Here is a 54,231-nt window from a genome sequence, read left to right as displayed (position 1 = left end):
ACCTAATTCAAGTGGCATAGCTGCAGCTGCCAAGCAGAGCACTATTTTGTATGTGCACACATACACACATCTGTGTGTGTGTTTATGTGTGTGTGTGTGTGTTTATGTGTTTATGTGTGTGTGTGCGTGTGTGTGCGTGTGTGTGCGTTTCTGTGTGTGTGTGTGTTTGTGTATGAAAAAAAGCTCTTTATGTAAACCAAAGACTAGAATTAAGACAGTGTGTGTGTGTGTGTGTGTGCCCGTGTCTGTGCCCGTGTGTGTGCCCGCCCGGGCAAATGCCCAGATACCAAATACCTAAGAAGCTTGTCACACAGGCAGCAGAGAAGCGCATACACACACTCTCTCTCTCTCTCTCTCTCTCTCTCTCTCTCTCTCTCTCTCTCCCACCTACATGCCAGACCCAACCCAACCCAACCAGGCCAGCGCTCTGGAGCAGCGGAGCTCCTCATGACGTGACTCAGCGGGTAATGACCCTGGGAATGGGCCCTGGCTGAGGCTCCGCACAACACACTACTGGCTCTCACTGACACCATTGTGCACGGGCCCGCTGCAGGCATGCTGCAGCAGGGATTTGTCTGCTGAGCTGGTGGTGGAGTCCAAAAGATCAGAACATAAGTTCAGTAAAGTTGGTTATGAGGACATGTACTGTTTGTGCTGTATGTGCAATTGAGTTGGCGAGACAGAGACGGATGTCAGCAGGGCTTCATTGTCCAGCGCAGGGGTCAGCGCGTTCCCCTTATTTGTGTTTATTCAGAGCTAAACTTGCTTTACATGGGAAAATGCCTTTTGTTGGGAGCATATAAAATGTGTTTCTTATATATCAAATATTGTTGTTTGACATTGAGGAGAATCAGGAGAGGCCTAAATTCCAAGCCACACTCCCCGCAGAATTTCTCCTGTCTTCCAAGGAATTTATCAAAGTGCTTTATCGCCTCACAACGGACAGATGACTTGTTAAAAAAAGCCCCCTTATGGACATACCAGCTGTGTTGATACCCAGATATCTCAGGACGTGGACCACTGGGAGAAATGCGAAGCACAGGGCATCTTCCCATAGTCCCCAAGCGACCCCCCCTCTAACCCCCCCCACCCCAACCCTCTAACCCCCCCCCCCCCCCCCCGGCCACTGCTCCTATCACCCGACCCCAGACGCCCTCGAGTTTGTGGTCCCAAAAAGGTAATAAGGCGGTTGACCAGCGCAAGCCACACAGTGAGAGCAGTGCTCCCCTGGCTCCACTACCCAGCGCCCCGCAGGGGTCCCCCAGACACCACCCTGCTCACCGCAGGAGCCCGGCCGCTCTCCACGGGGCCATGACGGGGCCCCCTGTCGCAGTGCCACTGATGGAGGCCACTCCATACATCACCCGCCGGCTGGGTATGGTGCTTCATTACACATGATTTAGAGTTCGCGGCTGAATCACAGTGGCATTTGTGGCACAGTGATTAGTGAGCTTTGGGACAGGCTGCAGAACGCTCCCCCTGTGATAAGAGCTGGTGTTCGTAATCTTCTGGCTATATTAAGATCTCCCTGAGCTGAGTCCACCGAGACCGCGGTCAGTCATTGCACTCAGTGCAGGGCTAACCTACGCCACCCACGGTGGAGTCTCATGACCTCTGACCTTCGTATCTCCGTCCCGTAATCTCGTTTGCCTCTCTCTCTCCCTGTCTATTTGTCCTGTCATCTCAGACACTTCTCCACTTCCTAATTGTCCTTCCTTGAGCCTCATGTTCTAGAAAAACCCATCGCAGGATTTTGAGGATTTGTTCCATTTGTTGACCCCCCCCCTCCCCCACTAATTACACTTGTTTATTTATTCCGCCGATATTGGACTCGTCCGCGTCCCCAGGCGCCTCTAGAGGATGCTTGTGCGGTTCATCTGCTACCGCGGCTATTGCTCCTCCTGGAGCGTCGATGTCTCCCCAGGGGGAAGGCTTTTCCACTCCACGACCTGACATAGAGGGGGCAAGGAGCCATATATCCTAGCCCTGTTTTACAGTGCGTTAGCGTGCCTGCGCTCCAAAAATAACTTTCTCCATGGCTTTTGCGGGAGAAGCTATAAACTGCCTCCTCGTACCAAAAAAAAATAATAAAAAAAGCAGGTTGTTTCTGTCTGTGGCCTCGCACCAGGCCCATCAAACAGAGCCGAGGAGGCCAAAGATGATCACTTAATGGACCATAGAGCTGCGCTCTAAAACCGCCCAGTTACTAACTAGTCTTTTGATGGTCTGTGAAAATATGATGTGGCGCTTTAGTGTACTGAGGAAGTGTTGGCCTCTGAGCAGCGTAAAGGGTGTGTGTGTGTGTGTGCGCTCCGCAGAGAGGTGAACTGGCCTGTTGAGCAGAGTCATGAGAACTGCGTGCTGTAGTGAGTGTCATAGCCACAAGTGGCTTTTTTGGGCTGTGGCCTAACAAGACTGCAGCACTGTATGTAGAGAGGCCAGGATACAAGGCGTCTCCCTTCGTGCAAACAAAAGAGCGTTTTACCTCGTGAACACCTACATCTGTCATCTCAGCATATTTATTACATATTTGGCTGACCTGTGAGAACCTCTCGCAAAGCACTTTGTGCTTTTTTCCCCTCCTCTCTACGGTCTTATTAAGTGTTGTGATTGAATCCTGAAATGTATACTCGCGTCTCTGCAGTACATCACTGCTACATACAGTAAGGTGCCTTCTAGGATTGGGTTTCCCCTCGAGGGTGCCAAGTTCAAACTGTTGGTCAAATTCCACGTCCTGCGATTCAAAAAAACCACTGTGCGAGGGAATGTGACCCCGCCGCAAGGTCAGCCAAATAAATCCACTTTAATTTGAGCTCTTGGCTTACACAAAAGCAAACCGCAGCAAATGCAACCCATCACCAGTCCTCTCTCCGTGTTTGTCCCAGAAAAAAGAGAAATCCAGATCGGAATTGGGAAAGACACATCACTAACCCACTCAGTTTGTTCTGGGGCAGACTGACTTCAGACACTTGTTCCAGCTCCTGTCACCCTAATGAGACTGATAGCAGCTTTTTAGCCCATGACCCAGGACCCAATCAGACTGCAGAACGGCAGTTCCATTAATGATTCATGAAAAATAAGGCTTTCAATAAATTTCGAGGGTTCAGCATCACTCACATTCAGCTTATTTCTTTACAAAAAAACACCATGTGCATTCCTCGTGTGCTGTGCATGTTGGGACATCCTGCGTTGTATCGTCTAATGCAAATTGTTGTGGCTCCTTCACACATGACCCTGTCATGAATGCACGTTGTCCAGGATTTGACAGCGTAACCGTGCTGATGGCTCACCTCCATGACCTTACTGCGAGGCCTGTGGTTCACACACGCTGCGCTAACACAATTAGCCTCTTGCAGAGCTCCTTTTCCACACTCTCCGCAGGGGACCCCATACGCACGGTGAATGATTGCGCCCCCATACTGCGGAGCTAGTGCAGGTACAGGTGTCATTTCGGCTCGACCTTTGCAAAGCACTTCACCTTCCAGTCTTTTAACGGCCGGCGGGGACCCTGGAGGTCACTCCGTGTGATTTAGGAAGCGGCAGGCGTGGGGGTGTGTGTTTGCTGCAAAGCCAAGGAGGAGCGTCCATGGTCACCTGGATGCAGTCCAGCGCTGTGAGGGGAATGTGGAGAGCATGACAGACTCAGAGAGATGTAAACAAGAGCCTCGCCGTTGAGAAAGCCCAGTGGGCGTCTGTCACGCATTCAACTCTCTCTCCCAGAAAGGGCATTTTGGGGCAGTTTAAGCGCCGGCGGAAGATTAGGGGCAATTAGAGTCTATAGCACAATGTATGCAGGATGTGGAAGATGTTGCCTGTCACTTATGAGAACGAATGGCGAACCGGGGAATAATAGCGCATGCTGTGAAAGGAGAAAGCCTGTTGTTAGAAGAAAGGGGCCGATTCCAAATGTTAACACGTTAGGAGAAAGAATCAGGCGCAGTATGTGAGAAAGTATTCGGCAAAACAATGAGGAAAGAATCTATTCCGGGGCTTTGATTCAATTTAGTTGATCGAAAGGCCTCATTTAAGTCCCATTAGCGGAGGATTATTTAGATTTCATGCCAGTGTGCGCTGTGCCTTCCACGTCCCCTCTGTTCTCTCCTCCACAGCTCCAGCTTTTTTCACGCCTAAATGGAAAAGTGCAGGAACACAGGCTCATTACTCTTAAATAGGGGATTTACTCAAGATGTTCCCCCGAGTTGCGAAAGATGCTAGTCCAAACAGCTAATCACAAAATGATTATGCATTGTGTCCTGGGCCAATAGAGGCTTGAAATTCAAGTGTCGCTGCCAGGCCGCAAATTTTTAGAAATACAACCATATATGTCGTGCTATTTTGTTTTAGACACTTAGTAGTGCTTTCCTTGTTCTGTGGGGACTCAATTCATGAGTTGTTGGTAAATCACAACTAATTGTCTATGAAGGACCTTTTGTATACAAACTGCCTATCAATGACATCATCAAAGCAATCTTTCCACTTCCTAACAAACTTAAGGGTCATCTGATAAAGGCCAAATCAACCCAGAGATCTAGATTACACAAACATGGCCTCTTGGTCTCGTCTCCTAGGCTACAGAATATCATTGATCAGTGTTCTCCTTTAAATCCCTTCTGACAATGTTCAAATATCCAAATATTTGTAAATATATCATGTGTGAACCTAAAGTACTCACTAAGTCAATTGTTTTGTTAATATTAATGATAATAATATTTCAAGAAACACCATGGAAAAGTTTATATCTATGCTTGGCGTCAATATTCAACGCCTCTTTATAAGACGGTATCCAATTAGTCAAAAACCGACTAAAAGGGTGGTGATCCTATCCGATCAACAACGTGCAATATCAAGTGTTCCAGGCGTGCATTGGCAATGTCAGACATTTCATTCTCTAAATTAGAAGTCTGTGGAACATTAGAATGAGTTTCAAGACATTACTGTATTTGAAGGTAAAATAACTTTATTGTGCTGCTGTAAGAGAGAGTGTTGATACTCATCACTTCCCATTTCAGCACTTATTTTTCTATCCATCGCTTCTTCAGCCATTGAAGGCTCCTAATGTCAGTCTTTGGCATTCAAGTTCTACTTGAGATGCATTTTAAAGCTATACATTGATACCATAGTTTTGTTTAATCCCTCTCTCTCTCTCTCTCTCTCTCTCTCTCCCCCTTTGAACGTGACCTCCAAAAACACAAACCTGTTTCCAATAGGCCTCCTGGGCTGTGCCTGGGCGATGGACCCCCCCCCCCCCCCCCCCACACACACACCCCCACCCCCACCCCCACCCCACCCCCAAGGTTAAGGCAACATTCAGGGCCGCCACACTTGATGGATCTCTTCATGATTTAGATGTGTTTACCCTGCAGGCCTGGGACCCAGCCGGATCCTAACAGCGCACATGAAGGACTTTTTCCAGAGATGGGGACTGGACAGACCCACACCCTGTCACCACCACCACCACCACCACCAGAACCAGACCCACACCCTGTCACCACCACCACCACCAGAACCACCAGAACCAGACCCACACCCTGTCACCACCACCACCACCACCAGAACCAGACCCACACCCTGTCACCACCACCACCACCAGAACCACCAGAACCAGACCCACACCCTGTCACCACCACCACCACCACCAGAACCAGACCCACACCCTGTCACCACCACCACCAGCACCAGAACCAGACCCAGACCCACACCCTGTCACCACCACCACCAGCACCAGAACCAGACCCACACCCTGTCACCACTACCACCACCACCAGAACCAGACCCACACCCTGTCACCACCACCACCACCACCAGAACCAGACCCACACCCTGTCACCACCACCACCACCACCAGAACCAGACCCACACCCTGTCACCACCACCACCAGCACCAGAACCAGACCCAGACCCACACCCTGTCACCACCACCACCAGCACCAGAACCAGACCCACACCCTGTCACCACTACCACCACCACCAGAACCAGACCCACACCCTGTCACCACCACCACCACCACCAGAACCAGACCCACACCCTGTCACCACTACCACCAGCACCAGAACCAGAACCAGACCCTGTCACCACCACCACCAGCACCACTGCCTCTCTGTGCTCTCACGTGTGAGTTCAGACTCTTCAATTGGAAACAGTTTGGACGAGTGTTTTTAAAACATAGCGATGGCATTTCACGTTTAAGTAGAAGTCCTCAAAAGTATCTCTAGATATGATCTGGATTCTTATCTAAATGTCCGCAGTGTATTTCTCGAACAAGGTAGTGGAATGTGAGATTAAGATACAATGGAACCTATGCAGCTGCTTGTTCTATTTGTATAGTCAGCGGAACCCTGTTCAGGTGAGGATGTGGTCCACATTCATTATGTATTAGAACTTTTCCATTTGTTAAATCTGAGCTTTGTATATGAACTCAAGTCATCTGCAACGGCCTTTTCTTGTGGTCTCGACTCTCGACTGACCAAGATAATGTTTTGTGGGTTGCGAATTGTCCATGGATCTATCTGGCTTAGCCCAGACTTGGCCCTTTAAAAGACTCAGACACCTGAGAGCGTTAAAGTTCAGAGACCTTGTGTTTGTAAAGCTGGGAGTAATACCCCAGGATATGAGAGTGCAGGGTGTACTGACTTTGGTGTTGGTGTTAGAGGGCCCTTGCGTAGCCACTGTTAGAGCTGAGTGGATATGATGAAAATGCTACTTTGAAGTAAACTTCGCACTGTGTAGCACCCAATATTTCACATGGTGAACTCCGTTTGCACGGCACTTTCTCTTCCTGTTGTCAGAGTAGAGAGAATAAATGATGAAATTCGCCGAGTTCATTCACACATGCTCGTACAAGCACTCATTTGTCCAGTGCTGTTTCGGAAATTCCGCACCTCTGCACCACACGGACACTTCGTACTTAATTTGATATCATTGTTCACTGGTATTTGTGTACAACTTTGAACTTTACTACAGGCATATTTGGTCCAACTAATCATCATCTATTGGCATCTTCTACTGCTCTCCTGAAAGCTAGCCTACTCAGCAACAGGTAGAGACACAGCTTGTGTTTGCACTCAGTCCTGTGTTATGTCATAGTCTTGCTCAATAAAAGTTCTCCTCCTGCACAGTCACCCATCTCAGCAGAGGACCGTGCCAAATATCTCCGCCCGCGCACCTTTCACCACCCTGCCGCATGGACATGCCTGTGTGCTGAGAAAAATATGAAATGATTCTTCATTATTAGGGCTTCTGGAACAAACTGGACAAGCCATGGCAAGAGCAGTGTCTGCGTTTATCATTTAGCACACAGCCTTGTCTTTTGGGAAGTGCCATTGTTGGGACGTTCACGTGTGCTTCTGCTCATCAGCATGACCCTGGATCTCTGTCAGAACTCGACTCCTCACAGAGGAAATGGAAGAATTCAGAGAGATGTGCTGTGTGTATTAGAGAGAGAGAGATATTAGAGAGATCGCCGCGCCACACTCCAGCGGAGAGGAAATGGTGAGGCTCTGAGAGGAAATGTTCCAGGCGGTGCTGGAGGTCCGGCGAGGAAAACAGACGCGTTGGCACCTTTCCGCTCGTGGGCCGCCGGGCTCTGCCGCGCCGCAGAGGATGGGTGGACCGGCGAGATCAGCCCTGTCTGAACCTGATGAGTTTGGTGTTTGTGCTGAAACAGAGAAGACAACCTAGAACCCCCCAACCCCCCCTCTCTCTCCCCATCACCCCTTCCTACCTCTCATTCCTCCTGCCTGATCTTCCACTAGTGTCCACATGTTTCCTATTAAACTCATATATGAATGGATCTCGCCGTCCAGTCATTCAGGATTGCAAGGACATGAGGGGGGTAGGGGTAGGGGGCGCAATCATGCTGGATTATCCCCCATTTCCACAGTTTAAATCACACAGGCAGGAGACTGTCTGGACTGATTAGATTTATTTTCCCCAGTGACAGCAGATGAGGTGCAACATCAGACAGTGAGGACGCCTCTGAGAGGACGGCTGCTTTCGCTCCCTGCTTTATTAAAGTCATGCAGGGCTGTGCTTAAGGGGCTGTGGAGCTGGACGCACTGATGAGGAGTGGTGGGACGAGTTGGCCAACCGTCAACTGTTACAGGGTTGGATTTCTGTGCGTCCTGTGCAGACGTGGAGGAGGGGGGATCATGGGATTAATCGTTATTCCTGATATTTTGCAGTTTGCACTATCGTTTATGAGCATAGGTCTGTGCTCTGAATGGATAATGCTGAGCGTTGGTGTTGAATGTGTTTTAGTGTGGCTGTGTGAACTTAAACTCTGAGTTCCCCCTGTAACATTGGAGCTGACACCCCAATGTGCTGGTTCTGGTCCCCCGGTGTTGTGGACTTACACTGACCCTGAACAAATTACTCTATAAAACCTCAGGTATTAAAAACCTGGATCTTGTTGGTGGCTTACAATTGATATTATTGTTTCTGTCTTAAGGTTAAAAGCTTTGGGCTGCCAATGGAGATTTTAAATGGATATGTCAGAATAAAAAACTGAGATTGAATTTAACGGATAACCTGGTGTTGTTAATTCAAAGGAAACCACAGTTGCACTTTATGTCAACATAGTCCATTTCAAGAAGCCCATGGCCATACATTTTACAATATGCGAGCCCTCCTCTAAAACTCTGAGGACCTGAAGACCACGATTACATAGAGCTCTAGTTACATACTGTACACTTACATTGTTTTGACTACTGACTAAACTACACCCAACTACTTACATTTTTGCCTGAGTTTTTGATAATACTACACATACAAATGCTATGGAGAGAAAGGAAATAAAGAAGCAAAATCATTTATATGTCAATTTATGAGTTTATTGAAAAAAGGGAGTGATTTCAAAACGTATGAAAATGCATTTCTGGTAACATGTAAAAGTACAGAGGCCGGAAACGATAAACAATAAAAAACACATGTACACAGTATACAGTAAGCTGCCTCACAGAGAAGAACAACATTCTTCACATTGTTTGGGGAGAATAGCACCCAAATGAATATAAAAGTCAACAAATACATGTTTAGTCCATGATGACATTCTGCTTTATTCAATTTTATACACAATTAGTGGAATGTACTGTGTGCTGGAACCTACTTGATGAACAATTCATACATTGTCAAAACCTATAGATCCTGCAAATTCTTCCATTAGTTACAAAAGCCAAATACTCTTTTCCATTATTTAATTTGCCAAAACTACCGTGGCACACAAGGAACAGGCAGAAAGGCACTTAAAATGGCATTTCCATTCTTTTGTCATTTTTAACTGCCAGCTCGATTGGTCAAACCACCTCAGAACGGACCTCAGATTTTCCTGGATACAACCGCGAATAGAAAATGGCAGCCAGGCTAATTGATGCCTCAGGTTGTGTCAATTATTTTCTTGTCTTAAAGTCTGCACTGAAAAAAATGTGAGTTCACATTACATGAACACAGCCTCCTCAACCCTCACCCAAATCCCCCTCTTTATAGGAGCATAAGGGGTGAGGGCTGCACCTTGGGTGCTCTGGCTCTGGCCTGGCCGTCTCCTGAACGCCGGCTCTTTTAATGGGACTTCAGTTTTTACAATGAAGAATAACACAAAAGCCAAAACACACACACACAGCAACTGAGAAGTACAATAGAAACACACATCAGTCAAGTGCTTATTGGAGTGGCTTGATTAGAAGCAGATGTTGAACGTATGTCTTAAACAATATTGTTCCCTGATTTTGCTCGGAGGTATTGTATCCACACATCATATTTTAACTCTGGAATCCAAAGGGAGTGGGAGGAAGGGGGAGGGGGTGGGGGAGCACTGTAGCTGTGCCTTGTGAAATGGCCAGGGCTTCAATGGAATTATCATCTAATTCAACCATAACTACTAGCATGGAACTGTTTGCCCAGAATTCATCCAGCATGTTGGGCCTGCTTTGAGTTTTCAGGTTTTCAGCCCCCTTCTACATATCCATAAAGGATCACTAGCTGAAGTGGATTTACCCCTTGCTAGAGAAATCAGTAAAGCCTGGCAACCGACTTTTGTGTGCCTACACAATTTCTACAGTTTCCATGTAGAAGTCTGGTTTTAAAAAAGAAGGTAGGCCTACAGAGAAAAGCCTGTTTTCCAATTCAGCTAACCTGAACCTTGATGGAAAATAGTATTTTCATACAATATAATATTTTGCCCAAAGTAACTGACAGAAATAGCTTGAAATGTAATAATACTGTGAAACGGAAATGTCTAAAATGCCTTCATAATGTGCTATAATTGTAAAAGTTCTTATTCAGATATAGGAAAAGTGAGTATTGACTGCTCAGGCACTTAAGCGACTCAAGATGAGGACAGGGCAACAAGAACATCAAGACCAGAACCCTACATGTTCTTCTCTGGCAGTGAGGATTGGAGCCTCGTCTTCCAGCTACTACAGCGCTGTAAGTGAACATTCATCTGACAATTTCATATCAACGTCCTATCCTCGCCTCATCACAATCATAGTTTGACAGTCGGTGGGTCTCTTTACATGCCTGTGTAACTTTGTCTTGTAGAAACACTGAAGCATGGGGCGAAAGTTAGGGAGAGGGAAGTCCATTTCATTCTGCACGTGCCTTAGGCCCAGCGCTTTTAGGACAAACCCTGCTAAACCTTAAATTGTTTATTAAGTAGCAAACAGAAGCCAGTTGGCTTGTAGGGATTTTGCTGAGGTCAGTTGACTAAATCTACACGATATCATAGGTTATTTTCTATTTTAACAGTAATCTAGCCCGCTTTAGGGGCCATAACACGTTCGGGGATACGACACGACGAAATCAGGGTTGTCCTCCCCTTTTCTGCGCACACACGCAGCGGAAACAACTGGTGCCGAAGTACAACTTCCTCGCCGCCAACTCCCTCTCACCATCAATCTTGAGCAGCTTAAGCCTATAGGTAATTTCACATCGCCCTCAATACTCGACATGAGTCAACATCGTCTTCTTAATTGTACTGCGATTTACATTATTTTTAATGCATTATATCTCTTTAGCACGCACGCATCAACTCATTCGCTCGCTGACTCACTCACTCACTCACATTCATACTTCTCTTAAAACATACAAAACGCCCACATTCACTCAGATTATTACATCAGTATTTAAACATGTGTGATTACTCTCCATTGCTAATATACACGAAGAGAGAGGTGACTTGCTTGCAGAGTGAATCTGGCGAGGGTGAAGTGCTGTTTGTGCAAGCGATCCAGAGAGAAGGAGAGGAGTGCGTGTATTCCATTTTCTTTAGTCCTGTGGCAGACGCTTTAATTTGAACGTTTCCTCGACTTCTTGATCCTAAAACAGAACAAATGGGGAGATATGAGTAGGTGAAACAATAAATGCAATATGGGCAATATAATGTTGAAGCAAATAGCCCTGTAAAACTGTTATACATCATTTTACTACCAGAAAGTCAACGAGAATAAAATAGATTCAATTTGCTCTTATGGAGCATTCGTTCTGGGCAATGCTCTCAAGCCAGAAAGCGTTGGAATTATGCTTAATAATTTTTATGTTAATATAATATGCTTTAAAAGCGCATGTTATTAACTTTCTATTGTGCACATATGCAAAATCCTATTGTTGCCTAATCACTCATCTTTGTGCAGTGCTAAAGTCTCCCGCGTGCTTACTGTGGACACGCAGCACCACATGGGTGGTGAAATGTCAGGGGAGCGCCTTGTTTATTTCCAGATAGTTTTAGTCTGGAGTGCCTGTTTTTCACCACATCATCGTGGCAGTAGACACATGGCTGACGTAAAGATAATGATGACCAGACGCAACATGAATTTTTACAAGCAGTGTTTACACTTTAACGGCCCCCACTTATTTAAGCTGCTTACCCAGGCACTCAAAACCGACGTGTTTATGACTTACAGTCTGCAGTCCAGTAAAGAAGCGCCCGGGATGCATGCTGTTTTACTACTACTTAAGACCAATCTAAATAATTTTATAAATCTAGGCTCTTAACAGTAACGAATTCCACAGAATCAAATTCCCCGAAATGACCTCGTTTCAACCCACGCTCACGTCGATTTTCTCCTGTTCTCTGCTTTCTGAAACAGTTGGAGAGCTTTGAACAATACATTCTAATCAATCCATACCACAAATGAAGTCATCTATTGAAAATCTAACTTCAGTCGCACTGTAGCAGTCAAAATCCCTGTCTGATCCATCACGCTGCGATTCAGACCAGGTGATTATCATGCTTAAGCTAAATTGTTCGCCTAAGTGCGAAACACGATTGGGAGCCGTATTTCTCTGTCACGGCAGCTTTATGGAATCCAGCGCGCGGTGTTTGCTGTAGTCCAACAGCTGTTTATATAAGCGAACACCGCTGCACCGTGTCCACTCCAGTCCCTACTGAATAAGCTAGGAATGAACTGTACTCCACGATGGAAAACAGAACGGCCGTTTTAATTAAAGAAAACAAACTGAATAATATAAACTATGGCATTCTCAGAGTTACAGTAGGCTATATGTTGCACATGTGATGGAAGAGATAAACGGATATTGATTTGACTCGGTTCCAGCGTGACTCAAATACTTTTTAGAAAAAAAAACATTTCTTTAAGGAGAAGGGCTTCTTTTTTTTGCTTTGTAAGTAGAGAAACAAGGAACTTGAAAATACCAAGGCACATTCTTAAAGCCTGTTTTAATGTGTCAAAGAGTAGCCAATGATCTGTCTTGTAAGTGATATTGTACTTCACTCCTGTCAGACCACAAACTTGAGATTTTTTTTTTTAATTATAAAAAAATCTCTGAATTATTCACATGAAAACAGGAGTGTATCTCATTCCTTGTTTCTCTGTTACCTTTGTCTTTTCTTACTTGTCCAAATGGGAAGGACTTTTCTCCTTACTTGTTAATGGCATTCCTCAGATACTGCTGGAGCCATTTGGTCTTGGGGTTTATGCAGACCTCCCGGTCGCTGTTCTTGAGCTTGGCACTGAGGAGGAAGAAGAGAAGTGAGTGATTGAGTAAATGAGTGAGTGAGTAAAAGACAGAAAGAGAGAGAGAGAACATTCATCTCATTCTTTGAAAAACGAGAGAGCATTTTTCCATATCACACGCCATCACTGCAACGTGATCTTATCAGATCATGTGCGTGGTTTCAGCATGGTGTTCATTTCATGTCGCGTTGCATTATGTCCACACTGTATCAAAAAGCTGGCATTTCCTAAGCTTTTTTAATTAGGTTATATTAAGAAAGCTCAGTTTCAGGGAAATCCATGTGAACTGTATCACATTCCCCTTACATACTTTCATAAATTCAATCATGTCTGTTACTGTAGAAAAACATTGATAAAGAAGTACATTCATAGCTCTGCATTTAAACTATATTGACTGCATTAAGACCTGTCGTGTGTAAGACAGGTCTTAATGCAGTCAGTATTGTACAGTATGACCTCTTTGGTCTGTGTTATATGTGTTTTGGGATGTTGGATTATTGTTTTTTCTGGTTGCCGTGTGCAAAGAAGGAATGTTTCTCTCTAAATTGACCGCACTGTTCTTGGAGCATAACCCCTCATCAGAGCTTGGCCTGAGGACCAGAATTGCCTGGCAGCCACCTCCCAACCTGCTAGTCATCAGTACCGGGCCAACCCACAGGCCTCCAGCGCTGCCCTGTGCTTCTTCTCCACAATTGGACACCGAGCGGGCGATACTCTGCGCACAAGGGAGTTGCAGGGGGCCTGGCGGCCACCCCAGGCGTGTAAAATGAAACACATCCATTTCTCTCCAGAGGCAAATGACAAGCTCCCCTCTCCTCCCTCTCTCGTTTGGACCGGAGCCTTCTGTCGACCAAATGGTCCTGAGATGAAAGGCACAGGCCAGGAGAGCAATCAGCTCCTTATCCAGCCAAATCAGCCCATAAAGCTCTAAGTCAAATAAAACGCGTAAGAGGATCTTTTGTTTGCGCGTGGGTTTTTTCTCTGCTTATTTTCTTTGTTGGGTAGCAGGGGATGCTCTTTATTTTTCCAGCTTATTTGGACTGCTAATCTGGTCAGGGATTTGGAGGGTTTTTTTCCCCTTCCCTGGCTAAGTTAATGTTTTGTTTTTGATGTGTTCACAAGTCGACCCATCCACCCCTCCACCCCTCCGTCCTCCCCTCCTCCATCTCCTGTTGTATCTGTCTCATCCAAACACCAGTCTAATTGACTTGGCTTGGACTGGTGCTGCTGGCCTGGGTGAGAGCCAGCAGGTAGTAATTACTTCACGGGTAAATGCCAACGGCAAACGGAGGGGAGCGAGCTCTCCACAGGAAAGGAGTCAGTTTGTTTGGGTGGCGGAGGTGACGGACTCAGGGGTGAGAATGGGGGGTGGGAGGGGTGAAGAGCCCTGGGCAGAGGTGGACGATGGTGGAGGGGTTGCATCATTGTCGGCTATGTTTAATCTGACCCGAGGAGAGGTATCACAGTCGGAGTGAGAGATGCGTGCCGGGGATTTAGGACTCCCACTGTTCCTGGAGGGCTTCTCTCTCTCTCGCCCTCTCTTTCAAAGGGCAGGCCGAATTTGGCCCCGTCTTGCCAACTTGGCTGCAAGCTGACCTTGTGTCTTGGCGTAACCTGCGGCGGCCTGGGTTTTTAATTGGCTTCTTGACCCCTCTGACCCCCTCTCTCTGACTTTCACAGCTCTGTTTGGGAACCCCACACAAATGGGCCATCTAATGCCTTCCAGACGGCCAGGGCCCGGCCAGATGGGCTCAGATAAGATGAAGGGAAGCAGAAGCGATGCCAGAAACACACAGGTAATCGCTCTGACCTCTGACCAATTAGAGTTTCCTCCAGAAAACAAAACCCCTCAAATTCTCTCTTTCTTGCTCTCCTTCTCTCTATTCTTGCCTTTTTTCCTTCTCTCTCTCTCTCCATCTCTCTCTCTCACACACACGCTCCCTCTCTCTCTCTCTCTCTCTCCATCTCTCTCTCACACACACACGCTCCCTCTCTCTCTCTCTCTCTCTCTCTCCATCTCTCTCTCACACACACACACACTCTCTCTCTCTCTCTCACACACACACACTCTCTCTCTCATTTCTTCCTCTCCCGATCAGCTCATGTTTGTTTTACATCAGTTTCCATTGTGCTTGTTTGCAGTCCATCACATCCATCTGCGCAGCCAAAAGCACCTCAGACCCACGTGATGGCTCTCCTCAGCCCTTATCTGACCAATCACCTCCCTCCAACCCAGCAAACAGGTACAATGCCTCCTGCACCACCGCCCTCCAGGCACATGCACAATCTCACCCAGTATCACATGCCCTCTGGGATGATTACACTGCCATCTCAACATCCATCCCCATTACGTAGAGATCTAATCCTAACTCAATGAGGTGTGACTGTGTATGTGTGTGTGTGTGTGTGTGTGTGTGTGTGTGTGTAAGGGGTGGGGTGTGTGAGTATGGATGTGGATATGGGTGTCAGCTCACTCACATGACTTGGAAGGGGCAGTTGGGCGTGTGGAGGAACTTGATCTCGCGGATGCTGCTCTTGGGCACGGTGTTGAGCGTGGAACGGCACCAACAGCGCTCCACCAGGCTGATGGGCTTGGCTGAGGGAGAGAATAGAGAGAGAGAGAGATGGAGAGATGAGAGATACAGAGAGATAGAGAGAGAGAAGAAATAAAGAGATGAGATAGAAGTATTGGAGGGAAGGGAGGGAAAAGAAAGAGTGAGAAAAAAGTGAGTTGGGGAAGAGGAGGGAAGAATAACATTAGATTTGAATCAACGGTTATCTGTCGCACTCTATACAGCACAATATGCATTATCAGCTCCATAATATATTTTATACATTATTTAGCAATAAAGAAAATATCACAACTGAAATATTTTGCTCAGTTCAGGAGATAGAGCTTGTCTGTGGTGAGAGAATTGACTGGGAATTAGTTAATTTAGTTGCGTTTCTCACTAAAAGCTGAGAGATAATTAAAAAGAGATTAGCTTGACACTTTGGTCAGTTTTCCCCCCTTGCGTGGTGCTTACACGGCCCTTTTCACCCTCGATGTGCTGAAAGCAACCTTTCTTTCCTGAAGGACACTCTAAAAGTAAGCCGCATCAGGCTTTTCCTATCTCTCTCCCTTCCTCCGTAAGAGTATCCTCCAGAGCGGTCAGCTCAGATGGACCGACGCTTGGCATGAAGCAGCTAAAGGACATTCTTTTGTTAGAAAGCCGACGTTGTCCCGGCACCACCGCTGACACCTTCATTTAACATAAAGCGCTCGGCGGTCAGTCAGTGATGAACCACATTCGCCCAATTTGTTTTCCATTTAACATTCGTCTTTTGTTTAACATGATACCTACACGCAAAAGATGGCCACAAATCCTGTGTGAATGGTCCAATTCAACAGTGTGGGTTTCAGCGGCACCAAAAAAAACACCTTTAATTGCCCTTCTAAATCCAAACCGTCTCCTGCCTCCAAATAGATAATCCCATCCACAGCCAGTTAGAGGACTGTTTCTAATTTTTTTTCCAAGTGCTTAAGGAAGTGCACGTCTTGGGGCACATCCAAACCAACTCTTCTATCACATAATCTGGCCCATTAACATGTAAAAGCCCAGATGATCGGAGGTCCAGCAGTGGAGGCTGCCAAAAGTGAGCATCGCGCCTTCCTTTGTTTATCCCCACCCAATTAGAAGCTAATTGAAAGAAAGTGAGCGCAGAGAGGTAAATGGCCACACATTAAAGGGACAATGGGGGCCACTTGGCGACTGAAACAACACAAGCTTTCGCATAACACAACAAACTCTTTTGGCTCCCTGCGACACCTCCCGTAGGCTCAGGGTTTAAGACTCAGGAGTTTTGTTTCACCAAATGTCAAACTGTGAAACATGTGGAGGCACGTCCAGTTAATTCTTAAAACAACAAAATTAAATTACACTTGTTTCAAGAAAGACAGAAGAAGATAACAAATTAATATAATAATAATTACATGAATACTTCAGATATAATGGGGAAAAAACCTACTCAAGTGATAAACTGAATTCAAATCTATCATCTGTAACTATGGACTGTCACTATCATCCAACTGCCTCTACAGAGACTACATGTGTGTATAGGAGGTACCATCACAGACCTGTAGATTAAAACCACAGCCATTTCAAAAGTCACATCAATCCCAAAATACCTAATTATATAAAATCTAAATTTCAAACAGAAATATGCCAAACGGCTTCACGAGTTGCCACTAACGCTCAGCATTGGCATTCTCATCTGCAGCTGCACTGGAGAACAGCCATAACCTTTTACAGTTGTGACTAAATTTACAAAGAGAGCATAACCTGTTACCTCATACTTCCCTCTGCTTTCAGAACGCACCGGAAAAAAACAGAGATTATTTCCTCTTAAATCCAATGTCACAGAGCAGAGAGAGAGAGAGAGATAGCAGCGACATCCGCGGGAATGCACCATCCCTGAGTCCCCAGCCACCCCACATCAAAAGGCTTTAAAACTCCCGGGAGAGGCAGACTTACCGGCAGAGCTGGGTAAGTGCAGAGCCACCGTCAGAAGCGCGAGCACTGCCAGAATTTTGACATCCATGATGAGTAAATCTGTCTGTGTGTGTGTGTGTGTCTGCGTAGGCTCCTGTGTTTGTGTAGCGGTGGTGTGTGTAGCGTGGGTAGATTCCAGGGCACACTGAGGCACGGTGGACCTCTGCAGAGTGTTAAATGCGAGGAGAGCTGGCGGGGAGCGACTCCCACTTTCTCAGGAAAGGAGGGGAGGAGGAACGGGGAGGAGGGGAGGGAGGGAGGGAGGGGAGGACCCAGCAACCAGAATGCAGCTTGTCTTTCTCACTTTCTCTCTCCCTCTCTATCTCTCTTGTCACTAACCAGTCTCCTTCTCTTTCTCTCTTTCTCTCTGTCTCTTTCTCTCCCTCTCTTGCTCTTTCAGTCTGTCTCTGTTGCACTCTATATTTCCCTCTCTGTCTCTGTCACTCTGTTTTTCTTCCTAAACTTCATCTCTCCTCTCCTGTTCTCAATGCAATGACTCCCTTCACTCCCTCTTGTTCATGCTCTCCTTTCTCGCTCTTTCTCTCTTTCTCTCTCTCTCTCTCTCTCTCTCACTCTTGTTTGACTTCACTCCATCCCTCAGCTGTGTCCCTCTCCCTCTCTGTGAAACTTCATCTGTTCTTCCTCGTCTGTTCTCCATCTCTCCTGCTCTCTGTCCCCCCTTCTCTTCTCCCCTCTCTTGTCTTGTTCTCCGCTGCCCCACCAGCACTCCCGCTGTTCAGCTCCATACTGTTGTGCTCCAGCCAAACGACTTGTTATTGTTTATCCGCTCTGTTGTGCTCTGTTGACTTTCAATTATCTGCCACTGCTTTCTATCTTCCTGTCCCCCCCGTCTCTTTTTTTCTCTTTCTCCCCCGAGTCTCCCTCTCTTTCTCCCCCTCTCGACGCGGAGCAGATGTACACGTCTTTTCTTTTCCACCGAGCCTTCTATTCCCTCCATCCCCCGTGGCCTTTTCCTCCATCTCTGCGTGTTCTGATCTAATTGCCCCTTCGCTGCACAAAAGCTTCAGATTCCTCCTGTCACGTATCTAATTCACAGACCACATTCCCTGCAGAGTTTGCTGGCAAGGAGGAAAACTTCAAAATTGTACGGCTGATAAACTCAAGACCAACGTCACCTCATCTCGTTCCTGTTAGCGATATGTGTCTATATGTCGCGGTAATGAAATAAGCAGCATATTAAACAGGTGAGGGAATTGGGCCAACCTACAGGGAGACGATCTTTGTTCTCTTCTATGCGTTTTCCCAAACAATTAGCAGTCCTCTTTGACACCAGAACTTTCCGTGAGCACGTCCAATTTAATTTGGCACCGCGATGGGACTGGTTAGGAGGAACCTTTCCGAGACATTTAACAGAACACAGATGTTTGATTTCGAGATTTATGTTTGTTTTTCTCTCTCCAAGAACCAAACAGAGAAATGAAATAGAGAGAGACGGGAACAGAGAACAGAGAACAGAGAGAGATAAAGGGGAACATACTCAGAAGTTAAAGAAACCGGCAGTCAGAAGAGAATAAGGAGGGAAGTCAAATGGAAAGATACTGGCAGGCAGACAGACAGAAGGAGAGTGGGAAAGGGAGATATTCTTACAAAGGCACAAGGAGAGAAAGAATGCAAAAACACATTTAGAAAGAGACCAACACAGTATGAGACGGACAGACAGACAGGCAGACAGACAGACAGACAGGCAGACAGACAGACAGGCAGACAGACAGACAGGCAGACAGGCAGACAGACAGAGGTGTCTATAAAGCAGCGGTGAGCTGCCCCACTGCTGGTGCATTCAGTCCTTTGGGGGGCCTGGGCGCTGTCTGTGTTTACCGAGCGCTGTGCTGTGCCGTGCCGCACCTCTGGCTGGGCGCGCTGGAGGAACACAGAACTCTTTAGCAGCCCATAAAGCTCCACGGGCCTGAGCACCAGCCAAATCACCACCAGCAGGCCAATTTAGCTTTAGAGGTGTTACAACTTACGAGAGCCGGGGATAAAAGTTACATCACTAGAGAAAAGGCTGTTGGGGATTTTACTGATGTTTTTTTTTTTATGTTGGGACCAACTGCTATTGCTGATCCAAAGGTGGAGAGAAAGTAAATGTCTTGTGTGTTTACTACTTTGCATGAGGATTTTACGTATTTGTTTTTTATTTTGGGTTTGTAGCTCACTAGGATACAGCATTACCCAAGCTCTCTGAATTTGATGAAACTTTTAGGAGGGACTGGATTCAATTTAAAAAGTATATTTCGTTCTCAAATTTTTTGCCCCCCTCCATGTTTTGGTCAACATGTTTGGTGTCATTCTGTGGTCTGGAAAAGGACTTAACATTGCCAGGTCAGACATGAGGGTCCGTGTAGTAAATCTGGCTGAGGTCCTCCTCCCCAGACCCCACTCCTCCAGGGCTAGTTAGGAGGAGGAGAGGTGAGGGGTGAGGGGCCAACGGCTGATGGAGTGGGCCTGCTGCTGAAAGTCCCTTTCTGCGGTACTCTTGACCTGGGTGACAACGCTGCCACTCGTATCCCCCTATATTGCTGCAGGGCAGCGTTTCATGTCACGGTATTAGGTTTCAGCCAGACCCCGCTGCACGTCTTTGTTCTCAAATGGACAAGTCGCTGAACTCAGCTATGTGGGTGAGCTTAATTGGCTCTTTTATCCTTTATGGTTTTCCGCAACCCACACAAAACACATTTCCTGACATTATGCAGGATTTTTGTCAAAATTGTAAAAGAAAATAAACAGAATAAAAACATAATGCCTTGGAACCACAGACAAGTGAAGACACTGGTGAACCACAGACAAGTGAAAACACTGAAACAATGTAACATTTGAAATGAGCTGTGCCACATCGAAATCATTGAATAATCAGCACCCATTATCACGTTCAGTTCAATAAAGATAAATTCAATACACTGAAAATCAACAGATCGAAACAAATCATTTTTTTCACCCACTTAAATCTATTATTTTATTAGTAGTACATATGATCAAATTTATAGCACATTTTTCTTGGTTTTATCCACCAGAATTGCAGCTGGATTTGATAGCATAACAGTTAGAATGTGATCATAAACAGACGAGGCAAAGAACAATCCCCTGGTACTAGACGTTGTTTTGGCTAAGTAAACAAAGCAAACAAAAATGAAAAGTGTGTTAAGCACCCCTCCTGTGAGGGTCAGACCAGAGGTTCTCGTCGTCGCCATCGCGCAGGCAACGATTTCTCCAGCCGGTCACTGGGGAAGGGACCCCTGCGTGGCCTTATCCACTGCTGTCCTATCCGTCAGCCCTGACCTCATCAGGTACCTTAGGACTGGTTTCCTACTTACTACACAACACTACAACACAGGAAACAACCAGACCTGCTAGTGTTAAGACTTTGAAGAATTTATGTCAGTACTGTTGATTTTATTTAAATAAACATATCATACTTGACCTTTTTAAATATATATATATTTATATATATATATATATATGTATATATGGAAAAATCTTCATCCACAATATACCCATCTATGGTCTGTGTGAACATCTTGTATTGCCTGAGCTTAGCAGGGAATGGTTATTTATCCTAATACGTTTTGCATTGGAGTTAATGTGAATAGCTCACTATTTGTTTAAACTGGAATTTTCTTAAATAGTCTGTTTCCGTGAGTAAAGTCTGCGGTCATTTCCATACATTTAAGTGGAAAATCATTGTGTACCTTTTCTTTCATCCTGTGGAAAATAATTCCTATTTCTCTTTTCCTCTTTTCCTGAGGTGATGACAGACTGGTTATTTTACCATGCCCACAACCAACCGACAGAAGCCAAGTTATTTATCCAGTGTCATAATTAACATTAAATACAAATACATCACATTGATTGGCCCACTCAGCGGCCAGCCATTAGCACGGCAATAAAATCACAAACGGACTTGGAACAATAAACATCTCCAAGTGGGCAGCAGTTTGAAGTGGAAATGGGCACCCATCACCATGGGCACCATAGTCCAATTACCGACCTCATCCATATGCATATCTAACAAGCAGGTGTGCCATAGCACTCTTACCTAGCCATACAAACTACTCCACAGCATGATCCCAAAGCCCCAATAGCTCCCAAGCATTTGTCTCTGCTTTTAAAGCACTCTTTTTTTACCGTAACCCAGGTCTCTGGTTGATTGTGTTAACTCTGTGCCTTTGTTTCTGTGGGACTGGGCCAGACAGTCGTATTGTGTGGCCGACGGCGAGGGCATTTCCAGAGATGAAAGGCCTCCCTCTGCTGGTCCCTGGTGCGTCTGAGCAAATAAAAGAGTACAATCGCTGGACAGGCCAGCGCTGTGTAATGCAGCAAAACAAACACGGAGCCCACTCCTGCTTTTAGGAGCAACCTGCCGAGAGATGTTGTGACTCGAGGCTGACACAGCTACTCGCGCCGAGCCCAGGAAATCAAATAAACACGCAACCACATGTCACTACTCCTTTTCCATGGGGAGAAGACTGAGGGAGGGGGAAAAATCAAGTTTTATTTGTTTATCTGCATTAAGTGCTCAGGAAGATATTAGTTTGTCTAAATATGGATATGGAAGGGAAGGTCCTGAGTTAAATCAACACCACAGCACAGGATGCAGGAGATGATGTCTTAGGAGAGTGTCTCAAACTCTCGGCCCTCTTCATCAAAGGAGCTCGGGCAGTTTGAGTCACCTCAGTGCCTTCAACTTATTTTTATTGGTGTGAAGGTTATCAGTTTAACACAAGGGCCCTCTCAGATCCTGAACGGGGGTAAAAGAGACCCCCTGTGGATTAATGCAAGCCCCACTGTTGATATGCCCCGCCTCATTGTAACCAGTGGAATTCAGGGACCCTGAAGTCTTAACTCTTTATTTTGCTCCTCATTCAAGCTCTCAGTCAAACACTGTGAAGCCCCATATGTCTGATTATCATGAAGCCGTCACCCATGTGGGTTTTAAGGTGGTCTTAAGGGTCAGATTTAGGTCCTAATAAACTCTCTGTTGACTCTCCTACACATACGTGCGGATCTAAATTCCTGGCTTTTCACACTAAGCCCATACTAAAGTGCATTATCTGGCAGTTTAGGCTGTAGATTTGCCATTCTCGGCCAGTCCTCAGCCTGTGTGAGTGAAAGGCGTCCTCAGCGCCGACCAAATCAAGTTTACTCTCCCGCATTGTGTCCGGCACCCTGGCAGATCCCCAAGAAACAGTCAATGGTCGCCTCGTCAAACAAAGGCCAATATAGGCACTGCCTTTTTCCCTGAGACGTGGCCAACAACTATATTCAGCCCTCCTCGAATGCAGCTGGCTGTTTGTGGAGAGCATAGTTTGTGTGGAGGGTTGTCACCATGGTCCCCCCTGGTCCTTGGTGGTTGTGTAGAGAGGTGGTCGGTGGGAGTTTGTGTATGGTTGAGGATGGGGGGGGGGGGCCCACTACGCGGGCCTCTTGGATGGGGGATATTCTCTCGCACGAGCCCCAGTGTACCAGGCCCAGGGTCAGGAGTGTATGGGTGTGGGAGGCTGTTTGGGTGAAATGGGGCGCACGGAGGGCACCTCTGATGGCATGCCAGGCGAAGGCCTCCTAGACCGGGCACGTTTGTCTTCCCCCCCGAGGGCAATCGCGAGGGTTTTACCCCCTCGGCGAGGGGAACCGGATGGGGCCTAGCGCAGTGGAGGAGGCCTGACCCCCATGTGTGGGAGGAGGAGGAGCACGCGGAGCAGAGCAGAGCAGGGTGGAGGAGGTGAGCGGAGGTCGAGATTCATCTGGGTGATTGACACAGAATAATGATGGTGTGGGGGGGGGGGGGGGGGGGGGCTGGCTGAGACGTCGTCCATGACATCACTGCTAGCCTCCTCTCTGGCGCCCAAAAACAACACATCCCAGAACTTGCTCTGCACTTTCTTACCCAGCCCCCTTGGTAAGGGGAGTTGAGATGTTTTTCATTTAAATTGACAGGTTTGATTATGCTGTAATGATTCTATCGGAGAGAGCTTTACGAGCCAAGAGTGTGACCTGGAAAATTCAATCTAAATAATTGAGGTTTCTCACTTTAGACGTCCTTGGTGACAGATTCATCCAAAACAAACATTAGGGACAGAGTTTATGATATGAGAGTTTATAACCATCAGGCAAACACCTGCAATCCCTCTAATATAAAGGAAATGTCCTTGTACAGCATGTGCCTGCGAGAGTTTTGGGGCCAAGCAAATGTTTGATATGCGAAAAAGTTTTGGGGGAAAGAGTAAGCTCGTGGGCTTTGCACTGGAATATCTGCATTGTGGTAATGAAGCTGAAATAGCCTCCCCTTTCATTTCTCGAGAAACAATCTATCCTTGCGGCTCCTGTCCCTTGGGTCTGTGGGACGAGGCGGTGCCGCTCTGTGTCAAAGATGAGAGGGGTACCATGTCCTGATTTCAGGGGGTCGCGACCTCTCCTGAGAGGACATACAAGCACCCCCTCCCCCCCTCACCTCCCCAGCTACTCACCAAAACCAGACTTCGCTGACCTCCGTCATTGATGACTTCCTCCCTCCCTCTTTCCATTTTTCCTTTTCTCTTTTCATCTATTTTTCTCTCTCCCTCCCTCCCTCTTTCCCCCCTTTCCATTCTCCTTCCATCCTTTTCCCCTCATAGTGAGGCAGTAAAGGCTTTTATCAAAGCTATGGTGGTCCTGCTCCCCCCCCCACACCCCTTGCCCTCCTTCACTAAAAGAATGAGGCATTGCACAAGAGGCAGCAGCACATTGAGCATTAAAAAGCACACTGAGGCGATATGATCTCAGGGAACCGTAGCCGCGTCTGTGTGCCAGCAGCCTCAAATTGGAAACAGACGACGGCAACTCATCAGCGAGCCGGACGACTAATGGCAGCGCTTTTGAGCCTCTCCACTCTCACCGTCCGCTCCGAGCTGATAAAACCCTCGTGGACGTGCTCTGGCTTTGGCCCCTTCACCTGCATGCAAACGTGATAAGTGTTATCTCCGACGTAATAACGTCTCGAGCTGTATTAAAGAGAGATGTAGGAGTGAGAGCAGATTTTCTTTTCTCATAAGTCTGTGTGCCATTCAGTGACCTAATCGTTTGCAGCTCTGAGAACATATGGTGGAAGCGTGCAATAGCCGTTGTTATTAGGAATAGGCTATAGCTGTTAAATATGGTTGTCATTAGGAATAGGCTAAACCTGTTAAATATGGTTGGTTGGGTGGGAGCTTGTCCGTGTTTGGATCCAACTTAGAAACACCTGACCAAGAAGGGGAAGGTGAAAAATAAAGCCTTTAACTGCAGCTTTCATGCGGCGTGGGGGTCACTGCCAAAGCGAGGCGCTATGAAACGGTTCCCGACAATTCTATTTGTATTGGGGTGTTGCTCAACAGGAGTATCGCTTTCTGCACAGCTTGACAACAGTTCTAAAAGCCAGAGCGACGGGTTCGGATATTCAGGGCGAGCTAAGGCTGATGGAAACTGACGTGTGGCACAGCTGTTGATCTGCAGCCATTTTGGCAGTTACGTTTGACCGGGCACCGGTCCAGCAAAACACACACAGTCCAACCGATGGAACCGATCCTCTCGTTCTCGACGGGAGATCTTGAATTCCCAAACAAATGGACACCAGAGAATTTGTGCACGGCGTAATAACTCATAATAATTAAAGATTATACCTGCAGTTTGAGCTCCTGTTCCATAGGTCAACAGTAAAATGGCTCTGGCCCACAGTAAGAGTGCTATTGGCCAGCCGTGGAGATGATTATAGGTAGTGTTTCTCAAATCGCCTCCTTATTCTCCTTCAGTAACTTGTTACAGAATCCTGCAAACAGCCAACCCCTCACATGTAAGGAGGACTAACAAGACCAGAGATTTACTTCCCCTTAATGTCAATTAAAAATGAATCCCAGATGGGTCCGGACAGTAAATCTTTATGATGTGATGAGTTTAGACACATAGAGGTCTATTTAAAACATAGGGAAAAGAATGGACTGCTTGGACATCAACATATCCAATCGCCAGCCGCGACCTGACATCCTTTACGCATACTGAAAATTGTTCGGAACATTTTTGAACACATGAAGTGAGTAATCGTTCTTGTATTACTGGCAGATGTGGACCTGGGAATTCTTTAAAAGAGTAAAGACTGGTTGAAGTCCACAGAGATAATTGTCTCTGATGGCTTAAGCAAGTCTTAAACAGGTAATTATCAGAGAATGGTCGAGATTCCACTCGAGAAAGCTTTTGTGTCTCTCGTCAATGGGATATACTCTCCCTTGGGTCTCTCTCTGACACATACTTTCAGTATCCATTCAGGAGAGTCTGACCTTGTTGTATTGCTTTGAATGTGAAACCTACCACTTGTCTTAACCATTCTCCTTTATACACACACACACACACACACACACACACACACGCACACACTCACACACACACACACTCACACACACAAACACAGACACACACACACACTTTCACACACACACACACACACACACACACACACACACACACACACACACACACACACACACACTCTCACACACACAAACACAGACACACACACACTCTCTCACACACACACACACACACACACACACACACACACTCACACTTACACTTACACACAGATAGATGTGCAGGAACATGGAGAGGGAGAGTGCGAGAGAGAGTGAGAGATCAGGGGTGGCTGACCACAGCGGGGTCTGGCTGGACCCTTTCTTAAGTGGGCAGGGGTCATGCAGCTGTGGCATTGTCCAGTAGCCGAGCAGAGCGCCCCCCTTTTCACACTCGCGCTCCTCTCTCCTCCGCGGCCATGAATAGAGAACCAGATGGCGGACCGGACGCCTGAATGGTGGGCAACAATGGCCAAGCCCAATGGGGAAGAAGGGGGACCCACGAAGACAAGAGAGCCCAGCAAGATGGCTGAGATAATTTAGAAACACTGAATCGCTCGCTCATCTGGCCCATTCCAAAAAAAACCAATCCCACGTCCCATTAGCGCCGCGCCCGCAAAACAAACGCCGTGGCCTTCCGATGGCCCTACCTGTGCGTGCAGATTATTGAAGTCATTACATGCTTTTTTGAAGCCTAAAGGAGGCCCATTTGAAGTCGATTGGAAGCGTGCAGGCGGAAGTCACAGTTGAAGTGCTTCCCATTAGTCCGCAGACTGGGGCACGTTTAGAGGACAGCTGCTCTCCGATCTCCAGGAATGGCTCTCCCCTCGGACCAGTTCACACTGTCGCACAAGAGCTTCAGGCGGCAACTGATTCGCTCCCCGAATTACTCTAAGAGAGCATGTTTCAAGTCCTACTTCGAAAATCCAAAAAAGGCTTTTTCCTTCGGGTCTATAAAACCAATTTTAGAATGTTGGCAGAGAGAAAGCAATTACATGGGAAAGCACGAGGACTGGATGCTCAGAGATTACAAGGTGTGTTAGAGGACAGGAGACAGCATCCATCTTGATTAAGACCCTTCTTTTTATTAATATTTAATCCCAAAACAAAACGGTCTGATTTTAAAGCTTCTCCAAACTCCTACATAAACAATTTTTGGAAGAAGCACAATTTCCCATCAACTAAGAACAAGTTGTAATTCGCCCTAATCGTTCCCCCTTGGGTGCTCGGATAGAACAGGAATGATTAAGTTTGCCGAAAATAGTGGCCATGGCTGACCTCGGCTCTGCCCGTTGGTAGAATGTTTCCATGACACATGTTCTTTTGGCAAAAACATGGCTCATGGGACTTCTAATAAACAACTAAACACATTAAACACACACAACACACAGTTTCTGTCTTTCTTGTACTTTTTGATTTTGCACACAGGTACTCATTTATTAAATAATAAAAAATATAATGGTCTTAGTTTTGTTGAGTAACTTGTCTCCTCTTGTGAGCAAAGCAAGATGAGGACACACAGCTCACATGGAATGAATTTATTGTGTAGTTACTTTTTTTTATTTATTTTTTTTCATCTCTCTCTCTCTCTCTCTCTCTCTCTCTCTCTTTCTCTCTATCTCTTATTAGTTCTTTAGTTATGCTGTACAGTCAAACTCTTCTCATCTGTGTCACACAAAATCCTTTTCTTTTGGAATGCAAGCAGAGAGGCACATCTGAAACATTTTCTTCTCCCCTTTGGCCCCCATCACCATGACACCCATCCAATGCCGACTTCCTGTTTATCACCACGGGAGCGTATATATCTCGCCCATGTTCTCCCATCACTCACAGCGTGGGGAGAGCCCTGACGTCTGGTGGACCCTGCCAGCCTCTTCATCACAGTCGTAGCCTAGTCTCCCCCATCAGAGTGAGCTCCAGACACACTAGCCTTGCAAAGCCAGAAATATCTTGGCGCGAACCGTCGTTAAGCTCATAGATTTCAACATAGGTGTTATCTTAAATTTAGAGGTAGGAGATAATGTGTGCGAGCTCTCGGGAGTTTATCCTGTGTGCCATTCAGACTCTCCCATTGAGCGTTTGATCGGTTGCATTCACTCCGTCGGTGACGGGCGGATCCAGAGATCCAGAGCCAGGGGATGCAGGCAGGGTCCATCCGTCACAGCTGCCCCACCACGGGGCCTTCTGAGAGGGTGCGGGGGAGCTGGGCGAGTGGGAGGGAGCGGGAGACAGACAGGCCGTTTGTTTTCCCATCTCAGATTAAGTCAACAGTGTGAGGGAGGCGTTTGCTCACCTGACAGTGGAGGACACCACCGTGGAGAGAAGGGGGTCAGGGGTCAGGAGGGGTGATGGGCAGTTGTTGGTGGTGGTGGTGGCGGTGGTCTGATGTGGCCCGGATCCCAGCCGGACAGGGACCACCTCTAAGCCAGAGGCAGCAGCTCTGGAGCCTCCTGCCCTCCTCTCTCCTCCAGTCCGCTGCATCCCACACGCACTCTTAATCCACTCTAATGCTCTCTCTAGACAGGGAAGGAGGACGGGGATTAGCAGAAAGGCTACATAAACAAATGAAGAGGCAGCTTATTAAAATGCACACACGCTGATCACCATCATCTCACTATCACTCCCAATCACATGATCTCATTGGAGCTTATCCTGAGCCGACCCCTTGTGAGTCACCCCGGGGACAATAATGTGAATGATATCACAAGAGCTTACACTGTATTTTAGTGAACATGGGTGCAATACCTCAATGGGATTACATCATCTCCACACTACAGATTAGTGTTGTTAATTCATATTTCACACTAATCAGAGGTTAATTGTGGCCACTATAGTCACTCAGTGCTTCTGTTGGGTAATAATGTGTGGATGACAGTCAGTCTTCTTGTTAATATTTGCTTCAACTCCTTTCCCTGTAGTGTGTTTGGCACTGACTGGGCCAATTTATCATCGGCAGCACATTTATATTAAAACACTCCGGGCCATATGTAGAAGGATGAGGGTGCTGGGGTTAGACAAATTGCGATTTGTAACACAGGCTCCTGCGTCCAGGTGCAATTAATCAATGTGTGCTTATATTTATGTTCTGTCCTCGCATTTCCAGACGTTTGATGAATCAGATGCAAGATTCATGTACAGCCATTCCTCATGCACTTAAAGACTACATGGACCTCTGAGATTGGATTGGTTGACAAATGAGGCCCATTATATTTGCATTAAGCAGAGCAGGTTCGTTTCTACGCCACTGCACTTAGTTCAAGGGGTGTAAGGTTTGGAAAGCCATTCCCAAGACCAGATGAAAAAAAAGGATCCTCCCTGTCTCTTTGTGTGCATTGTTGTGCTCTAGCGATGGACTTTTCCAGAAGCTATCTCAGTAGACCTCCTTTTCCTTTGGCTCAGCTGGAGGCCTTAATCTGGAGGCCCCCGAAAAACAGATGAGATGTCGGGGCTGGAGAGCCCCTGGCCGCTGAGACCACCCTGCTTCTCCTTCACAAAGTCCGAGCCGAAGCGGCAAAAACAACGGCAGCTGGCCACGGATGAGCGGGAGCGAGGATCGCTGCACTCTCGTGTCCGGGCAAACAAGAGGCCCGAGGCCTTGTTTATCTTCCCTTCGAGAAACAAACACGTCAGGAGGAGACTGACGAGCCTCGACATCAGGCTGTCAACGCCGCGGCTTTTATTTCGCGGGACTCGGGACCCCTCCGTCTGGCGATCTCAGGAGTCCTGTCGGCTTAGAGGACACTCAGGAAGGAGAGGCTGAGATATTACCTGCCTCAGACTTATTTACACAAGCTGAGCAACCACTTAAGGTGTATGACTAGTCATAAGTAGAATAGATCCAGGGTCAGCAGATGTCAACCCAAACGGCTTATCATTAGTGCTTAATAAAGGAAGAGGTATGCGAGAGCAAACACACCTAATGCCAAACTGTGTCTTCGCTTGTCACTCTAACATAGAACTATTTTAACAATTATATGCTGAAGAAATTGTTAATTATTAGATAGTTTCAAATGGATTGTTCTAAGTAGCATTTAATACCACATGTGCGGTTAAAAGCTACATGTGTTGGTCCACATCTCCCATTTTTAGAAGCAAAAGCTATAGGCTTTATTTTCACTTCTGTGATGTATTTACTATTGTGAATTTACAGTTTATTTTCGCTGCAGTGATTGAGGCATGGATGGCATATGGGTGTATTTGACATTCTTTCTGTATAGATTCATTACTTTAAAGTACATTCATGGACTTGCTGTGTTTGGAAACCTTAGTCACAATCATTCAGCAGCTTTAAATGCCCTCTCTGACAGTTGTTGACATGAAAACATGAAAATTGGCTGGAGCAGGCAAACAAGTCAATGGGTTAAAACATATGTTACTGACATCATACACACACACACACACACACACACAACACACACACAACACAACACACACACAACACACCACACAACACACACACACACGCACAGACACATTAAAGTCCTATGTCACTCCTTAGTCACCCATTCACATATATGTAATGGTTTCCTGTGTGCTCAAACCCAGCAGTGACAGACAGGCCGGCGTGCCGAGGTGACGAATCATTCAGCCCTCGATGGCGTCCAGCCCGCATCACGCCCCTGCTGTTTATTTACCCTGGTGCCTTAACGAGCATCGTGATTCATAGGGCAGCCCTCACTGGTCTTCAGAGACCGGCGCCTGGGGTCGGTGAACACGGGGTGCCAATGTGTGTGTGTGTGTGTGTGTGTGTGTGTGTGTGTGTGTGTGTGTGTGCGTGCGTGCATGTATGTGTGTTTCTCCTCACTCGCAGGCTCATAAACCGCCATGAGGGATTGATGTGGGGGAACGTGAGGGGTGGGGGCCCCTTGGCGGAGGTTGTGTGTGTGTATGTGGGAGAGGGGGGGGGTGTTTTGGGGGGTTTGTTTATGGTTTATGGGTCTGAGTCACAGCACGTTTTCAGTGTCCCCACTCATGATCTGAGTGTTTGGGGTTGTGGTGGTAAGGTTCATGTGCTGGGTAGCGTACACTGTATGGACGAAAAAAGTGTGACCTCAATTCACCAGCAGTGACTTGGTATGAAATGTCTTAACATTTCACTGTCACGCAGTTTTAATCTTCAGCAGAGAGAGAGAGAGAGAGAGAGAGCACGCGAGAGAGAGAGAGCGACATATGCAGAGATGCCAAGGGAGAAAGTGTAACAATTCCATTTCCTCCACACTGGCCGTCTCTCGAAAAGCAAAGCCACAACTATCCGGTGCCCACCGCTCTGATTGGAGCTCTGGGATGCATTAGTCTGGGCTCTGGGTTCTGGGCTCAGTGCGTCACCTCCGCTCTGCAGACAGACAGCCCTCTGGGGGAAGCCCCGTTGTAATCCACTCGGAGGTGAGGGGCCCCCTGTCAGAGACGCACGTGTAATCTGGTGCACTTGTGCAGGACGATGCGGTACGTGCAGGGCGGGTCGTAATGGGCTCTGCAGCGGAGCTGTGGGGGTCACGGAGCGGCTCACATGCAGGTGCACCATTGTGGGAAATCAGTGAGATACGACAGAAGAGCTGGTGCATGGACAGGGTCAGGGCACAGGGAGACGGCATGCATATGCACATGGTTGTGTGTGTGTGTGTGTGTGTGTGTATCTGTGTGTGTGCATGTTTGTATCTTGAGATGTGTATAATAATGTGTGTTATGTGTGCACAATCTTCGAATGCAGAGACAGATAGTTGACACAGACTGAGTTGACCGCTGGAGAGACGTCTTTAGTTGTCTGGGCTGCAGAGTCAATAATAAACAGTTGTGGCCGGCACACAATGGGGTTGAGACCAGCAGTGGAATGGGCCGAGTTTATCTGACAGCCGCTAGTTTTCTACTTGGCAAGAGCCCACCCCACTATCTGTCTGCAATGGATTAGGCGATCTGCGGATTCTCCTTCAGATCCAGATGGCTTGTTTTAGTTTGGGTTGATTCCCTATTCAACATCTCTCAGGGCAGTAATGATAAGATAGTTTACACTTGTCAGTGTGTGGGTAAAGTAGACAATAATTGATTGAATGAGAAAAGGTGGGTGTAATGGTGTGTGTGTGTGTGTGTGTGTGTGTGCGGGAGTGTGTGTGTGTGTGTGTGCTGTGCTGTGCTGTGCAAAGTCTCTTAAAGTGTGTGTTCCTTATCAGACCCATCTATCTGACTGCTATTGGAATATGTCTGTGTGTGAGATTCCATATGGTGTATGAGTACACATATGCTGAAGATGAAGGGCTACACACAGTGTGTTAGAGTCTGTCATGTTCATGTGTGCAGAATTGTGATGGTCAGTTTGTGTGTGTGTGTGTGTGTGTGTGAGAGAGAGAGAGAGTGTTTGGTTGTTTGGAATGTGTGCGTGTGTGTTTGTGTGCGTGTGTGTGAGTGTCTTTGGTTGTATGGAATGTGTGTGTGTAAGTCTCAGAAGCAATTACTCCAGGTAGAAAGTCAGGGCGATTTAAAAAATAAAATTAAAAAATACTACAAAAGTAATACAACTATTTAGCTTAACTACTAAATATAAAAACCAAGCAATATTTACAATGAATGCACATTTAACATAATACAAATACTAAAAACATATCTGCCGACGCAGCATTTCACTGGCCAGCGTCCTCCTTGTGTGTGTGCGTGTGTGTGTGTGTTGTGTTGTGTTCATGTGCACATCTGAGAGTGTTTTTAGGCCTCATCAGGCCTCTATCTATGTGGTGCTGCATGTGTGGAATGCCAGCGGTTCCAGCATCTCGCTGCAGATCCTCCCAAATCCCCGCGGCTGGCCCCATCTAATCTTATCGTGATGGAGGAGCCCTTAACGCCGGCAAGGCCCAGCATGGGGCCTTTCATCCGCCACTCATCAGGGGCTCTAAATAAGGGGTTAGTTTAAAGCTCCGCAACACACTCGGGAGAGTGTGTGGGATGGGGGGTGTTAAAGTGTGTGTGTGTGTGTGTGTGTGTGTGTGTGTGTGTGTGTGGTGTGTGTGTGTGTGTGTGGATTTGTTTGTGTGTGTGTGTGTGCGTGTGTGTGTGCGTGTGTGTGTGTGTGTGTGTGTGTGTGTGTGTTTATGTTGGAGCTTGGTGCTGGAGTGGACGTGTGTGTGTGTGTGTATGTGTGTGTGTGTGTCTGTGTGTGTGTGTGTTGGAGCTTGGTGCTGGAGTGTGTGTGTGTGTGTGTGTATGTGTGTGTATGTGTGTGTACGCTTCTTTTGTGTGTGAGTGCATGAGTGGTTTCACCTATTGAACAGCAGCCCCCTCTCTAATAGACTAGCTTTATCAGCTATTTCCTTGCGATTGACAGATGTCTTTTGTCGGGACGCTCCCGTTTCTTTTTGGAAGAATTTCACATAACCTCTCACAGCAAGACCGCCTCTCCCGAGGGCACAACGTGACAGCCGGATTTAAACAATGAATATTTCATGTTTTGAACTGTTTGCTTTAATCAGTCAAGTAATTAGCTCCACATCTGGAATTAGCATTTCTTCATCCGCACTGATTCATTGGAGCAGCTGTGCTGCGCTAGCATCCAAAATTCAATCCACAGAGGAAGAGGGTATTTGCCCTGGACTGGACCTTGCAATAACTATATTTTTGTGTGTGATTACTTTCCGATCCAACTTTGGAAGCCTTTTTTAGCATTTGATTCATTGTGTCTGGCTGAGGACAACGACTCTCTTGTTTTAGGGACCCCCACCCCCCCCCAAAAAATGCATGTTGTATTACATCGCTAAACTACCCTTTAGAATGTTCTAGGATTGTGGAGCGTATTCACATAGCTAAATCGTAAATTGGAAAAGCAAAGAGACCAATCCAAAGAGACTCCGTCTTCATTGTCTCCCCCCAAAAAAACAACATTTATTTCATTTACAAAAGTCCGGCGAACATCCCGGGGCCATTAAAACCCAATACATTCTCACTGCCACCAGTGTTGAAAGACCACAAACAAATAGACCGGAGCAAACAAATAGAGAGCCCCACCGCTCAATGAGGGGAGTCAATGTGGGGGAGCTCTAAGGCATTTTTAAGAGTCCCGGCACGCCTCTTACTCCATGGGGGGGCCTAGGGGGTCTAACCCCCCCCCCCCTCACGCTCCCATAGAGACCCTGGTTGCCTGCGGAGACCCTCAAACCCCCATTGCGATGGGGTGCCCCCCCCCCCCCCCCCCCCCAGTCCTAACCCAGTTGCCCTGTGTCCCCTGCCTCAGGAACAAGCTGCTTCCCGTCAGCGCCACCTCATGATAACTTCATCAAGCTGCTTTTGTGGACATTCAGACTCGCTCAACACAGGATTTGTTTTCTTGTGTTTTTGGTCAGAAAGAGAAGAGCTGGACCCTCCCCCCCCCCCCCCCCCCCTTCTTTCAGTATGTGGGGGCTTTGGTGGTCAGCCATAAACGCTTCAAAAGACTGATCGTCTGGCCATCACTCAGAGCTTCAGAGAGGATTAGAATGGGGATTTATTAAGGAGCCAGACAGCCAGTCGTACCTGGTGAGTTCATCATGAGGGGTCACTGAAGGTAAGAGTGGGAATGGACAGAGACAGAGAGAGAGAGAGAGTGAGAGAAAGGAAACGGGTGAATGCTCCCAGGCACACAAAACAAGCCAGTGGGCTGGACTGAATGAAAACATAGGGACTGGGCAAGTCACATGGACACATGCCCACACATATTCACACACACACACACACACACACACACACACACACACACACACACACACACACACACACACATAGATAGAGAAATAGAGGGACCGAGATGCATTCATATATTCACAAGTACCACTTCAGCAAACAGAAGACAACAACACAAAACCGTGTCACTCAAGGATGCTGACTGAACTGCGTTAACCCCCTGACTTCCGCACACAGAACGTGGGCGAGGCATCGGGGTGTGTGTGTGGGGGGGGGGGGGGGGGGGGGGGGCAGGGTGAAGGGTAACATCCATGTGAATGTGGAAAAAACCCAAGAGTGGTGTGTGTGTGTGTGTGTGTGTGTGAGAGCCTTCCTCTGTCCTCCTTTTCATCCCATACCCCCTCTTGCTTTTATTCCCCACACAGAGCGAGAGAGAGTGTGAGAGAGAGACAACGTTTTACAGCCCATTCTAGGGGAGCCACAATGGCGGATGAGAGCGCGCTGGTGCCTGTCTCTGAGACCCCAGAGCCCTGCTTTGAACTCAGGTGGCGTTTCCTCTCCGGCTTCCTCATTCAGGGCCCATTCAGACAGTCCCACCACCACGGCCTGGGAAAACAAAACAGGTCAGGGGTCACTTTCGACCAGCTCTGATCCTCTGCAGGACAACGGTGAGAGTGAGGACGCGGACGTTCCCACTGTCTGTAAATCAACAGCGGCGGTGACGTCGTCGGTCAGCACAAATAGTGCGGCCAGTAAAAACCTTTAACAAGTAACACTAGCGCAGCCCGTTAGACGGTTCACACTTTGGGCTGCAGGAAAGCGTGACGAACCGGAGATCTCCTGGAGGGGTAATCATGCCTGTTATTGCTGTTGGACTAGAGGTTCTTACCAATTACTCTTCCACACTTTCCTCAATTTCTTTCTGTTTGCATGTTTTTTTTTCTGGTTTCCCTCTCAGTCCAACAACTTTCACATGCACACACACACACACACACACACACACACACAAGCTACACACACACGCTACACACACACACAGACACTACACACACAGACACTACACCCACAGACACACACACACACAAGCTACACACACACACACACACACACACAAGCTACACACACACACACACACACACACACACACACACAGCCGCATTGTGGTAAGGCAGTGGTGCTGATCCCGAGCAGGACCCAACAGCTTGCCCTTATCTTCAGGCCTCATCTGCAGCATGGGCCTCAGATCTGCGTTTCATCGCTGACAGACTCTGGCCCCACAATTACGGGGTCATTTGCGGAGGCCCGACGAGCTCCACTCCTCCGTGTCTAAGCCACGGCAGAGAGCCCTCTGAGCGATGAGCCTGGAAGAGGAGAGACTTTTGGAGGGATGGGGGAGCCTCTGATCCCCCACTGCACCACCACCACCTCCACCACCAGCACCAGCACCAGCACCCACACTCCCATCCACCCCCGTAGCCATAAACTCATCTGCCGCCATGTTGTAGAGTTATGAGTCCACTTAGAGGACACTCCAGGTCAATCTAAGCCACGCTCTTAGAGAAAGTGTCTGGTCAGTACCAGCAGCCATCCGTCATAGGCTTTACACACAGGCCAGTGATGTACAGTCTGTGTACATGGGCCGTTGCTGCAGAAAGCCCCCCTATTGTTGGATGGGGCGGAGGCGTTGGGGGTGGGTGGGTGGGGGTGGGGGTGGGCGTAGTGTTAGGATTAGCAGGGTTAAAACTCCTTTTCAAATGCAAACATGAGTGAGCTCTTTCCTGTCCCTGTGCGCTGAGGAGAGGAGAGTCATGTAGGTTGTGTGTTGTGAAGGTTGTGGGAATCGTTAGGCTTACAGAGAGAGTCAAAGTGTCACCGGCTTGGCTGCCCTTCAGTCGGACTTTACAGCAGAAATCCAAGGACATGGAGACAGGATCCCTTAGAGGACCAGAGAGTAAAGGAGAGAGAGAGCGAGAGAGTGAGAGTGTGTGTGTGTCTATGTGTGTGTGTGTGTGTGAGTGAGAGAGAGAGGGAGAGAGTGTGTGTGTGTGTGTGTGCTGTCATGCTCCCTTATTCCTCCGACGGCACTTATAGCCAGTGCAGCATCTCGGCTCTGATCCCAGTCCAGCAGCTCGAGCCCTCCGTGCCTAATTGCTCCCTCCGAACCCTTAGACCGTCTCCCAGGTCGCTGGACGGGACGGATAACTTTACTCCTCGGGCCTCCAGCCTGAATATGAAGCGAACAACACAAGCCCCCAACTCCCCCCCCACCCCCCCGGGCCCTCTTATTCATATTTGTGCAGCTGCCGAGGTAATGACGGAGGGCTTTTAGGCCACTACGCAACAATTTATCCATTAAACACCAATTAGCACGACGGACTGTCAACTGCCATCGATTTGCGGCTCGGAGTAATAAGTTGTTAAGCGTGGTTAACGGGGCAAGGTAAATAAAGCCGATGACATTCTCAGGCTGTCTGGGGATGTCTTTATCGTCTTGGGTTGTGAAACGTGATTCGGGTTGGTTAGTTATCGCGGTTATTATCTGACATTGGTGTTTTCGAGGGGCATTCCAACCTTCATTCCAGAATCTGAGATGGAGTTCTTCACACCTTAGACAAGGTCAGAGCTGTTCTCTCACACACTTCCAACAGATGGAGAAAACAAGCCATGCCAGGGGTTAGTGTGCTCGCACTGGTGTTCCAGAAGCATCAATTGCTACTGGTGGGAATGAGTTCCAGATCCCTTCTCTAGACTTTCCTCTTTAATAGCTAGAAGATCTTACAAAACTGCCCCAAACATTTGTGGTAATAGCAGAGGATTGTATCCAAAGGTAATGTTTCTTATCAGTGTTTCTTTGGAAAGTCCACCCATGGCTTTGGTATTGTTAGTGCCAGCAAAACTGCATAGCAAGAATGACTAGAAACTTTGAAAAGTTCAGTTTAGATAACAAACTAACAAACAGTAGTGTTATTTTCTTCCTCCACAGAGGGCATGGCTAGGGTTAACACTGTTGTTTTGGGCAGTTGGGCACAGTTTGGGCACTGTTGTTTTGGGCAGTTGGGCACAGTTTGGGCACTGTTGTTTGGGGCAGTTGGGCACAGTTTGGGCACTGTTGTTTGGGGCAGTTGGGCACAGTTTGGGCACTGTTGTTTTGGGCAGTTGGGCACAGTTTGGGCACTGTTGTTTTGTGGTCCTGACCTGCCATTGCTGTTGGTGGGAAAGTATTCCACTTCCCCTTTGAAACATTTCCCACTTCAGTGGTCTGTGTAAGGACCTTATGTGACTGTCCCAAACATTTTCATGACAAACCGATGATTTTGTTCCAAGCAACAATTTAGCATCATGTGATCTCACCACAAATCGTACCCATGAATGTACTCCTGGCAGTGAGACCACATGAATGAAACTACTTCCATTTAGAGAAACTACAGCTCTGTAGTTTGTTTTCTCCGGCAGATGGAATTACCCATATCACCGCTGGCTTGTGTTCAGAGCTAATGGTGCTCTCCTGGCGGCTGCTCCAGGCGGCCATGTGTGTGTGTGCATGTGTGTGTGTGTTTTTTCTTTAAGGCTCCCGGGGAAATCTAAGGTCATCCCTCACAGCGGACGCCTGCGTGGCTTGAATCAACAAATACATCCTCCAGCACCATTAATTTGAGTCATGGCTGCGCTTGCCTCCCTCCGACAGCGGCCGTCGGCTGGACCGGGGCTCTGGGCATCTCGTGTGGCCCACCAAAAGCTTTCCTCGGTGGTTCCACCATAAAACGGTGAAGCCGCGCTGATGTACGATGTCGATGTTGACCGAGCCGTTTGTCATTTTGCCTTTAGCGTTTTAAAGTTGTAGAATGTAGGCTAGCCCTGATGCTTCTGGTCAGACGTGCCGTCAGATTTTTATAGGTGGTAGTAGTTATTGACCTCGGGGCTTGACCCGTCATCTCTGCTCCATGACATTCCAGAACTCGAGGTCATTTGACGAGGACGTCAAGCCACAGAAGCCTACAAAGGTCAGCCGCCATAAACTGCCCACTGGCACACTTTTAATGGCGTGTCCAGAGACAGCATCTGTGGCAACACGGGGGTGTTGACGTAAATCCCACGACGATGCTCGCGCCACGGGCCTCCAAAAGCAATTGACTGTTCTGAAGTGGGTTGTTTGTCTTTAACAAGGTGAAGTGCTGGCTAAGTCTGTGGTGCTGTGTGCTTTCCAAGCCGTTTAGAGCAGGGATTTCCTCAGCTATGTGCGAACACAGCAGTGGCTGACATTATTGGCTCAGTGACCCCCACAGCGCTCGCCGTCAGGTCACTGGGCGTCATAAACGCTCCTCCGATCCACAGGGCAGTGGAGAGGAAATGGAGGCTTCTTTAACTCCAGGGGTGGGAGAGGAGGAGGAGGAGGAGAACGCAGAGCCTGGGTGGACCTCGCTGGTGTTCTGCTGACACCAGTAAATCCGACATGATCCCCTTTGGCCCGCGCTCTCTCCATAAAACAGCGTTATGAGGCTGGGATGGGGAGGAATGCATGGGGTGTTTGGTGTGGTGTGGTGTTTCTGTGTCTGAGTGTGTCTGAGTGTGTGTGTGTGTGTGTGTGTGTGTGTGTGTGTGTGTGGTGGGGAGGGTGTCGTGGCCCCCACTGCTGCCAACCTGGACAGATGGTGAGAGGGACACCTCAGAGTCAGACAGCTTAACAACCACATCCCTCCGCCATCACCAGCCCACGGGCCCCCACAGTCCCCCTGCTCAGGAGGGAGAAAACAGGGCCTCTCAGCCGAGCGGGAGGATGCCATAGCTGCCTATCCAAGCGGCATGTCAGACCCCAGTGATCCAGAACCGCTGGGATCAGCGCTAAAGAGAGGGGCGACAGAGAGAAACAGAGAGAGAGAGAGAGAGAGAGAGAGAGGAGGTGAAAAATGTGAAAGAATGCACTAGGAGAGAGAAAGAGAAAGGGAGGGAGTGAGTGAGTGAGAGAGAGAGAGTGACAGAGAACGTTAGCTGCAGAGAGAGCGATTGGGAGAGTGAGAGAGAGTGCAGACCCAAAGAGAAAAGAAGAACCAAGAGTGAAAAGCGGACTGAAAGAGAGCCAAAGTGAAAAAAGAAAGAAAAGAAAAGCGACTGTAAAAAACAATGAGAGAAAGAGAGAGAGAGCATGTGAAGGAAGTGAGAGAGGAACGATAGGAGTAGAGTGAAAAAGCGGATGGTCAGGGCTCTGAGCTTGAGTTGGAATTGTCTGTGTGTGGTGTGTGTGTGTGTGTGTGTGTGGTGTGGTGTGTGTGTGTGTGTGTGTGTGTGTGTGTGTGGTGTGGTGTGTGTGTGTGTGTGTGGGGGGGGGGGGGGTGAGTGTTTGCCTCCCTCCACACTTGACTGCACCACCTTTGTGCTGCTGTCATGCCTCCGTGTCCTGCCTGGCCGCCGCGGGTCACAGCCCCTCTGTCCATTAGATGCAGTTCCACTTTCCCACATAAGCGCCTGTTTGTGTCAACAGTGCTGCGTGGGTGCCGTGTGTGTGCCTCGTCCCGCAGAACATGAACCCCCCTCGGCACCCGCAAAACAATCACGGCCCCGTTAGAACCTCGCCGCCCCCGCGGGTCATAAAGCCAGGGACCTGTGCGAGCTAGCGCGTTCCGCCTCCCTGAGCTCTTGGCCGCGGACCCAGATGAGAGAACGAGGGCGGAACGAGGCCCATGAGAACGTGGAGGGCTTTTCGCCTCCGCTCGCGCGGCGTATCTGCGCCGTCCTGGTTCAGCGCCCCGCACCTCCGTTTCCATTGGCTGCCTGGAGCGGTTCTGATCTGCTGTTGGACAGGAGGAGCATTTTGATTTGAACGTTTTGGATTTGGATCTGAAGGATGTACAGTAACACAGACAGGCTCAGCGGGACCTTATCACCACAGGGAGAGTTTCCAAGGCTCTCTGCTAGAACCAGGCGCACAGTGTTTTTAAGGACCACATGCATGCAGTGTTTCCTGCAGTCTATATCTCAGATCTTAGTCAAACAGGGGAAATTCCCCCACTTGTTTGACAAATGAAAACAAAGGGTTTACTATTAATTATGTTTGTCATTCTTACTATTTGCGTACGTCTCGTCTAAGTGTAGTTTATGATCGCTAGAATGTGTGTTAATGTACTGGGCTTTGTCCAAACAGTGTGTGCCTCGTCTGACTCTCCTGTTCTGTGGCTGTGAGAGTGCGGAGCGGCACAGAAATAAAGGGCTGGCTTATCACAGCAGATGTCTGCTCTGTTTAGTGTGATAAGGAACAGAGGTCCCAGTAAAAGCAGCAGTCGCATAATAAGGAGTACAGCTATGGACAGAGTTCATTCTCGTGGTCTAGATGACCCCCTACACACACACACACCCTTGTCCTAGCTCCAACAATCACTGACAGCCTGTTACTCTAACAGGGATGATTGACTTAGGATCTAAATATTAAAGAGAAACAGACGTAGTTGTTGAAAATGGCAAACAATGAGAAGCAGAATAGTTTTCTCCTTATTTATCTCCCTCAGGTTCCCTGAAGAGCAAAAGAAGAGAAGAGATGAGAGAGTGAGAGAGCAAAAGAATAGCACAGAAGAGAAGAGAGAGATAGAGTGAGAGAGAAAAAAGAATAGCACAGAAGAGATGAGAGAGATAGAGTGAGAGAGCAAAAAGAATAGCACAGAAGAGATGAGAGAGATAGAGTGAGAGAGCAAAAGTATAGCACAGAAGAGATGAGAGAGAAAGAGTGAGAGAGAAAAAAGGATAGCACAGAAGAGATGAGAGAGATAGAGTGAGAGAGAAAAAAGAATAGCACAGAAGAGAAGAGATAGAGTGAGAGTGAGAGTGCAGTGCGTGTCTGTTTATTTTTTCATGCTTTATGTTTTGGCAATACTGCATGTACTCATGGCCCTGGCAATGAAGCTACGCTCCAAATTGAATTTGAATTTATTTAAGGGAGAGGTAGACAACAAGACAGGGGATGGAGGAATGAAATGGACAGAAGAGGGGAGAGAGAGAGAAAGAAAGGTGACCGAGAGAGAGGGAGAGAAAGAGAGAATGAGCTGTTGAACAGTGAAGTCCGCAGCTGTCACCGGACTGGTGAGTGTTGAGTGGTTATGCGGCACCCTGGGCCTCCATTTCAGCACACCAGCACTTTATCATCTCACATGGTGTGTGTGTGTGTGTGTTGGGGGTGGGGTGGGGGGGGGGGGGGGTGATGGAGTGATTGGGTGACAGTGGGTGCGTGGGTGATGGAGGGTTGGCGTGCGGGGCTTTCTGATCTAATAAAATGCACAAGAGCATAAAAGAGCAGCCCCCATCCCCCTGGCCCGTTATTCATGTTCCTCATCAAATCTTCATGCCCATTTGTCACAATCACAGTGTGTAAGACACACAAATACAATCAGTCACGCAATTAAGTGATCTGAGAAACAAAAACAAGGCCCTTGTTTGTTCACAGCAGTTTACAAAGTGAATTACGAAATACATTAAATTGGATTCTTACAGCATTTTTTTTATTTTTTATTTTTTAATCAAAATAAGTGTGTACGTGGTTCATAGACCTGCAGATACAAGCGCTGAGACAGATGTTTCTGTACCAACAAAGCTGTATTAATGTGAGGAGCAAATAGAGTTCAGACTCTCGAATATCATTCGCTCTTAAATGAGTAATACATAAAATAAAAGTAGGGGGCCTATACAAACATGTTTTTATTTAAAAAGTTGTTTTTAATAATAATTGGAAATGTCATCAGCTCATCAGCTCAATTTGATCTGAAATCTAATATTGTATTCCATGGTCTGGGTGGACCTTAGGAATGCTCTTCTTTTTTCTCCAGTCCACCTAATTACATTTGGACATATTGGTCATTTTGGGCATCCCACACTACTAAATCCCTAAGCACTACGATGACCAGTAAATGGTTAGGGAAAAACATTGTTTAAAAAATGATAATGTCATGGTTGCTCACTATCATGACTGGATGTTAAGTTACTCCCACATTTTTAATTATGAAATGTTGCATGAAATGATACTGAATGATTTACTGAAATGACAAAAGAAAATGGTCTCCCACATGACTAAACCCAAGTAGAGCTGTGAGTAGAAATCTGATCTCTCGGCCTCACTGAGATGGTCCATCCCTTTCTCTCTGGAACCCTGAGAATGCCTTCATCCCTCCGTCCTCTCAGAAGAGAGAGAGAGAGGGAGGGAGAGATGACGGACGTAAGGTGGTCACAACACAGACGTGTGAGGTGACCCGACTAACGGGGGCCACTACCTCCCTCTCAGCGCCTGAAGTAAGCAGGCGCTGAGAGGGAAGTAAGCTGAAGTAAGCCATCAGCTGCACATGACGTCCTCTCTGTGCGCTCAACTCCTCCTAGCTCTCCTCTAACGCAAAGCAGACCCTCACGCTGGACCCCCCCCCCCCCACTGCCCACTCCTCTATTAGTCTCAGTGCGCAACAAATCCACATCGGCCCTCAACTCCCCGTGCACTGTACTCCCCTTGTTACGGGACACGCAGCAACAGGGAAATACCCGACGCTCCGTCTCGATGCGTAACCGGTGTGCTCATGGCGACGTCTTACCTCGTGACCCCGTCAGCTCAGCAGCCAGCTATAGCAGCGCTGAGCACGCTTGGGCCATCCTGCAACTCATCAACAGGCTGTCACAGCGTCGGGATGGAATGCCAGGCTAATAAGTCATTTCTGCTGACCGCGATGTCCACAGGGGTGTGGCTAATGATCTCGTCCATCTCTTTAGGCGGCTGATACGGAGAGTCCTCACGCCCTGGTGTCCACTTGTGGGTCAGGGTGTCTCCCAGGTCGTCCAATCAAGAAACCTAATCAAGACATAGGTCGTCCATCTCTATCACAAATATCTACATTTCCCAGTGACATGGGAGTGACGCCATCGGTATCTTTGTGAGGTGTGTTTGTGTGTGTGTGTGTGTGTGTGTGTGTGTGTGTAATAGGGAGTTGGTGTGAGCCATGACAGAGACAGCCATGATTAATAATAGCCCTCAATTTGGCAATCAGCCTGTCAAGGTCAGAGTAAAATGATGGTGTTCTTACCTTGGCCTGTGGGAAGGACTTTTAGGGTGAGGGCGGCTTTGGTTCGTGAGCGAGAGTTATGATATCACTGTTTAGCAAATGTCATACAGTGTTTAGTGAGCTCTGTAACTGGACACCCTAGGCAAAGAAAAATGATACACAGTATTCCAAACTTCCCCTGTTCGAGAACAATGCCTACTATTATTAAAGCAACCTTTTTGGAGGGATCAGAGTGACTTTATAATGTGAGGTCTCAGAGGAGTGCACTGGACCCCCACAAGGAGCCTCTGGCCAGAGATTCATTTACAATATTCTCTGGCCAGAAGAAAAACCCACCAAGAAATCTGACACTTACTGTAAGCATCGGATTTATGTTGGGGTCTGTTTTAGGAACATCACATTTACACATTAAGAGTACAGTATGTGCACTGTACAGACATGTGTACACACACACACACACACACACACACACACACACACAGACAGACACACACACACACACACTCTCACTCATACACACTCAAACTGATACATATGAGTCCAGCTTTCTTTAATAATTCCCCCCATGGAAAGGCGACATCATTGTCAAAGTCATTTGACGTGCCTGTAATGGTTTTAAGATGTGCCTGTGTGTGTGTGTGTGTGTGTGTGTGTGTGTGTGTGTGTGTGTGTGTGTGTGTGTGTGTGTGTGTCAGGGATAACACAGCCTTGCAGGGCCGTAGTTTTTGGTAACAGGATATTTATAGCCGAAGAACATTGGTGGGCTTCATACATCTTTGTAAGTGTTTTAGACCTTGCAGAATTATAGCAAATACTTTTATGCGATTTGCCATTTCTTCAAAGCCAAAGTTGTACAATTTTGAGTTTAAATAAAATGAGTAATAATGGAAAGTTGTACAATTTTGAGTTTAAATAAAATGAGTAATAATGGCATCAGGCTCCTCCATAATGATAAGTGCAATACAGCACACCCACATAAGACATGTCAATATCTTATTTCATGTTTATATGTTTAATATTATTTTTGGACATCCCGTTACCAATGGTACATTTGTTCGCCACATGGGCTGCACGGAGACTTGGTCACACACCAGATATAGGGAATAAAGGTTTGAACTGGACGGTTGCTTTTGACTCCTGTCCAAATACCAACATCATCATTCACTCCTGGTGATCATATGGAAGTAATTGAGGAGGCCATTTTAAACCTGTTTCCCCTTAAAGAGGCTCCATCGCCTTGCATTTTGATTTATGGCGTAAGACACATGTCATGTATCATTTTTGAGCGATGTCATTCTTTTAACGTCTCATCGCAAAACTTTAGGACTGTCAAAGAGAAACAGTGTAAGTTTGGATTATTGTTACTGTACTCTCCGAAATCACTACACATTTTACAATAGCATTTCTATGTACATGTATGTGACTGAATCCTTGAATCCTTAAAAAAAGATTGAATTATTAGACCTATTGTAAAATCTAATCTAGGTGAATACCCTTACTGGCTTATAACACATAATTAGTAAGAGTTTTATTGTTACTCATGCCTGTGAATATTTCAACACTGAGAATGTCAGGCATTACCTTTCAAAGCAGTGTTTTGGGCAGAGACATTGTCCAGCCATTTTATAGAGCCACAGTCCTTGACCTGTCTGGGTGCCTACATGCTGTGTACAGCTATTGTCACACGCTGGCAAATCAGCACTCCCTTGAGGGTGTTTAATTGGTGAGAACTATGGAGGGCAGAGAGAGAAGGAGAGAGGGAAAGAGGGAGGAGGAGGTGAGGAAGAGAAGGAACAGACAGAGAGAGAGAGAGAGAGAGAGAGGTTTGATCGACTTGAGAACTTGCTGATTGAGAACCTCTTCTCACAACTGAATTGAAACTGAAGTAAAGCTGTATTGCTTGATAGCGATAGCTTTGTTCCTTCCACCAAGCATTTGTTTCAAAGTGGCTATAGACTATTCCTTACTGAGCTGCAGATGTATGGAAATAAAGTATTTGTTCACCTTTTTGTAACAGTAACTTCATTTGGTAGGTTGATATATTAGGAATATTATTATATATAACTAGCAGATTGAAGGTTAACAAAAACAACTCATTTTTCAAAAAGTCACCATAGGTGAAAGAACACCCTAAGTGGAATTCCACTATAGGTGCCGGCTTAAGGGCAGAATTTTTCTTTTCCCTTTATTTACCCAATTTCAAAGACTTTTCAAGGACCTGTCAGTCTTGTGTGCTCTGTGAGAGGTTTTAACTCTTTCTGCCTGTAAGTCCAGGAAAGAGACCCATCTCTCCCATCGGAGTTTGGTCCACTCAGAGTTGACATGAGATTGGCTGCCACAGGCAACAAGCAGCTAAAATGGGCTTCAAATATTTTCAAATGTGTCGCGCCGGTCAGATTTCATCCTAAGAACAACAGCTTGCCAGAACTGTAACACTCAAAAAGTGGGCTTGAGTTGACGCTTCACTTGCACCAACACAAAACCACAGTTTTTGACATGTAAAACCCCTAGCACATATGTGCAACACCTGCAAAAGTAATATATAATAAATATAAATGCAAGTAGGTATGGCACTGAACCTTAAATGCCTATTTGTTTTCAGTATTCACAATATTATACATAGTACAGAGTATGTGTATATTTAAATATTTTATTTCTAACAAAGCTCTGAACATGTATCCATTTTCTACCATATTTGGTCATCACATACATATCTGCAATTAACTCATATTTATCTACAGTTTAAAAAGTTCATGCATATATAACGACAGAGTAAATGATTTTGTATAGTTTTCACATGATCATAAAATGAGAGAAGGGCTGCCTAGATTTTTTGCAAACAAACCTGCATCTTCAGTATACATAACCCAGGTCTCCAATAATAAAATAGTAAAATAAACTTGAATTTTCAAATCTGCAGATTGAAGATTTTGGGATGTTGCCTATTATGGTTCCTTTATTATCTTAAAATATTGAATTTATATGATGTTATGATATTCAGGCAGTTATCTGCTATTTGTAATTGCACATATGCTTTGGAAGGCAAAGGGTCTTCTTCTTATGCAGGCAATTTAATGTGTTGAATAAATTGAAGTGGAATTATGGATAGAATTAAGAAATTAGGTAGCCATATAAATTATGGAAGCTATTTAATTACGGAATTGAAATTGATCTATCTAATAGGATCACAGTGTAAGTTGACAAAGGATACCTACGTACGTGCAAACAAATCCACATCTGTAGATTGGAAAATATCCCAAATCTCTCCAATACAGCAACAATAAACCATAATATTGGAATGTGTCAGTCAAAGAGGTTTGGAGCTAGTAAAGCATGTCTCGTGCTGATGGCGTGTATGTTTGCACAGGCTGCCCAATCAGTGGAGGCAAACTGCTCAGGTTTACTCAGACGTGAACAAAGCACTGGACCTGCTGGGTACAGTTCAGACGACAGCCCAACGGTGTCTGCTTAACGTTTTAAGTCCCAAAATCCTGATTGTTTTAGAAGACAAACACATGTAACTACGAGCTACGACACAGACCATGTCTCTACCCTGAAAAACTTCACTGTCTTTTTTTTCTTTTCTTTCTTTTTGTCCAGAGCGATCACCATAGCCCATGTTTCATGTTAAGTTAACTCTTGGCTGGGAGCCATCGGTGTCTGGCTATAGAGACACCAGCTCCCTGAACAGCGGGTAACATGAGTGAGCTCATATTCTCTGGGCAGAAATGTTTATCGATGCAATCGAATTAATCAAACTGGACCCTGTGCCGTCCCTGATCACCACCATATGCAGGAGGCGTCACGCCTGCTTATCTTGTTGATGCACGGGCGGAGAGATCGCTGTGCCCGGGCCTGCTCAGAGTGGGACAGGATCAGATTGAGAACACACAGAGGATTGTGCGCACACAAGGACAAAGGGAAATAACCAATGAAATGAATCCCACTGCAGATAAGACAGGGGGTCCAAGTAGATCAGTATTTTAGATGAAGCAACGTCGTTTGAATGTTCCTAACAACTCTCATCAGAGCTTGTCAAAATGTTATTTCAGAAAATGTCAGGGAGGTTACGTAACTGATGTAATTTTAAAAAACAAATGAATTATGATAAGTGCATTTAATAGGGAATATGGATTGGGAATATGGATTGAAGTCTGAAACATGGATTGGAAAGAATCCTAAAATGTAAGAGTGGAATTAACACTCGAGGGCCAGCAGAGAGGAGTGAGTTTGTTTTCAGTGCTGGACTGACCTCTACTGACCAATTAACACACAAGGTCAGGGACATGAGCTGACCACCACAAAAACGTTTTGCAGCTACTTATGTTTTTTTTACAGGCTGTTTTCATTTTTGTTTTTAGTTTGCATAAAAAAATAAAAATAGTACCGTTTTTTACACTGATGACAAATAAATGGCCAATGAAATACAAATGACAAATGCTTCTCTTATCCATATGTCTCAGTGCAGTCACTTACACTAATGGACAGTAACAGGATGTTACACTCAACACCCTCCCCACACAGACATACACACACTCGCACACCCTCCTACTCCTCCTCTTCGTCCGCAGACACCCATCCTTCATCCCACTTCACACATCTGAGTCCCCCCTCTAGACTGGAGTTGTCTTCCTCCTGATTTGTGGCGCGCTCGGCCCTTTGAGTTAATCAGCCGCTGGCTCGGGCTTGACAACCGTCTGGTTTTTTGCGGGATTTCTTTCTGGCTCTGTGTCTCAGCTGCTTAGCTCCGGCCGTCTCTGAGGGGTACCAGATTTGACCGCCAAATCGCCTGCGTGCTGTCACGGAGGCTGCGCTTGTCATGATTGGAAACGTCTGGAAAACGGATTCGCCGAGCATCAGCCGGTCTATTACACGCTGCTCCACTCTCTGGTGGGCCCAGCAGCAAGTGTGCATGTTTCTGCCGATTTCACGTAGATTGCACAGTGCCACAGTGTGAGCAAGCCAAGACTTGTTTAGGTTAACCCCTCTGATGTTCAATTAGTTTGTTTACAGCAGTTAGCCATGCACTGCTTGCACTGAAATGTGTTGTTCTAACCTTGGTATGTTTGAACCACAGCTTCATGTCCCTCCCTCTCCCCTGTCCCACCCCCAATTTTCACACATTTTTGGCTTCCAGAGTTCAAGCTTTACGTGAAATTGTAACGTGTGAACAATGCACAGGCTCAGATGGTTTCGATTCTGCTGTCATCGCAACATGCCATTTAAAAAGTTGACAGCCTTCGAGCGGACGGGAACTGATACTCCCCTTGTCCGTATCGACTGGTCATTAATAGTCCGCCCCGTTCCCACTTGGCCGACTGTGGACCTGTAAAAGAGCCTAATCAGGCCTGTCAATACCTCCCAGTCGGGCCCGCTTCAGAGGGGATTTGCTATAATCAAATTAACAAGACCATTACACAGGCCTGTTAAAGAGGGACGTGGGTGAAGATCCAGAGCTGTTTAAAAGTGCAGGCTGAAGTTCTTTGGTAGTGAGCCGTGACTGAGTGGAGCCATTTTGAGTGTATTTCCTTTCACATGCTGAGAGGAAGCAAATATGACCCAGTGTCATTAGCAATTATCGCCACTAGACATAATTGTTTATAGGAATTGGTCTGGCTGTGTATATTTTTCAATCATCCTTCACTTTTAATTCAACATTTAGCCCACATACTTGCTGCTCGTTGTCACTCTTTGGTTCCCGGGGTAGAGATTTTGGGTGCTGAATGGCAAAAAAATAATACAAAAATGAACGTTAGTTGGAGAGGAAATCGAGGGCTTCTGAACTGTGCCCTCTGGTTGGGCGTTCCAGGCTTGACAAGGTGAGATTGAGAAGGCCGAGGGCGCTGGGAAAACATTCCCATCTAGAGTGGGTTCAGCCACGAGGAGAGGGGAGAAAGCAACACCACCAGAGGTAGCGATGGGACGGGGTGGGGGACGGGGAGGGGGGGGGGGCACTCGTAGGTGTGGAGGAGTAGAAGGTTGGCTGCTAGTGCGTCTCTGTTTTTGACAGGCCTGGCACGGCTCCGCAGCTTTCCATATTGTGAATTGATATTTTCTCCTCGCTAGATGAATAATGTCTTGGAAAAACTCTGGAAAAATCCATATTCAACCTAGTATTGTGGCCAGTAAGAAGCTCAACCAAGACTTTTTGGCATGTTCAAAAAACTATTTTATTCACCTCAGGTGATTGAGTCCTGAATTATGGAAATCCAGAATTAGAGTCCAACCAGTAAAAAAAGTATCTGCATTATTCTCTAGATCCCTAATGTCACAATTATATAATATGTCACATTCACTGTTAACGGCAGTGACAGTTTGTTGTAAGCATAAGTATTGAATGTCCTAGCTTCCTGTGTGGACTGAGAGCTTGGCCTCTACTTGAAATACTAATAATGTTTTTCTGAATTTAATCTCAACTCCAGTGTGGCTGAAAATGCTGCCTGTACCCTCCTTCACAACCCTGTGCACATGCTCATAGCAGTCAACAGTTTCAGCCTCTTTCAGCTATCTTCTACATTACATCTGGCCATTACATTACCTTTTCTTGAATTCATCTGTCATTCTAAGTAGTCTTTCAAAACACTCAATTATTCCTAATGCCCTCTAATGAACAGAGGCCTTATCTGCTGTGGAGCTGAGGAGTGAGACGCCTGTGTGTGTGTGTGTGTGTGTGTGTGTGTGTGTGTTTGTGTGTGTGTGTGTGTGTGTGTCTGTCTGTCTGTGTGTGTGTGTGTGTGTGTGTGTGTGTGTGTGTGTGTGTGCGTGTGTGTGTGTGTGTGTGTGTGTGTGTGTGTGGATGCACTGTGATGATCAGGGCACAGCGCAGAGTCTTACTGCCGTGATATTTCATTTCTGGGCCGCTGTGGGGGCCTCATAAACCAGCACTGCTCTATAACTTCCTACCGTTTCCTGGAGAGTATTGTTTATGGCCGTGATGTGGAGTGTAATATCAACATGGCTCGGGGCCAAAGCACAGAAATAAACAGAGACTGTAAGTAATATAGGACACGCTCCTATTAGCCACGACATCACTGATGGATAAAGACATAATGGACAATTACCATTAAGCAGCGGTACTACACACTACACAGCTCTACACCATTTGTACATAAAGACATAAACACACACACACACACACACACACACATCCCTACCCACAGCCTTCTCCACATGCTTACAATTCCCTCTGGATAACCAGTGAACTGAACGGTTTCAGACATAGGCTGACATCCAAGTTTGCAGGCAGGCTGTAAAGATCTGGTGAATATTCAGACTGACATTTAATACTCCATGAAGACAAATATGTAGCAGAAAGTCAAAATAATGAACATGAATCTGCACAGATCAAAAAACTTCAGGTATCCTACACACAACCTGTAGACATGATTGGTTTACATGTTCTGATCTTCTGATACTTGGCTGTGATATAACAGGACATTACATGAGCTAAGCAGATGTTTAATGTATATATTTATAGAACAAAAAAATGCTTTAATGCTCATATGTGGGTCAAAGATGACACTGTATTTTGAACTTTAGCATTTGCTGTGGCATTTTCAAAAGTAAACTGCGGGAAATATGCTCTTGACTCAAACTCTGTCCATACAGTGTAGAGGCCATCTACCTTGGCTCTAGTCCTAACTATAACGCCCTAATGAATTTCAGTTTCTTCAACTGAATGAAATATTAGTATGCAGAATTGCAAACAATAAATAGATAAACCAGACACAGAAAAACCACGTGTTCTACTCAAAGGTCACGGAAAGGTGAGTGTTTACGGGGGACCCAAACACTGCCTCTTTTGAAGTGATGGAGTGCAGCCCAGCTTCCCTATATTCTTCTCCTTACATGCGGCCACAGTTATTTTTACAAGGTGCAGGTCTATATACATTGTATATGACACCACAATACCACGGCCTTTCCTCTGTTGAGGTGTTTCCCTTTATAACCTGAAATAAACAAACTGTGAGGGGTGAAATATCAACTCACCAGAGCACAGGAAGCACTCCACTGCAGGCCCGAGTGGTTTCCTGTGAAAAGGCCTATAGCATGATGATATATTTTGCTCAGTATTAACTTAAAGGAGAATTCCGGTGTGTGAAACATGGTACCGAGTGTGAACGTATGTCTCATAGCCCATCTCGGCTTGTCCCCTGCACTCCAAAATCTGGCGCTAGTTAGCTGATGCTACCAACAGCTTTTTCAATGGTGGTGCTTCGGCATCAGGCTAGCCATGCAAATAAATCACTGTTTTACACCATTTACGAGGCTCAATGTATCTCCACGCTTCATTGGTAAACTTCCGAGGGTCCTGACATTTAAAACGAGACATTGAGAACTTTGAAAAAGCACTGGTAGTTTACTTACAAGACGATTTATACAGACAGTATCTTCACGAAGTTTAGCGTTTGCAGCCATCTTGAATTTAGTCACGATAAGTCGAGCAACGAGTAAGAAATAATTCAGTGGAAATGCATGGATTCCAGTTTCTTCCAGTAGCAGCAACTGGAATCCATGCATTTCCACTGAATTATTTTTGGAATCTGATCCCTTATCATACCTGTTCATTCTTACTCGTCGCTCGACTTATCGTGACTAAATTCAAGATGGCTGCAAACGCTAAACTTCGTGAAGATACTGTCTGTATAAATCGTCTTGTAAGTAAACTACCAGTGCTTTTTCAAAGTTCTCAATGTCTCGTTTTAAATTTCAGGACCCTCGGAAGTCTACCAATGAAGTGTGGAGATACATGGAGCCTCGTAAATGGTGTAAAACAGTGATGTATTTGCATGGCTAGCCCGATGCCGAAGCACCACCATTGAAAAAGCTGTTGGTAGCATCTGCTAACTAGCGCCAGATTTTGGAGTGCAGGGGACAAGCCGAGATGGGCTATGAGACATACGTTCACACTCGGTATCATGTTTCAACACACTTTAGGTCAATATCACACCGGAATTCTCCTTTAAGGTAGGCCTATATAATAATAATATAATTGTCCCTGCTTCTCAATTGACCATCAACTTCAATCTCCCTACAGTTGAACAAGAGTGATAATGTAAATATCGCCTCACTCCATGCAGAAAAGCAAACACCAGTGAAGTGATAATAGGCTCTCCCTTCCAGTGCATTATTGACGTAAATTATATAAATTCAAACTCACAAAATCTTAATTGGGTGTTTTGTTTCCTGGCGTGTTGAATTTCTATGTGAGCGTTGTGTTTTAACAGTATTCCCTATCCATCCCTCTGTTTTTTTTTTGTTCTCTTTGTCTGTCTCCACACTGTGCCAGTTCAAACACAGAAATCTTAATAATAACCCAGTGGACATATTTTTCCTGTTGACAGAGGAGGCCCATGAAACACTCCCTGTTTAACAGGACGCTGGACATGCGAGAGGAGCTCCTTCGTGTTGGCAGAAGTTTTTTTTTTTTTTCACTGGGTGCAGCCCTACAGCAGACTTCTGTCCCGGGAGACTGAACTCGATGCTGCTCCTTTCCCCCTTCGCCACGGTCCGATGACTGTGATCACTGTACCGTGAACTAAAATGTATGTAATTTCTGTTTGAGTTGGCAAGACTGTATGAAAACCTGTCTAATTCTCTGAGTATTTCCACCAAAGTTCCCCGGAAGAGCGTGGTATCTGTCAACCGAGTGTGTGAGGTAAAATTACCTGTACTATCGTACTTTCTGTTTTTTTAGCAAAACATGAAAAGGACAAAAGCAATATATAGAGCGGATTTGCAGGTGTTTCCAAAACTCAGTTTAACCCAAACAACTAATGGTATAGTGATGGATAAATAGAACGGTGTGACCAAAATGATACTAAGAGAAAAAAATATGTTATTGTCAGTGTTAATAAGGCTTTTAGGCTTACAATACAATAGCTCCTCCTGCTGAATCTTCATGTTGACCTGTTGATCATGTTGTGTGTTGTTTATAGGGGATAGTGTTGTGGATCGTGTTGGTGTTGTATATAAGGGATAGTGTTGTGGATCGTGTTGTGTGTTGTTTATAGGGGATAGTGTTGGAAGATTGTGTTGTGTGTTGTCTATAGGGGATAGTGTTGGGAGATTGTGTTGTGTGTGGTGTATAGGGGATAGTGTTGGGGATTGTGTTGTGGACAGTCCATTGTGGATCATGTTGTGTCTAGTGTGTTGTGTGTTGTGTTGTGTGGACAGTGCACTGTGGAGAATGTTGAGCAGAGGCATCCTGTCTGTTTCCTGTCTCACCCTTCGTTCTGTGAAACTGGGAGTCCGGGGCACATTTTTCCAGCCGTCGCCATGTGAGACACGTCGGATTATTTTTAGCCCTCTCTCCTCTCTCCTGCTCCTGCATGTCCCCCACATGCAGCATTCCTCCCAAGTGCCTGGACCATCGTTTCCCAGAGATCTATGTATATGTCCGCGCCCAGGGAGCACCCTGAACATGACCATGCCATTCTCACATCAAACACACATTCCCACAGGCGGGCGGACCAATTCATCTGACCACTTGGCAGAAACACTTCACATTTGGGCCCTTTTTTAGAGCCAGTTAATCTCAGTGCTCTCCGTGTGTGTATATCTGTGGTGCTCTGTACTGTGTGTGGATGTGTGAGGGCTGTTGTATCCTGACAACGGCAGGGGCATAAGTACAATACAGGATTATTGCCAATGTTGTAATAGAAAATTGTTTTATTTATGCCAGGGGTCGTGTTTAAGAATAAC

At 46.5% G+C, this 54,231-nt stretch overlaps 1 protein-coding gene across 2 annotated transcripts; it reads right to left on the bottom strand.

Annotated features, from left to right (window-relative positions):
- Positions 1–8,807: 8,807 nt before the first annotated feature.
- On the bottom strand, positions 8,808–17,679 carry cxcl12b (chemokine (C-X-C motif) ligand 12b (stromal cell-derived factor 1)). Of its 2 annotated transcripts, none has more exons than XM_042103462.1 (4): positions 17,484–17,679; positions 15,448–15,565; positions 12,848–12,965; positions 8,808–11,311 (listed from the first exon to the last, which is right to left on the bottom strand). In XM_042103462.1, exons 1-3 carry the CDS (start codon positions 17,548–17,550, stop codon positions 12,875–12,877), a joined length of 276 nt encoding a protein of 91 aa, XP_041959396.1. In that variant the 5' UTR covers positions 17,551–17,679; the 3' UTR covers positions 8,808–11,311; positions 12,848–12,874. The 2 variants fall into 2 exon arrangements, with proteins under 2 accessions (XP_041959396.1, XP_041959395.1); XM_042103461.1 differs by having other exon boundaries at positions 12,879–12,965; positions 17,484–17,676.
- Between the last annotated feature and the right edge of the window lie 36,552 nt (positions 17,680–54,231).

Source organism: Alosa sapidissima, chromosome 9, assembly GCF_018492685.1.
Source record: "Alosa sapidissima isolate fAloSap1 chromosome 9, fAloSap1.pri, whole genome shotgun sequence".
In the NCBI taxonomy this organism is placed as follows: Eukaryota; Metazoa; Chordata; class Actinopteri; order Clupeiformes; family Clupeidae; genus Alosa; species Alosa sapidissima.
This window is presented reverse-complemented; position numbering and strand designations above follow the sequence as displayed.

What these genes read in the sequence shown, in the direction of transcription:
- cxcl12b (XM_042103461.1), bottom strand. Translation starts at nt 17,550, where the DNA reads ATGGATGTCAAAATTCTGGCAGTGCTCGCGCTTCTGACGGTGGCTCTG. An exon ending in GCACTTACCCAGCTCTGCCG is followed by an intron (nt 15,566 to 17,483) that starts GTAAGTCTGCCT and finishes TCTCTCCCTCAG; the next exon opens with CCAAGCCCATCAGCCTGGTG. An exon ending in AACTGCCCCTTCCAAGTCAT is followed by an intron (nt 12,966 to 15,447) that starts GTGAGTGAGCTG and finishes CTTCCTCCTCAG; the next exon opens with TGCCAAGCTCAAGAACAGCG.